General features: G+C 38.6%; 2 protein-coding genes and 1 long non-coding RNA gene across 4 annotated transcripts; 1 reads left to right on the forward strand and 2 right to left on the reverse strand.

Moving 5' to 3' along the window:
• Positions 1 to 6018: 6018 nt before the first annotated feature.
• On the forward strand, positions 6019 to 12198 carry LOC104906807 (hypothetical protein). Of its 2 annotated transcripts, XR_007272626.2 has the most exons (3): positions 6019 to 6896; positions 7340 to 9913; positions 11873 to 12198. XR_007272626.2 is itself a non-coding variant. In XM_010695624.3 (2 exons), exons 1-2 carry the CDS (start codon positions 6229 to 6231, stop codon positions 11910 to 11912), a joined length of 708 nt encoding a protein of 235 aa, XP_010693926.1. In that variant the 5' UTR covers positions 6021 to 6228; the 3' UTR covers positions 11913 to 12198. The 2 variants fall into 2 exon arrangements, 1 of the variants encoding a protein (XP_010693926.1); XM_010695624.3 differs by lacking the exon at positions 7340 to 9913 and having other exon boundaries at positions 6021 to 6896.
• Positions 12199 to 18658: 6460 nt separating this feature from the next.
• LOC125496015 (uncharacterized) lies at positions 18659 to 22408 on the reverse strand. Its single transcript, XR_007272627.1, has 2 exons — positions 20027 to 22408; positions 18659 to 19952 (listed from the first exon to the last, which is right to left on the reverse strand). It is a non-coding gene; the product is annotated as an uncharacterized LOC125496015 (long non-coding RNA).
• A 35448-nt stretch (positions 22409 to 57856) lies between these two features.
• On the reverse strand, positions 57857 to 67575 carry LOC104906806 (uncharacterized). Its single transcript, XM_010695623.4, has 6 exons — positions 67240 to 67575; positions 65187 to 65420; positions 64324 to 64435; positions 64071 to 64245; positions 61111 to 61351; positions 57857 to 58462 (listed from the first exon to the last, which is right to left on the reverse strand). The coding sequence occupies exons 1-6, from the start codon at positions 67412 to 67414 to the stop codon at positions 58167 to 58169; spliced, it is 1233 nt and encodes a 410-aa protein (XP_010693925.1). The 5' UTR covers positions 67415 to 67575; the 3' UTR covers positions 57857 to 58166.
• Positions 67576 to 72089: the final 4514 nt, after the last annotated feature.

Consider the following 72089-nt stretch of genomic DNA (forward strand, 5'->3'; position numbering starts at 1 on the left):
ATATGAGAAGCTCTCCCATACACTACATCTAAGGATGTAAAGGTCTCACCCCCTAATCCCAGCTGGATCTCATCAGTCAACCCCTGTTCGAACCTCTGAGCCTTAAGCTCTTCAGTAGCTACCACCTCAGGTGCAAACCTAGACAAGGTTATAAACTTACTATAGTATTCAGAAATGTCATACTACCCATTCTAAGGTTGATGAACTCTTGGGCTTTCTGCTTCCTCATGAAGGCAGGGTAAAACTTTCCTCTCAGCACAATCACAAAGGCTTCCCAATTGAATCCCTCAGCAGCACTCAATCTAGCCCCATTTTCTCTCCACCACAATCAGCCTCATCCTTTAGGTATAAAACAGCTTGTCCTACTCTCATAGCAGCAGGGCAATTTACTACCTCAAACAACTTTTCAAATTCCCTAATCCAGTTTTCTAGGAAAGTAGGGTCAGCTTGTCCCTTAAAGTAAGGTGGTTTCACTTTGGACAGTCTTTCGAACATCTCTCCAGCAGTCTCTGGACGTTCAACCTTGTCCTGGTTCAGTTTCTCCGCCAAGAGGCGAATAGCGTCAGCTAGTTCAGTGTTGTTAGCCATTCTACTTCGGGACCTGAAAGTAATATAACTCTACTCAGGTTCCAGAAAACTTTTATAGTCATCTAAGCAAGACCATACTTGATCTGATCACTAAAGATCGTCTACATACAATTTCACTAAGTTTCAACATGGAATGTTCACTAATATTCATACCGTTGTTCACATAAAATAAATTCATAGTCATATGAATTTAAGCAAGAAAATTGAAATCACATAATGAAAATAAAAGAAAAAAAAATATTCCCCATTACGTGTCCAGAATAAATTCTTACTCACTCATATAAAGAAATAATAACTTCTATTCCTCAATCGATAATAAGAATATTTTCCCAATCCAAAATAACCAACTTATTCCTCAATAATATAAAGAATACTTAATAAGAAATTTTAAACCATTATAGCTTGACTACTTTCCAACAACTAATCTTAAAGCATAAATAAATACTCTATAGAGTTACATTATCATTCATATCCTTATTTCCTTTATACGGAGTAAACATTTCATCTCCAAAGTCTCCAAAGTCTTCACTATAATAATAATAATAATAATAATAATAATAATAATAATAATAATAATAATAATAATAATAATAATAATAATAATAATAATAATAATAACTTGAGTTCCTAGATCTAGTAGATCTTCAAATACTTTTGGATTGATGTCCATTTCATCTATCTCTAAAACACTCACATCGCTCAGATAAAGTCTCCAAATAACATTGTAGATGTCCTTTCAAGTTTGCACTCTAGTACAATCAAACTCTTGAATTACTTCATATATCACTAACAGGGATGCCTACTTTTAACACATAATGCATAATGCTCTCTAAGCTAGTGTAACTATAACTTCCAGGCTCATGACATCAACATTCTCATCATCACTCAATATAATTGGGTTATGATAGCTTCCTACTCTATTAACTTTGCATGACAATTCTATTAACTTGTCTGGCAGACATGGTTAGAGATCTACAACAAATAAACCTATAATGGTTTAGCACTCTCTCTAAAGTGTTCCCACAAAATAATAAGGGTACACAAAACAAAGGCGTGTAAAATATAACACCTTAATAGGCAAGAAGGATATAACAATTAGCAAGGGATAAAAAACATTCATGCATCATTAGTAGGGAAGAAAAATAATAATGCACTTATTTGCAGGGAAGAAAATAATGATGATGCTGAACTAATTTTTCAATGCAGGCATATAATATTTCTATCCTATATGCCCTTCTTATACTACCCATTCTCACAATGTCATGCTGTAAACCTTAAAGGCATGAAAAATAATGCACACACTTTTTATAAATAACATTACTTTTGTGCCTAAAATAGATTTTCTAAGAAAACAAATTTTGAACTCCAAGGTTACTCGAAAAAAAGTTTCACTCAAAATTTTTTTTTTTTTTTTTCCGGACGTCGCACATTTTTTCGAAAAAAAAATTTCGAACTCGTAAAATTTTCGGAAAAGAATTTCGAACCTCGAATTTCCGAAAAATATCGGTTCTTAAAAAAAAAATTGATCCTCAAAATATTTTGTCTCACTTTTCAAAATGAAACGTAGGAGCATACTAAGGTTTCCTTCAAATAACTAATAAGCTAGGTAACTTAAAACTAAAGTCACCTAATAAGCTAGTTAGTTAGGCGCCTATAAGTCTTAAACTAACCTAAAGCTCCCAGATACCACTTTGTAACACCCCGATAATTCTCTCTTTCTAGAAAATACTTTTATAATAAATCTAGAGAATTACCCAGGCATTATCGCCCGTGTGATAACGTTTCGGCTTACTCAGAATTTTGCAGCGGAAAACTCATTAAAACAAAAATCAACTTTATTAAACTTATGAAACCGAATGACAATGTCAAACTTAACACACCAACTAAATAAACCTCAAACTTAAAATGTAGATGTTCCTACGAAAACAACTTAAATAATACTAATGTCACAAAAGCCTCTCCATTCCAGATTCCCCAATGGTATGCATCTTCGAACCTGTAATGTCAATGCTTTCTTGACTCTGCTCCCCCGAAGGATCACCACAGGATCAATAGGCAAAGCCATGATCACAAACACAGACAAGCACGTAATCAGCAAAGCTGAGTACTACATATCAGACAAAAATAATCCTAAACATGATACTACAACACAACTTGTAGAATAAAATAATAATAACATAACAACTGCAGATGACTCTTACTGAACTAGACTCTAACTTTTATTTCTTCTTTAAATGGAATAGTTATGGGACGAGTTGTCTATACTGAAATAGGAAATACGGTCATGACTCCGTAAACCAAATTGACCTGCGATATCGAGGAACCTTTGAGCTAAAGAGGAAAGGTGATCAATCCAATCCCAGGAAAGCCATGGGCTACCACCATGTACTCCAACCCTTAGTGTCCAACTCTAGACGTGCACCAGTCTAAAGTTTATAACCTATTCTCGTTTCACTTTACGTTGCATTCATTTTATACTTGTGTTAACACCAACCAAGCACACAATACTCACAACTAATAATCACATAACATCACAAAACTCCTTTTTAATCTTAGAATCAATAAGTGTTCACAACTTAGCATCCAAGACTCTTTTAACTTCTTTTATTCTTTACTAACTTGCCTGTTGAACCTAGCCAACAGTAAACTGTACCTTTATATAGGTATAACTCAAAATTACCAAATAAGATCCTCGGTTCTTATAAGATAATTAGATAATCTCAAAGAATCTATGTAACACATGATTCCAATTTACTTACATTAATTCACTCACGAATTAATACCAAACTAAACTTAGCTGCTTGCATCAAACTTCCATACAAACAATCTTACTTATACATATTCTTAGTTTACATGTAGCATACAAGCAAATAACATGTAAAGCCATCTCAGTAAATCATATATATGAACAACAAGGTCCTATACATGATACTACAAATTAAAAACATCCCTAGAGCATGTTTCTAACCATATAGCACGTAGACTATGTACGTACCTTGTATAAACGCAACGGTAGGCCACTTTTAAGCTCTAAAAGTCCCCTACAATGAAATCTCCGCCTAGAACAATAAATAATCAAGTAAATACTTGAACTAAAAAAAATACAGCAACTTTAAAACGTCCCAAACCCTTTTAAACTTCTTTAAAAATCGTTTTTATAATTTAAACTCTCATTATTTTTAATCCCTAGTATAGATAACTATTCTAGTGATTAAAAACCATTAAAAACCTTAAAATATTAACTTTCTGAATTTCCAGCATCTATAAAATTTTCTAAACATTCTGAAAATATTTTAAATGCATATAAAAATCGTATTCCAATCAAAATTCATATTCATACTTTAAATATACGATTTCTAGTGATTTAAAACCCTAAAAATCACATCTTTCATGATTAAAACTAAAAGTAATAAATCTGAAATTTTTTTCTTTTATACATATGATCCGAAAATATATTCTTCATAATAAATAATAACTCAAATCGTAATCATGCAAATAATAATAAAATAACAATAAAAAATTAGAACTTTAATGGAATCTTAAAGGAGAAGTAAAGAAAAACAACCAAAATAAGAGGAGGAAGAGCAGCGCCGCGGCTGTGACAGCAGCAAGGAGGTGGCGGCAGCAGGTTTTGGCTTCAAGAAATTATTCGTGACGTTTCTTGTTCAACAAGAAACGTTACTTAGCGAAGAAGAAACGATTTTTGAGAGAAAAATGAAACTCACGCTCAAGAGGAAGAGGAGAGAGAAAATGTCGAGTGAGAGAGAGAAAACTCGGAAGTCACGTGCAAGGGAGGAGAGAGAAAATAAAGTGTAGGGCAAAATATTTGGGTTTTTAAGATATTTAAATAGGCTAATCCAATTGGGTTTAGGAAAAGTAATTTCAATAATTAAAACTTTGATGACTAACAAGATGGGCTTATTAGGACTTTAGTCATCAAATCATCCTTTCCCTTTTTATTACTTTTGGGCTTTCGATTCCATTAAGTTTTCTTTTCAAATGTGCTTTTAATAATTAAATTCTTATTTAAACACGCTTAATTAAAATATTACAAACTTTATTAAGCTAAGAAAAATATTTTTAGTTGACTTTTAAAATAGTCAACCCTATTTAAAAGTCAAATCATTTTCCAAACTCATTTGGATTTAAATATAATTACATAAATAACTTAATATATTTATGAAAATCCTTTAAAAATGTGGGGGATTACACAAGGTATAAACCCTAAAAGAAAAAAGAAAAAAGTGACTCAGCTAACAACCGCGAGATTAAGAGGGGGAGAAGGCGACGATGCGGGGAAGGGGAGAGGGAGAAGATACACACTGGAAAATGGAGGGGGAGATGCTCGCTTATGTTGTTTTGGGTATCAAATTTATAGGCAAAAACATAGCAATAATAAATTTCCAAGTATCTTAAAACCCCCATATTTCAATTCTTCGATTAAAATTGTTTTTCATCCCTCTGAAACAGGGGCGGATTCACAGTGGGTACAGCTGTACCCCCATTTCCCAAAAAACAAATTAAAGAAAATAAATGCTAAAATGAAAAAAATAAAATTACTATATCCATGTCTCCATGTCTTTCTCTTTCCTCTCCTCCCTCTTTCTCAGTTTCTCTCTCCTCTCCTCCCTCTTTCTCAATTTCTATCTTCTTTCTCTTTCTCTCACCATTGGGCTCCTCTCTTTCTCTTTCTCAGTCTAAGATTCTTTTTTTCTGGCTCCCTCATACTCTATTCTTTTTTTCTTTTTTACCGATGTTTGCCGGATGCACTGCCGCCTGTCGGAGCTCGGAGAAGGAGCATTGCGGTTCGCCGGAATCCCATAACGAACCCATGTATAAGGCTAGAACCACAAGTTCATCAGTTCTAAGTATATTTTTCCCGATTTTGTTTTTTTATTTCTGTTAATTTATAGACTTTTCAATTTTCTTTAATGGAATTTGGAGTATGATTAGAAGTTGTGAAATTAAAACCAGATGTGAATTGATATTTTGAGTTGAAATTAGAAATTATGAAAGGGAAATTAGATATTGTATAGTTGTGAAATATGGAAATTGAGATTTCTTGAATTCTAGTTAGAGATTATAAATTGTGAAATTGAAATAGAGGTTGTGAATCAAACTTAGTTTAATTCGGAATAAGATGTGTCTTGCGAAATGTAATTTGAAATTAGGGACTTTGGAATTAATATCTAATAATGTGATTACTTTATACTAGATTTTGAAGATAAAAAACAAAAGTTTAAAATCTTTTTGGAAGAGAGGTGGAGGAAAATTACAAAAGTTGAATTTTTAATCGTAAATTAACTCTAACATTGTACTTTATTTTATCTTATCTGTACCCCCATCTCGTAATTCTTGGATACGCCACTTCACCAAAACATGTCTCTCCTCTTCCTATAGAGAAAGCCACAGTTTTAAACTAATGATTCTATATTCCACATTTCCACCTTCACGGCTCTATGTAGTCTCTACCCATTTCATTTTCCACTAACATGCGCAACAAGCAATGAATGAAGCAAAAGCAAAAAGGAAAGGAAATGAAATGTAGAAGCATCCTCCTCCCTTCTAGTTCTGCCGTCACTCGCCTCCTAAGTCCTATCCTAATCCCTATGCTCTCAGTTTCTCTCACCTCCCTCTAACATGCGCCCCATTTTCTCTCTCCTCCCCAACAGTAGCACCTCCATGATGCCTCCTCCTCCTCATCATCATCATTCTCTCTCCTCCAAACCCCGCAAATCATCATCATCATCATCTTCTTCTTCTTCTTCCTCCTCGTTGTTCTGCCGGCACCACTCTCCTTCCGCTACATCAACCCTAGATCTTCTAATCCTAATCCTAGTCCTATTCTCCGGTACCTTCCTCTTAACCTCTTACTTCTCATACATCTTCAACTCTCTCTCTCTCCTCCTCAATCATCATCATCATCAATTCCCACTCCTCTACCTCTTTGCCTTCTTTCTTGCTTTCGCTCTTGCTCTCGCCTTCTCCTTCGATGTCTGTTCATTTCATGTCTTCGGTGTTCGATCGCGTAAATGTTCAAACCCTAAGTGTAAAGGGTTGAGGAAAGCTATGGAGTTTGATTTGCAGTTGCAGACTGAGGATTCTATTAAATTAGGTCCTAATTTTATTGATTCTTTGCCTTGGAAAGGTGGCACTGAGACTAATCCTGATTATGACTGTCTTCGTGCGGAGTTGAGGAAGATGGCTCCTCCTAATGGTCGCGCTGTTCTTCTTTTTCGGGCTAAGTGTGGTTGTCCTATTGCTAAATTGCTCGCTTCTGGTCCTAAGAAAGGCAGGAAGCATAAAAAGTAAGTCACTTCTTTTTCTATATTATCTCATTCCATGATTTATGCTTAGATGACGGTAACTAGTTGTTTTAAAGGTGGAAACTGAAGATATGTTGAGGTATTTTGCAAGATCATTTTATTGTAAGGGAATTTTACACAAGACTTATAAGCTGCTCGGATATAACATTGATGTGTTCACCAGTTGAAAGTTGTAGTTTCTAGTAAAAATGGTGGAAAGGGTGGGATCAATGGAATGGGAAAGATGAGACCTTCTTTGTACATTTTGTTTATACCCTTTGATTAGTTTGCTTCTTAAACTTATGTTTCCACATTATCAGAATTGAAAGCATTCTGGGTGTGGAATATCCCTCCCAGATGCTTTCTTCGTCTAATGAGTACAAGGACTGCATTATCTTGTTTTTAGAGCAACTAACTGGCAGTCCATTTCCATCAATTTTATGTAGAAGGATTTGATGCATTATAATACTTAGTGCTGGAGTGATCACTTGAGGGCAGTATGGGGCTGCTTAAGGAGGAGTTATAGTAGACTCTCATTTGGCAAAATGGTGCACAAGGGAAGTGGTCGGTTGCTGCTTGGTTTTGGATAGCTATCTGATTTTTAAGGTTGATGTACATAGACCCGGTGGTGTTTAAAATGACTCGTGGGCATCTGGTTACTGACTGGAGATTTTTATCTGTCTGATTATGGTACTTTAACTAGCCTTTACAGTGTGGTGTGAGTTTAGCTCAGGCATTTGATGCAGCAATTAGGAGAAGATTTGGCAAATGGGCTTTTGTTCTGTTTCTTGTTGCATAGGGTTGAAAGTAAGAGCCTCAATGGTAAATCACAGACTTGACTGAAGGTCTATAGTTTTTGTCATACGCATGGAATTGGGCAGAGAGGATACAATACATACCTCCCTTTCTGTTTATGGAGTGCCTCTTCATTCTACTCTGTGGATGTTGATGATTAAATATGTAATAATTTCTTTCAGTTGTTTGCACCAGTTACAGTGATCCCCTGGTGTCTTCATAACCTTTGGTTTGAAATCGATGTTTTGCTTGAAATAATTTGTTAATGTTTGTTTCCTCAACGATCTAAAAAGTGTTATCTCATTCTAATTTCTGCTTCTACCTCCCATGTTTGCTTCTTGTCAACTTCATTAATATCCAAGAATTTCAGTAATAGCTCTTTCTTTCTGATGGTAACTATCCACTTTATTTTACAGAATTCTTGCTGTAGAGACGTTCTTCTGTTATTGTTATTCTACATATTAGTTGAATTTATAAGATTCCTATTTATATGTTTTGATCTTTTGTCCAGCTGTTTTTTCAAGTAATAATGAATCCTTTTGTCTTGCCAATCACTGTATCCACTAAGGCTCTCTTCGGTGCAAAACAAAACAAGACAGACAAAGAGGGGCAATTTTTGACACCCCTTCTTGAGGTTCAATTTTTTGAGTTGAAAATTTTAGAGGTCCCAAAGATGATGTTTTTAAGATGCAATCTTTATTTTTGGTGTTTAATCAGGTAGAGACACTATATGCTAAGCAACTTCTAGATGATGTGCTTGTGCATCAGGGTGTTGTAACCATAATGTTTAATCAGAGGTTCAGAGAATACAATCAAGCAAAATTGTGATTGAATGTTGAAGTGGTTGTTGGAAGACATGGCGTCAAGAGTTTGGGATGATGGCATAATGAACATTATTCAATTATTGCAGTCTGGCAGTTGTATTTAGAATACATATTAGTGCAATAAGATTAAGGGGGTGATGTATTGCAGAGACCTGGTATCTTAGTAAAATATGAGCTTTGCATCTTGTCATGGATAAAGGGCTGATAGTTGAGGTTAGGGGTTCGCTGACAACAATAAGCTCTTGATGATTACTGAGTCAAATTATGTTTCCTGATTGGTTCTACACTTATTCCCAGCCCTTTTATTGAATTATTATTTTATAAATTGGATTTGTTACCGGATGTGCTCTTTATGCAACATAGAGTCATGTTACACTGTGTCAAGAATTGGTCGTAGAAAGGAAATTTGGGTGTTTTGAGTTATTGTATGTGTCATGCCTAGCGAGGTATATGAGACTTTGTAAAGGTTTGCTCTTGCATCATATGGAGTATAAACAGGTATTGGTAGAAAGCCTTTTTCCACTAAGATATCTCTGGTGAATGCTGTTATGGGTTTTGTGTATCTGTAATTCTATATGGTCTGGTTTTGACTCTAATAATGAACTAAGTATGGCTTTTTAATGGATAAGCATTGATGGAGGACTTGTTCTCCAAAATTATCGTAGCTGTACTTGATTTTGTTCTATAATTTCACTATATACCTTGAGATGTAAGGTTTATTACTTATTTAGAAGATCCTGTAAAATTGAAATTGCTACTTTGATTTAAGGGAATACACTTGTCAGTCTGGTAGGTTTTCTTGAATGAGCTTTTGCCTCCACAACTTACTGGATGAACTTTGTTTCTGGATGCCTCAGAATTTGAGCGTTGTTAACTTATATAGTATGTTATATAACTGATATAGTATTATACATAACTTTTAATTTAGGGAAACAAATATGCAAGTCTAGTAAGCTTTTACTACAAATTTGGAGAGATTGGTAAATTTTAGATGACTCACCTTTTTAGCACCACTATAGTGCACCTGCCTAGTGTCTAAAAGGCAAATTAGGCATTAATTTGTACTAGCCTTGGATTTGAAAGAGGGTGTTCTTGGTGGTTTGTACAGGTTCTGCTAGTTAGTCGTATCTGTTTGCTTGTGTGTATTGACATGTGCGTGCTTGCATGTGTCTGTAAACGTGTGTGCTTTGGGGTGAGGTGTCGAGAAGAATTAGTTGTTTCTGTATGCAGTTTTTGTATCCTAGTCTTATCATGTGGCTATTTGCATGTCTATGGTCTATTTGTGTATATATCATTAAATTAGATTCCCTTCTTTAATTGAACTCTCTTTTTGAGCTTCGAACACTTTTTTTTTCCTAAAATGTTATTGATGTATAAAGCTGATTCCATGAATCCTTAGTAGTAAGTTGCCCAAAACTTTGGTGTCCATCTATCTCTTTTAGCTTTTGGGGGTGTTTGGCAATTAGAGTTTTGGAGTAAAAAAAGACTTTTAGACCACTTTTAGAGTTTTTACTAGTCAAAAATTCTAAAAGGGGTGTTTGGTAAAATAGAGTTTTAGAAAGAGTTTTGGAATAAAATCTTTCAAAATGAAAAAGCTCCGAATAGGAGCTTTTTATTTAGCGGATTAGGTAAAAATATGTTTAATTACTTTTATGCCTCTAATAATAATACTACCCATGTGTATTAAAATGTCTATAAATGTCATTTCACACAACAAATGATAATAAGCTTTTAGCAATCAGTTAATTGTTACCAAACACATTTATAAAAAGTTGTCAAATCAGCCGTCAAATCTGCTTAACAAAAAGTTAAAACTCTAATAGTAACTCTAAACTCTATTTGCCACACAGGGCCTTTATGTGTTTGTATGTGTGTGGCTTTCCTAACCTCTTTTGTTGGTGGATTAAAAGTTATTCTTTTCATCTTTGCTGGAGTCCTTCCTGGAGAAAAAGAATATGTTCTTTCACAATCAGTGAAGAAAAGTTTTTATTCTCTATTGGCTTGTCAAATCATAAAGAAACTGATGCATCTTCTTGTTCACTGTTGGAAGCTTTTCAATATTTTAGTTTTATATTAGGGGTCAAACTTTCATCTTTCTGTCACATGAAAGATGATGAATCAGTATTTATTGTTATGATAAATATGTTGTTTACCTGTATGGTAAATGGTAACCATCATTATGCCATTAGCTAGCAGCTGGCTAAAGTGTGACATCACTAATTGGAAATTTGGAATAGTATTCAACTTGTGTCAAATACTATCATAGTTGGCTTGATATCTATTTTGTGCAAAATTTCCTTGTCAAGAAGATCTAGGTATTGCATCTTCGTATTCAGGAGGCTCAAATAGTGAAATTCATATTGTCAAAATCTCAACAACCCAGCTTCCCTCTGGAAGTGCTAACCCTTGGCAACTTTCACGGTTTCACCCCCCTTTAAAGTCAATAAAATATAGTAGGACATAATTGTCATTTGGGCTAAAGCATCTCTAGTTACATCAAAGTACAAGTGCATACGTTTTGTTGAGGGACTGGACCTTCTGTGCTCGTATCGCTTCCCCTTCCTCCCGTTTACTTTTCTTCCCGAATGTAAACTATCCAGAAAATCCCTGTTGAATTTTTGACAATTATGTTAATCTACAGTTGTATGATCTTAGGATCGTCTTGGTTTGGCTGATATTTATTCTGACCCTTCTTCTGTCTGCAAAATCTATTTGTATGTCATATTGCTAGCATCTTTTACTTTGATGCTGTCCTGTACTTGATCAATGGTTATTTGGTCTTCTAATGTCCATACAATGAATTTTTGTTGGTGGTACATTGAATTTTCGTTCATTTAAATGCTACTCTTATCATCAATGCCATTTTCAGGGCTTTCTGGTGATTTGCTTACAGATTTGTATTTCAATGCTCATGAATTATAATGTAGGTAGCATTTAAGACCCCCATATGACCAGGTGTGTAGTCTTTTGGTGCTGCAGCATTTAGTATGTTACTCTAGTAGTTGTCCATTTTGCATTTTCTCTCCCATATTATATTGGCCTTTCTGTATGGAATCCTATGAATGTTCGCATTATGAATCCTGCACTAAATTATAGTGCTTTCTCTTCACCTTAAATAAATAGCTTTCAGGGCTGAATAGGTCTAATGAATGCAGATTAGGTGTATAAATATGTCTAATTAGGTTTACAAAGTTGAGTTTAGATAAAGTTCAGGTGAAGAGGACATGCTTGTAGTTGCTATGCACTGGCTTATGTATTTACACTACATTACACTGGAACAACATTTCATCAGCATCCCTTTGTCTTTCGTGCGTAATAATACAATTATTGTGCTGATTTGTGGTTCTACTTCTTCTGCAGGGCTTTATCTAATGTGACATCCAATGGAGATCATCGCTGATAGCCCATTGGATGATGGCTGTGCTCGTACAAAAGTTGATTTAATCCTTTCTATGTTACTAATCAGCTGGTTTGCTATTTGGATGGAAATTGGATGTTTAGAGGATCAAACATTCCATTGGAATTTGCAAACGGCAGCCCTTCCTTCTGGTGCATTCTCTGTAGAAATGTTACTGTGGAACTGGAAGGATAAATACTGTTTAAAATTTCTTCTGTTATTCTGGATTGTAATACCAAATTTATGCCGATAAATAAATGAGATTTATATTGGATCTTTTTCCTTATTACTTCCTCCTTTTCTTTTTACTCGCTACACTTCTCATTTCACGGACTCCTAGGCAATTTTTGGAGAAGAGAGAGGTAGAGAGTAAAAAGAAAAGGAACCCATGTGGGAGGAGAGAGATAGAGAGAGTTTATTGCCCAAAAAAGAAGTGTAGCAAGTAATGTGAAACTTCCCATAATGGAAAGTATAGCGAGTAAAAAGAAACGGAGGAAGTACTTGCTCTGGCCCTTGATATAGTCTTTGTTTTTTCATTTTCATTTGAGTTAAGGTAAGTGGAACATGAAATGATAAACAATTAGTACACCAAATATTTTCCAGAGATAGGACTTCGTCAAAGCTAAGGCAAGGCTTTGTCAAGGTGATTCTCTATTTTCCTACGTGTTTATATTATGCATGTAAGTCCTCTCTAGAAACCTCTCCAAGCCGCAACACCAAAAGGAGTTAGAACTTAGAAGGTCTGAAAATTGCTAGGTCAGCTTAAGCAATTTTCATCTCTTTTTTCGAAGATGATGCCCTGATATTCTTCAAAGCAAAACCAGTTAAAGATAACTGCTGGGTTATCAAAAAAATAATCTAGGACTTCTGTCAAAAGTTAGGAGAGATGGTCCATTTTGACAAGTTCCATGTGATTTTCAGCCCAAATACTCCATCAACTTTTGTGAGAATGATGAGAAACCCTTTAGGAGTAGCAAATAAAAGTCAAATAGACACCTACCTTGGTTGTCCCATGGAGGTTGATGGTAGAACTACCTCCTAATTCAATACCATCATTTCTAAGACTATAAGCAAAATCTTGTCCTGGAAATTTGGTAACAACTCCCAAGCAGGAAAACTTATTCTCTTAAATACAATCCTGATAAACCTAGCTTCCCATATTCTCTCAATCTATCTCATCCCAAAAACAATCACAAAAAGCTTTCCTCCATTTTCCTAAAGTACTGGTGGTCGACCAAGTTCGACAAAAAACCAATCTATTAGAGATCTAAAGAGGTCCTAGAGAAGAATAAATTAGAAGGTGGCTTTGGTCTTCGAAACATCAATCACATAAATAAAGCCCTACTTTTCAATCAAGCTTGGAAAAATCACAAAAACAAGGAATCCCTAATTCATAGAATTTATGTGGCCAAGTATAAAAACGATCTAATTAGCCTAACTATTGAAGATGCTAAGCCTAGGAATTGCCCGTATGCGTTTAAAAGTCTTCTCAAGCAATGTTGTTAAAATCGAGATTCTAGTTTGAATCGAAAACAACATTTAGAATCGAATCGTAAAATTGAATCGTAGAATCGTAAGATTCTACAAACATGTATAATCAAGATATTGCACTCAATCTTCATTGAATATGCTAAAATTATAAGTTAAAGAAGCTAAAAATTGAAAAAAATAGTTGTTTACCCACTATATTGGCAATAACTAACAATATATATCTCTTATTTTCTTTGTTAGCACGATTTAAACTTGCAGGGTTTTCGCTAGTCAACAGAAATGTATAGAATCGTCTAGAATCGTGAATAGAATCGTCTACCATATTTTGAATCGTAAAATCGTAAGATTTTAAGATTTGAATCACGATTTTAATAACTTTGTTCTCAAGTCCTCTGAATGTTTCAAACAAGGGATAAGAAAAAGGTTGGGAAATGGAAGGAACATCAACCTTTTTAAGGATGCTTGGAATGAAAACACCCCAACAATACCTACCACAATTTCATCAAGCATTTCAAAGGTAGCTGACCTAATCAATGAAAGTGGTAACTAGAATACGAACTTGATATCGAACTCATTTTCAAAAATGGATGCTTCGAAGATATTAGCCACTCATATACCAAAAGACGGAGCTGAAGATGAACTGGATTGGAAATTCACTAAATCGGGCAATTACTCAGCAAAGTCAGGATATTGGTTCCTAAATCCTAATTCATCTATTAACCAATCAGAGAAACAATTCTGGAGATTTATCTGAAATTCAGGCATTTTCCCTAAGTGGAAACACTTTTTATGAAAAATAGCGGTCAAAGCAATACCCACAGCGTCCAACCTCACTAAGAGACAAATTTATGTTGACCTCAATTGCAAATTCTGCAAACAAGAGTCGGAAGATGAAGATCACTTACTCAAAAATTGTAAGTTCACACAGCGCATTTGGGCGTCAACGATGGGTATCAAGGTAATAAGCGATATCGATACCCCAATCAAAGATTGGATAAGAAACTTCCTTAATGTATTTAGGAAAAAAAGATGAGGAATTTGTAGAACTAAGGAGGAACTTCATCGCAACACTTTGGGGAATTTGGTTGCATAGGAACAAAATCGTGTTCAAAGGAGGGGTTCCAAATCCTATGAGAATCATGGAAATCTACAGAGAAATCAAGGCGAGCCACATTAAAGCCGGTAAACCAAACTAACAAGTTAAGCAAATCATCTACACATATGGATCATGGAAAGCGAAACCGAGGAAAATTGGGTGGAAAGCTGCAATAGCATGGACAATGCAAGATGGAAGCGCAACAAAAAACCTCAATGAAAGAATATTTGCCATCTCTCCTCTTCAGACAGAAGCTAGAGCAGTTCCCCAAGAAGCTAAAGATTTCCAATGGAGGTGTGCTAATATTCAAATAAAAACATATTGTGTGGAGATCATCAACTCTCTTAAGAATCCTACAACATGCAACAAGGACATAGCATCAATAATCAACGAGTTAAGAGATATTGCAAACACCATCCAGCTATTAAAGTGTACTTAGGCTACAAGACAGGAGGTGAAAGCTGCACACTTATTAGCAAATGAGGCAAGAAGGAAAAATTAATAATTTTTACCTGCTGTAAAAAAAAAAAAATTCAGTACACTTGGTAATAATAGATGAAAGAGTCTTAAATGCTTAATCAATCGACATATAAAAACTAGGGAAGTTCTCATTAAAACAAACGATTGTATTTTGTCTTTTTGCCAACAACGCACTTTATATTCGCTGGCTTGCTAATTGTACACTTAAGAGTAATGACTTTCTACCTTAGGAAAAAAAGGTCAATCTATTTTAATTGTTCTAACTTTCTCTTCTCTGCAACTTTGTTTTTTTCTTTATCTCGTAAATACATCACCATCTTTCCATGAAAAATTGGATTCTTTTGAAATCGTCAACAGGTCTTCAAATGAATACTAATAAAGCTAATTGGATATGTTGGGAAACTATAGGGATATCTTAGGGACTTATACAATGTAGATTTCCTCATCATAATATCATAATTGGTCAATGAACCAAAATTTGAGTTCGGAGGTAAGGTTACGAATATGATCATGAACCAAATTTGTCCATTGCTGACCTCTACTAAAATGGAGGTGTCACACCTAAGGGGTTGGAGGCAGCCCTTTGACGCTTCTCTCGAGGTCCGTTGACAAGAGTCTACCTTTCTTCAAAACACTGAGACAATCCACATTTTTCTGGAAAGAGGCTGAGGAGGCCTTTCGTCAACTGAAGGAACACTTGGCCAGCCTTACAAAATTCGTCTCTCCCTTATGAGGAGAAACATTGTTTGTTTACCTAGCTGTATCCCAGAACACACTCAGTGTTGTCCTCGTTGCTAAAAGAGAAAACAATCAACATCCAGTCTAATTTGAAAGTCAGGCCTTCAGAGGCACAAAAGCAAAGAATCCCCCATCGAGAAAATGATCTTCGTACTAGTCATGGCAACAAGAAAACTTAAGCCATATTTTCAAGCTAAGTCTTGACTAGCCAGCCCCTTCAGAAAGTGATCGAGGGAAAGAATCAATCGAGCAGAGTCGCTGAATAGGGAAATCAGTTGTTCGACTTCGGCATCGAATTAGAACACTCGTCGAGCTATCAACGTCTAAGTGTTAGCAGATTTCTTTGTCGACGGATCATCATCTAAAGGTAACTGTGGAGTTGGCCTGCTAATTATTCACCCGCAAAGTGGCGGACTGAATATGCCGTCAAAGTCGACTTCGCCGCCTCAAACAACGAGGCCGAATGTGAGGCATTGCTACTCAACTGTGTAAAGTTGCAGGGGAATAGAGTCTTAAAGCCCACTTCGACTCACAAATCAATGTGGGGGCAAGTGACGGCAGAATTCGAGGCCAAGGAGGATAATATGAGGATGTATCTGAGACAGATAAAAGAAGAAGTCTTAACCAACTTTAACATCACTCACATCCCTCGATTTGAGAATCCATAAGCCGACGCCTTGTCCAGAATCGCTAGCTCTCCTATCCCCTCGACCTCGAATATAGGAGATTTCAAGTCACCCAACATCAATAGGAGCATCACAACCTTAGACAGGAGTTCGACATGGATGGAAAAGATAGTGGTTACTGAGGGACGACGAGTTGCCTCAGAACGAGTTGGATGCTGAAAAGATAAGAAAGCAAGTTTGTTGGTTCATATACCACGACAACCAATTGTACAAGGAATCCTCCACTCACCCTTTACTTCGATGTATGACCCCCCAGAGGAAGATTATATGCTGAGAAAAATCCATCACGGAGCTTGTGGCAGCCATCAGGGAGCAAGAACCATTGCGTCCCAAGTTTTTCAAGCAGGGTACTATTAGCCTACACTTAAGACACATGCCTCAAATCTCGTTTAGAAGTGTTGGAAGTTCCAGGTGCACACTAACCTGCCTTACAAAGATGCCAGTCCCCTCACCATCCAAGCACTATCGCCTTTCAATCTCTAGGGGATGGATTTGTTAGGACCACTCCCTTCAGCTTCCGCGCAACGGAGATTTCTATTGGTTGCCATCGATTATTATACCAAGTGGCCGAAGCTGAGGCCCCTGTTTGCCTCTATCATTAATAAACAAGTTAAACAATTAATCTAGAGAAACATAATCACTAGGTTTGGATCCCTCGAGCTCTCATTTTAGAAAACAGTCTACTATTCAACAACAGTCCAACAAGAGAGTATGCTCTCGGTTCGGCATCGAAACTAGGTTTCTTAAATCAGCAGATCCCATGGGCAAGAAAAATTTAAGCGACTAACAAGGTTGTGTTGAAAGGATTTAAAACAATGTCGGAAGGGGCAAATGGATCTTGGATCGACGACCTACCAGGTATCCTATGGTCAAGGAGGACGATGGTGAAAGAGGAGACAAGACGGATACCCTACACGCTTGTCCAAAGTGAAGTAATCCTGCCCACTGAAGTTGGAATCTCATCACCCAGGAGCACCTTTTTCGAGCATGACCATAATGAAGAAGATAAACGGGTCAACCTTTATTTCTTCACAGAAAATCGAGGCAACTCCCTCCTCAAAACTATTACTTACAAGTAGGATTGTTAACGGGTAGGATATGGATCAGATGCTCTAGGATCCAGATTTGTTTTTGAGGGATAAATGCATATCCGAACCGGATCCGCTGGGTAATAAATTTAGGATCCATATCCACATCCACTAGAACTTACGAATTCGAGTGCGAAACGAATCTAACTTATTTTCTTCAAATGACCCTAATTTTCACAATATTATAATATTTAAAGAACAAAACCACGTTGGTGATGACAACAGCTGCTCGGCTTCAATTCGACTGCTCGTGGCTCCTGTCTTCAATTGATTCAACTGCTTGAAGGAGTTCGGTACTTCGTGGCTCGTGGCTTTGCCTGATTTGGTTACTTGTGGAGTTGTTGGCTCGTGGCTCACTGGTTGGCTCGTGGAGTCGTGGCCAAAAGAAGTGAAGAGAGGGGAATAATGAAGAGAGAGAAATGATGGAGTAACGACTTAAAGCCTTGAGGGAATTAGGTTTCAGGTATGTTAGGGTTTAAAGTTATAAAATTTTAATTATATATTTTAAACTAAGTTTTTAAAAAACATAGCTAAACGGATTCATATTTGGGTAATAATTTAGGACCCAGTCCAAATCTATTTTTGAAAATTAGGATTTAGATCCTACCCGGATCAATAGGGTCCAAAATTTGATCCAGATCCGTTTTTACGGATTCAGTTAGGGCCCATCACCCACTGACACCCCTACCTACAAGCTTAAGATGACCAGGTTGTTCAATAGGAAGGTGAAACATCGTTAACTCCAGGTGAACAACTAGGTCTTGCTGAAGTTCGAAGCAACATGCAGGGCACCTCGACTCGGGAAACTGCAACCCAACTTGAAAGGGCCTTACAAGATCACTAAAGTAGTTCGGCCAGACACTTATGGCCGATAAAAAAGGCGAGAACTACCTCACCTATGGAGCGCAGACAACCTTCGCAAGTTCTATATTAAATATTTATTTGAATTAGGGGCAACAGACCTATGTATGTTGAAATTAATGTAAGTGGGTGATCGTAAGTCCAGTAAAACATGTAAGATGACTGTTAGTGAAATTAAGCAATTAATCCATAGAAATAGACATGTATTTGTGAATTTTTATCGAGTTGAAACATATAAACTTAGAGAATAAGGAGTTAGTCAAAAGTAAACAACAATTTTGAAGGAAAAAATTAAACAAAGACAAACTCTTTGAAGCAAAAACTTTATTTCATTAATCGAGATAGTAGAAGTACAACAGAGGCAAGGAAATCATGATTAAGTTTACAAAGATCAAGTGCTATAAAAAAATCATGAATGTCATCCCAGTATAGAGGGAAGTTACACTTATTGCTTCAAGATCAGAAGCTCTCGAGAGGGTTCATTAACCTGGCGGGAGAGTCCGTTGGCCTTAACGAGTGGGCCCTTTTCTGTAAAACTGCACGTTGCGAATCTAGCAAAGCTTGAGCTTAGATCCTTGGATAGTCGTCCCATCATATGTTTTCAGGTAGGGATGCTCATTCGCCAAAGGAAACAACGTCAGCATCGAGGCCACGAGAAGAAGAGCCTCGGTCGTTGTCTTTCGCACCTGAGGCAGGTTGTCGGCCTCGACCTTAGCTAAGGCTGCTAACCCTTAGTCGACCACTAACCAAGGATGTTCAAGTGCCACCTGATGGATTTATTAGAGGAAGTAGTTAGTGGGCTTTGGTAATTTTGGGAGGCAAAATTTTAATGTAGTATTTGACAAGGGAGAACAATGGAGAAGACTTTTTATATTATTTTGGAAGATTTGTATTACATGTAAACACACACAAACACCTAGGAGCACTCACATGAATTTATAGTGCTCTAAGTCGGTTTACAACCTAACTGCATAGTTCTATTTTTTTTTTTTTTTTTTTTTTTTGTTCTTACTAGATCTTTCTAGTTTATTTACTAGATTTTTGTTAGGCACATTCTAGAATATAGATTACATATATTACAAAAGTAACAAAGATTTTTCTAGATTAACATTATTTTAACACCACCTTCAAAAGGATGGCTTGGACTTCTTGAAGGCCTCTAAAATAACAAGCTCATAAGCCTCAAGAGAGGTATCAACTAATAGGACCTTCCCCTCCTTCAAGGCCTTTCACTCATTATTGGTGATGTCCACCTTGCGGGTCGTGTCCATTTAGGACCTTCTCGGTCCTTTTGTTGGCATTGTCAGCCCTAGCATAAGCCTCCTTGCATTCCTTTAATGCTTAGTGACGACTCTGGCTGGCCGATCCCCGCTAGGCCTCAAGGTCCTTGATGGTAACCTAGAGTTGAGCTATCCTTTCATCGATCTAAGGACATCTGCCCCTTTATGATGGTGGTCTCCGCCTCCCCCAACTTGAGCTCCACAATGTGAAGCTTTTCATTGAGGACCCAAATCTCCTCTTGATGCTGGTAGCCAACCTCATTAGCGCCTTGTCTTCATATGCCTCCACTTGAACGAGTCATCGCAGCGACTCGAATGGAGAACTACACAAAAAAATACAACAGTTGGAAAATACAATACAAAAAGGGAACACAGCTAAAGATATAATATTGATTACCTTGACCCATGTCGCTTCCCGAGCCTCCACCTTGAGCTCCCCTAGAGACCGAAAAGACTCCTCGTCAACAAAGGTCATAACGAGCAAGAATCCCTGTCGACCCTCTCAAGCAAATCCCTCCTCTCAAGGGCAATGAAAGGAGTTGAAGGAGAAGAGTCCTTGACTTTCATCCTCTTGCAAGAGGTATCAGTGTTTCCCATTGAAGGAGGAGGAAGATAAGCAGAGACGCACTCTCCCTCCTCGAGCTTCATAGGGCCAAGATGAGGGGCAACCACCACACTTGACAATAGCGTTGTAGAGTGCGAGGTACTGATCTTCAAAGTCAACCCATCCATTGACGTCGTCGTCGAATTGGCCAGAACCAGCGTGGAACTAACACCATCCTTCTTGCGAAGTTTGGTAGCTCCAAGTGCTTTAAGGGTTATAGTTCGTTGCGACATGTTCTAAAGAAATGTGAGAGATGAATCAAAAGAAGAGAAAGCTCTGCATACTTATAGAAGAGTCGGCGTGAACATAATTTTCGAGGCCACACCAACCACGTTCATGGGCCCGATCCCAAGCAAAAGCCCGAAATAGGGGAGGGGCCTGAGCTAGGAAAACCTAGCAGGAGGCCCATATTAGAGGAATGGGCTAACCTGGCAGGGGGCACAAACTAGGAGTAGAGAGGACCAAGTGCATCCCCTCAAACATCGAATAACATGGGCACTTTAGAGGAACCAACAATAGTCGAAGGACACAAAACTCGAACAACAAAATAAAGCAAATAAAAGGCCAGAGATAAATGGAAGAACACGTTTCATTCATAAAAAGTGTACAACCTATTGCCACACTAACCAAATATCTTTTTCATTCAGTTATATGCATTAGTATTTTACTTGCAAAACCATTAACTAGTATGAAGCAGCATCTAAGATGTTGGAAGTCAGCCAAGAACGAGGAGCCAAACTCAGGAGATCACACTTTGCAAGCTGTACAAAAGCAATTCAGTTCCATCTCCTTCATAAATCATAATAGACAAGAATGATGTGCTCAAGCTCATTTTGCAGAGAAAGATTTCTTTCTTGCACGGCAGCATCATTTACATCGACAACATACTCACAGTCCTCACGATAGGAAGAGAAGACTAGATAATCAACCAAACAACATTATTCTGCCTTCAAATTGTCCAAGTAGTTGTTTGGCTTTGCTTCAAGACTCCTGGAAAGAATAATATCATTACTGATGACAGGAAGGTCAGTAAACTTAGTTATGATCTATATGAATCAGAAGAATTTGAAGTAGAAACATCTCGTTGAACACTACTATTCAACTCATTGTTAACAGATTCCTGCTCATCCATCTTCTTCTTCTTCTCTTTCCTCTCAAGAACTGATTTGTTGATCATGTTGATTACTTCTTCTATCTTTTGCTTTTCACGCAATACGAATGCGAGTATATACCCATCACCTTCTCTCTCGGAATTTGCATCCCTGGGAAGAAACAGGGGTTCCGTATGTTCCATCACCATACTCTAACTGAAAAAAATGAAGACTAACTGAAAAAAATTAGAAATTAACCGAAAAAAATGAAGATCAACTGAAACCCAAGTGCTTCTAACTGAAGTGATCCGACCATTTGTATTGTGTCAGACGAGTCTGACACAATACCTTCTCATATAAATATACCCCGTGATAATTTAATATTGATAATAAGCAAATGTAATAAAACAAGGAAACAATGATTAAAATTTTCATTTCGATAAAAATGATCCAAAATGATCATACATATACATAACATATTCAATCGTATAGACAATTTACAAAAGCAAATACAAAGTAGTACTTGTATTAAACCATAAGATATACCGTTTTTCCTCCTTGCCTAATTTATATGGTTCTTCATGTAACACTTTACACTTACAAACAAAATCCGCCATGAAAAGTTGGCAATCAGACGATTGTGATGCATCCTCGCTTATTTCATAATTACTAGAACCCATGTAAGCTCATATCAACTGGTGAAGCGCCAACTCTATCTTGCAACTGTACAAGAAAAAATAATACCAAATTATCCAGGAAATCAAAAAACACGTTCAGGAGCTACCTCAAAGTGATAGTAGTGTACACCTCTTGAAGTGAATAAGATGCCAATTTCATCCCCTTTTGATAAAGAAATCATTTTCCCATGGTAGGTATGAGATGAAAATGACAACATCTTTATTCTTGTAGGTTAACAAAGAGCAAAATGTGAAACAACCTCGGCAAAGGAAATACTTATTGGTTTTCTTGAAGGAGCTGAAGTGCAAAACAACTCAAAATTTGACAGCTCTACATTTATTTTTTCTATCAAAAAATTAAGAGATTATAGTAGGTTGAGAGACTTGATGTGGGCCCCAAAAAGGTACCTGAGCTTCGTTATCTGTATGCTGAAACCCTGCAAAATAAGGTTAGCCTACCCGGGGGTGGTTTCGGGATCGCCCCTCCGATGTTCAAGTCAGTAAGTGATTAAGATAGAGAGAGAAAGTCTAGAGAGAGATGCTCTAGTTTGTTAGGTGAGAATTCAATACCCTTTGGCTCATGAGACAACTGCTATTTATAGAGGATGGCACCTCCAATAAATGAGGATATATGTTTTAGTCAGCTTTAGCTGGTGGAGAATTATGTTCCCTAGAGGTTGGGATCTTCTAGTAATTTCACTATAGATGGGCCGCTCCAAGAAATGGGCCCAAACAATTAGCCCCACGCCAAGTAACCGGAGTGAAACTACAATTTTTAGTGTGATTGATTGGCGGAATAAAATAATCACATTTTGTCGAGGTTGAATAGGGCCCACAATTCTCATGGGGGAGTTCGATGCTGAATTGTAATGGAGAAAATCTCCAAGGCCAGGGGGGATACCCTTGTGTACTGGCCGAATGAGTAGGATGCCATCCAGCATTGGACTAATGATGTTGTCCGAACGGGTGCTTTGGGATACATAGCCTAAATTTGGATAGCTATAAAAGCGACTCGGCAAATGGGAAATAACCCCCTTGGCCGAGTGGGTAGGACGTCGTTCAACCAAGGGCTGATGACTGTTATGGCTGAATTTTTTGACAGGATGACATTGACGCGATGACGCGATGACTTGATGACGTGATACCATTTGACGCGATGACAAAGTAGATGCAACCCGAAGACACAGCGAAGGATGCAAGATTGAGAGCAGCGCATTGAATGGTAACGGTCCAGCCAAATAAGGCAAGAGCATTATAAGCCATAAATTCAGCCGTTAAAAGGGACAACATTAAGACGCTGGAGCGTGAGCATAGAAGATCTCCCATGATTAAAGAGTGAAGTTAATGTAATAATTAGTGAATTTATTTTTGTATTCGTTGGGGAAAAAGCCAAGGAAAAAGAAGGCATATAAAAGGAGAGAGAGGTCATTGACATGTTTTTCACGCAATATTGCGAGAAGACATTAGAGTGAACTAAGCATTCTTGTAAACGACAATCAGTCACGAAGAAAGATAGTGAACTATATTAGTTTGGTGGATCTCCAACCACCCGCGGTTTTTTACCCATCTTCATTGGGGTTTTCCGCGTCACCACTTTTGTGTGTTCATCCCCTTTGATCCCCTTTGCATTCTTTTGTCGCATCGTCTTTAACATCATCTGGTTGACACGTCCCACAAACTTTAATTTCATCATAAGTGATAAATTTTAGCATAAACAATTTGGCGCCCACCGTGGGGCATAACCAGACCATCTACTATTCAAAATCCGTCAAATGGGAAAACACCTAACCTCGAGGAAATGCGAAGGCAGTACGAACAAATGAGAGCAGAAATGCTCGAAATAAAGCAAGCTAACGAGCGTCTAACTACCGACTTTACGACATCGCAGGAGAGGATCCAGAAATTGCAAGAGGAGTTAGCATCGTCCAAGGCTTCGAAAGTCCGGCGTCGAGAAAATCTGAATGACATCCCTTTGATGGGGAATCTTTCTGAGTCAGATGATGAAGAGCCCGAAGACGACGAAGAGCCCGAGGATGAAGAGCCCTTGAACAATGAAGAGAACGACCAAGGCGAAGGAGAAGCGAATCTTATGACAAAGCGCATGGCTCAAATCGAAAAGCAAAACAAGCGCTTGATGAAGCTCATGTCCCAGCTCCCTGGAGCCCCAACACCAGGCATCGTGGAGCATCCCGACGGCTATGCAGAATCACCCTTCGTCGATAGGATCTCAAGGGTCGTGCTCCCCAAGAATCAACCTGCCTACCCTAGCTGCTATTATGATGGTTCAACCGATCCAGGCGAGCACGTCGCGCAATAACAAGCAACGGATGTGGCAAGCGTCAATCCCTGGCATTTGGTAGAGGCCTGCATGTGCAAGTCTTTTGGAGCCACGCTCACCGGTCCCGCTCTCAAGTGGCTCGGATCTCTCAAGCCAGGAGCATTGGCAATTTCTCCACCCTAGTCAATAAGTTCTATGAGAAGTTCGAAGGCAGTCGCAGCCTGGAAAAGCAGACGAGCGACCTATATGGCGTCGTGCAAGGACCCAAAGAATCCGTTCGCGATTATTATAATCGCTTTAACAAAGAAATGATTAGCATTAAAGATCTTGATACTAAGACTGCTATTGAATGTTTCAGGAAAGGATTAATCTTGCGATCGAAGCTATACAACCGTTTACGAAGTACCCGTGCCAGACGTTTGAGGAAGTCAAGTCGCGAGCGTTAGCACAGATGAGGTTGGAGGAAGACGATGCCATCCTCAACACCATATCCACCCGACGCGCACCAGATACTCCTGCTGATCGGAAGGCTTTCGTCCCTAAGAAGAACAACTGGCGAAGCCACCCTTATAGCCGTTTAAACCAGGTAAATAATGTTACTGACGTTGTCGAAAGTGCAGGTAACAGCGCGAGGACGGAGTCGCCAACCTTCCCTGCTCTAGACTCCTACGGATTTTCCATCGATGTCGGAGGTGTCGTGAATGCTTTATCCAAAATCGGAGCGCCAGTTCGTTGGCCAAAAAAGAGCGACCGACCGGAAGCGCAAAAAGATCAAACAAAGTGGTGTCAGTTCCATCATGACCATGGCCATAAGACGGAGGAGTGCATTGCGTTGCGACGAGAGGTCGCGTTCATGCTCAATAAGGGGCATCTTAAGGACCTCTTGAGCGACAAAGGTAAAGCGTCCTTCGGTAGAAATACCGCGCAGTCCGACCCTCCTGCGTCGCCCACACACGTAAAGGTAATCAACGTCATTTCTGGTGGATCTGATGTATGTGGACTAACGTATTCCGCAGCCAAAAGGCTAGCAAGAGAGGGTACCCCCTCGTCCACCGTTTATAAATCTTGCAGGTCAGCTGAGGAACGCAAGCTCGAAGCAATGGCGATAACCTTTGACGACGACGACGTCTGCGACGTGGAGCATCACGATGGGGGCAGCTCAGCCAACATCATATTCAAAAGCGCCCTCGAAGGTATGGGTCTGTGCGATAAAAATATTACTAAAAAATCTACTATTTTGGTAGGTTTCAGTGGAGAGGCTCAACATATTGTCGGAGAGATCACACTGCCAACGCTAGCCAAAGGCGTCAACCTGCCAACGAGATTCAACGTTGTGGACTGCCCGTCAGCGTACAATATCATTCTCGGCACCCCATGGATACATAAGATGAAGGCCGTCCCTTCAACCTATCATCAATCGCTGAAATTTCCTACCAAATGGGGCGTCCAAGAAATAAAGGGCGAGCAGAAGTCTGCAAGGGAATGCTATAGTTCGTCGCTCAAACCCCCAAAAGCGACTATCTAGCAATTAAAGGATGGGTCAGCGCCCGACGCGCCCAGCGAGCAGGACGTGGATGAAGTGATGCTCGATCCATCCATCCCCCATCGTGTCGTCCGAATCGGAGCGACATTGTCGCAAGAAATACGAGGTCAGTTAGTCGATTTTTTGAAAACTAACCAAGATTGTTTTGCTTGGTCCCATGAAGATATGACAGGAATCAGTCCTGACGTCATTACGCATAAGCTCAACGTCGACCCCGCTCACAAGCCTGTAAAGCAGAAAAGACGCAAGTTCGCTCCTGAAAGGAACCAAGTCATCAATGATGTGGTCCAGAAACTGATCGATACCGGAAAGATCCGCGAGGTAAAGTATCCAGATTGGCTAGCCAACGTCGTGGTGGTCAGCAAAAAGAACGGGAAGTGGAGAGTCTGCATCGACTTCACAGATTTAAACAAAGCATGTCCCAAGGATCCGTTCCCCCTCCCTCATATAGATGCAATGGTCGACGCGACGGCAGATCACGAGCTTTTAACGTTCATGGACTCGTATTTCGGGTATAACCAAATATTGATGCATCCGGACGACCAAGAAAAGACCGCGTTTGTTACTGATAAAGGTATATATTGTTACAAGGTTATGCCTTTTGGTTTGAAAAATGCAGGTGCCACATATCAGCGACTGGTTAATCAAATGTTTAAAGATCAACTGGGTGACACTATGGAAGTGTACATGACGATATGCTGTCAAATCCAAGCGAGCAGACGATCACATTCAGCATCTGTCGGAGGCTTTCGACGTATTACGAAGGTATGGCATGAAATTAAATCCTACAATGCACCTTTGGAGTGTCCGCAGGAAAATTTTTAGGGTACGTCGTGACGAACGAGGAATTGAAGCCAGCCAAGATCAAATAAAAGCCATCATCAACATTCAGTCCCCACGAAGCGTCAAGGAAGTGCAAAAGTTGACTGGTCGCGTAGCTGCGTTAAATCGTTTCATATCCCGGTCATCTGAGAAATGTCACCTATTTTATGACGTCCTGAGAAAGAACAAGGGCTTCGAGTGGACGCAACAACACGAAGACGCGCTGCAAAAACTTAAAAGCTACTTAGCGTCGCCGCCATTATTGTCAAAACCAAATATCGGGGAAACATTAAGCTTATCTCCGGTAAGTAACGTGTCCGTCAGCGCTGTCCTGACGCGGGAAGCGGAGAGCCAGCAACTATCAATCTACTATGTCAGTAAGTCTCTGCTAGACGCGGAGACCAGGTATTCTTCATTAGAAAAGCTCATTTTAGCCATAGTCGTAGCTGTTAAAAAACTTAGGCACTATTTCGAAACACATACTGTTATCGTTATGACTAATTATCCTATCAAGTCTGTCTTGCGACACCCGGAATTGACAGGTTGCATGAGCAAGTGGCAATAGCACTCAGCGCGTACGATATCCAGTTTCATCCAAGAACCGCTATCAAGTCACAAGCTTTAGCAGATTTTGTGGCAGACTTTAGCCAGAGCAAGAAAAGCTCGCAGACGACGAAGTCGCAAGGATTAATCAAGTGAACGACGACTCCTGGATATTGTTTGTTGATGGATCTTCTAATTTTCGTGGTGTAGGTCTAGGCATTGTGCTAAAGTCACCACAAGGGGGCAAGATAGTATGAGCCATTTGCTGTGAATTCAGAGCGATGAATAACGAAGCCGAGTACGAGGCGCTCATAGCTGGAATGACGTTAGTAGAGGACATGGGAGCAAAAGCATTGAAAGTCTTCAGCGATTCACTGTTGATAGTCAGCCAAGTTAAAGGCGAATTTGCAGCAAAAGACTCTAAAATGGCCATGTATTTAGAAATAGCTCAGAGTAAAAGTAAAGTGTTTAATTCATTTGACATTTTGCAGATACCGAAGGACCAGAATACGCAAGCAGATGCATTGGCCAATCTCGGATCTTCTTTAAGGGACGTTTCGTTTACGTCCGTCCCTATTGTTCATTTGACAAGCCCTGCTATCGCTAGGAGCATCGGGGACGCTGTCACAACGACGGTCGATCAGCTTCGAGACAATCATGGGGTCGTCAGTAATGTCGATAATCTCGCACCTGAAAGCGACCCTGACGCCGAGGAAGTAAGTGTCAGTTGGACAAAACCATTTTATGATTTCCTTGCTAACGATGTACTCCCAACAGATAAGGCGGAAGCACGCAGAATTCGATTCAAGGCATCGCGATACGTACTCATTCAAGGAGTACTGTTCAAAAAATCTGCCGCGGGCCCCTACCTACGCTGTTTGGAGAAGGAGCAGTGGGGGCAAGTCCTGAAGGACATGCATGACGGCACTTGTGGAAATCATTCAGGAGGACGCAGCTTGTCCAACAGAGTATTGCGCATGGGCTATTATTGGCCAACAATGAGGAAGGATGCAATAAGGTATGTCGCCAAATGCGATATTTGTCAACGACATGCAGGTATGACGCACAAACCCTGTGAATTTTTGCATCCTACTCTAACACCTTGGCCTTTCATGAAGTGGGGCATGGACATAGTTGGTAAATTACCTCCAGCCCCAGGTCAGAAGATCTTTATATTGGCACTAACTGATTACTTTTCTAAGTGGATTGAAGCAGGTTCTTTTCAATAGGTACGCGATAAGGAAGTGATTTCCTTTATATACACTAACATCATTTGCAGATTTGGCGTCCCGTCCGAGATAGTATGCGACAACGGGTCGCAGTTCATCACCAACGAGACAAGACGCTTCTGCAATGAATAGGGCATAGCGTTGCTAACGTCAACACCAAGGTACCCGCAAGCCAATGGACAGGCTGAGTCCAAGAAAGGTAAATGGGCGGAGGCGTTGCCTTCCATCTTATGGGCTAACCGCACGACACCGCGCACCGCGACAGGACAAACTCCGTTCTCATTAGTCTATGGTTGTGAGGTTGTCTTACCTTCGGAGGTGAGCGTCCCAACTGCGAGATGCAGCCTAGCGATGGAACGACAGAACAGCGATGAATTGATAAACGACCTAGATACCATTGAGGAGTTGCGCGACGCAGCGTTGGTACGCATGGCGGCCCAACAGCAAATAGTAGCGAGGAGCTTTAACAAAAACGTCCAAGCCAAATCCTTCGTCAAAGGAGATTGGGTCCTAAGGAAAGTATTCCAGAACACACAAGAGGTTAACGCTGGTAAGCTAGGTCAGAACTGGGAAGGACCATATCAAATTAGTAAAGTGGTAGGCCATGGAGCCTGCCAATTGGTCTGACGTGACGGAAGCTCTGTGCCACGTAGCTGGAATGCAACACACCTCAAATGATACTACTTTTAAAGCTAAGTGATAAGCTTTGTTTTCCCAGTTTTGAAAAAAAAAGGGGAAAATATACATATATACACATAGAGATATAGAATAGATGGTAATGCTATTATATCTGTGTCGCTAGTTGTTAGCGACCATAGTGTTCTCTCACTGGGTATTTGTTAAGTTGCAGGCAAATTGTTCCCGTCCAACTTATTAACGTCCCATCGATTTTCACAAGGCATCAGGTAGACTTGCATCTTGCCACCATGTAAAGTCTTTTGATCCACTATTGCCTCAGCCGACGTTACGACAGGGGCATAGTCATTTTAAAGTCATATCTACTGACGACATTTCAGCCATCTCCTTGACGAACACATGTAAGTTTTATGTATTTCCTATGTGTATTCTAAAAGTCGTTTAGTCCAAACGATACGTCTGAACGACCAATGATGATTTTTATTAAGTCCAAACGATACGTCTGAACGACCAAAGATGGCTTACTGAACGCCTGACCATCCTTTAGGAACGCCAGAATAACGACCGAAACACATACATGCGATGTAAACACAAAGACATAAGGACAATTTTGCCAAAGATCAAAGCATCAACGTAATGGTCACCCCCGTAGGTGACCCAAAAAAGTTTAAAACGATAAATAGTTATGGCCACCCCCATGGGTGACCCAAAAGTACAGTACAAACGGTCACTCTTTCAAGTGACCTTTAACAAAAGATTGATTAATGTTTAGATAAGAGGGGGATGGTATAAAGGGCCTAAAAATTAAACGGCAGGGACCTCTTCAGCTTCCTTCTCCTCAGACGCTTCAGCTGGTAGGACAGTAGTTGGAGCCTCCTTCTCGGTTTCAGGGTCAGGGGGCACATCAGACGCTATGAACCCAGCGCAAGACGGGGCGTTTACATCATCTTTTTGTTGTATAATATGAGCACTATAAGAGGGGGGGTGAATTATAGTGAGAGAATAAGCTCTACTTTTTGCGGAATTAAAAGTAAACTTGGGAACAAACAATGGGAACACGAGAGATTTTACGAGAAAAAACTTCCTAGGCCTAGTAGGAAGAAACAACCTCGACTACAAGGGATTTTAAACAACTTTCCAGTATAATAGGCCAAAACAACTCTGATTACAACCTATTACTTTTCTCTCGATTCTCAACTTAAGTCACTCAACTCAAGTTCCCAACGACAGTTCCAACAACTGACGTTTCTCTCAAACTTCGCTCGAAGTTCCTTTTCTTTCTCTTGCTTCACTCAAGCTTTCTCACACTTACAAGAGTTCACTCAAACCCTTTTTCTCAATAATACACTTTATAAAATAATGGAAGAGTAATAAACTCGATTAATGTAAGTATGAATTCTCTTAAAGAAAAGGCACTGACACTTTAGATAACTTAGGACAAATTAACTAAGTCAGACACAATTTTACTCAAATAGATTAGGCGCCTATTTATAGACAATTAAGACAAGACATGTTCTCCACTAACTTAGATCATTATCACATGTTCTCCATGATGTTTAAATTAATTAATTAAATTAAATTAATTATTCCATGTCATAAAGACATCCACTAATCCACTACTTCACTTCATAGAAGCAGTAACATATTACGTGGTTTTTGCAAACTTGGAGAATAATTAACTTATTTAATTTAATTAAATACTTGGAGGATAATTAACTTAAGCCACTAAATCCACTAACACATAAAGTAGCAGTAAACTTTAGGCGTGTAACTAATTTAGGAAATAAATAAAAAAATCTTTAGCTAGTTTTTAGGAAAAATATCTTTTTCAAAATCTTTTATAAAAACCGGAAAACAGTTTTTTTAAAAATCCGAAACATTTTAAAACCGGAAATAATAATATTTTCGAAAACTAAATCTTTTAAATAAAATATAAAGATAAATATATATTTTAAAAAGATAAGATTTGAAAATCAGTTAATTTAAAATCAGAAAATCTTTTAAAATCTTTTCCTAACAAACTTAAACTAACTTCCTAAAATTATGGATCTTAGTCAAATATCCCTAAAAACTCTAACAACTATAGGGCACACAATTACTTAGGCGCACAATATTAGTCACTTAGAAGTTCCTAAATTAGTTTTAAAGTCTTGTTCCCTAATTATTAAGTCTTGTTCCTAAGCCTTGTTCCTATAGTGCCAGGTCTGTTCCTTTCATGGGAACAGAACCAAGTTCCTTTGAGAATTCACCACGAACTTAATAAAGCTTTACTCAACCTTAACAAGAAGATTAATAAATACCCTAATGTATTCTAATCTTCATTCCATGCTTGATTCTTCATTTCTCGAACATCTTTACTTCGATCTTGATTAATTCTCCGCTTTAATCTTCAATCAAGTATTCTCTTAGCTCGAGCATGAATTACCTTGCAACAACATAAATAAAATATACTATGTCTTTTGTGGTTAGGTCATCTTCAAAACTCAAGGGTCAACAATTTCCCCCTTTTTGAAGATGGCAACAAAAGGCATATACTAAAAATAATACATAAGTCATATAAAAATAATTTTAACAAAGTATGTAACCAAGTTAAATTAAGTATTATAGACTCGTTATTTTATTTTGTAAAGTCGAAATATGAGAACATAATTCATGACAAAAAAAATTTACTCTGATTTGCCTTATCTTTCCCCCTTTGGCATCTTCAAAAACATAGTCCACGATTTCAAAAAGATGAATATTATTCACTAAACACATCACATACATCACCAAACTTGTAAGAAATAAGTTGGTTAGTATAAGCAAATAAAGCATTCAACTCTCAAAAACCGCAATCCAAGAATATTAGCCATTCATTTAGACGCACACATGCAAAAAGATCAAACTTAGAATTAAGCAAAAAAAGTTCCATTGTAGCATGATTAAAGGAGAAGGATAGAAAAGACAAATATTAAACAAAGTTCATGTTCCCACACAAATAAAAACAAAGTAAAGAAAAGTTTATGTTTAGGAGAGGGAGGTTGTTCTACTTCTTCCACCACATCATGAAGTTTGCCATCACTTCTTGATGATTTTCGGCCAATGTATCATTTCCCTTGAGCACAATGTCTTCCAACTTCAACAATCTGAGTTCATAGCTTGAATGAGGAAGAAAGTTCACCAAGCCGAGCCATATCTCTTGTTGTCCATCCAAGGCTTTGTCAACTTTGCTCATAACCCCTTTTACCAACCCATTTAAATCCTTAGCTTCCGTAGCAAACTCCATCATTGCTTCCGAATGACCCATAACCAAAGAAAACAAAGAATCCAACTTCTAGCATGAGCTAGAGTATATGTAGAACCAATGGTAGGATTTTGAGAAGACGAGGGAGCTTGAGAAGGATTGGGTTGTCGTTTGTTCCTTAGGTTTGGGAACAGCGGTTGTTCCTCTAGAATGGGAACACCACTGTTTCCTTAGTTTAGGAACAGAACAGGAGGGTTTTGAGGTAGAGGGAGGGATGGATCATTTGTGGTGCTAGGGTAGAGGGTGAGGCAGATTTTTGTGGAGATGGAGGAAAAGGAGGATTGGTTTCCATGGGAACAGGAGTCGGTTCCCTAGAAGGAGGTAGGTTAGATTCATAATCTTCCCTATCAATCACCTTTACTTCATCTTCCTCAAACTTTCTCGGCATCAAGAATAGGAAAATTAAGCACTTTCATTTTTGAACCCTTTGACTAGCTCTAGTGCTTTCAAACCGGTTTCACCACCTCATCAACCACCTTCTTCCCTTTCTTTTATTCTTCTTTTTCTTTTTCAATTTTCTTTCTTTTTGATTTTTCTTTCTTTCTTTTTCGCTTTTCATTCTTCTCTTCAACTTCTTTTTCTTCTTCTTCTTCTTCCACTTCATCATCCACATCATCATCCTCATCATCATCAAGATTAGCACGTCCCTTAATAACTTCTCCATTCACAACACAAACTTTAAGTTATTCAAGGCACGCACATTCAACATATTTCCCGTGAACCATGGACTGAGTTCCCGAAATTTTCATTTAAACTTAAGTAGAATTTCGGTTACTAAGCTCCATACCAACAACAAATCCATTTTCAATGCAATGACTCAAATGTTGAATCATTAAAGAGGAAAGTTTATGTGTTTGTGAAGCTAAACAATGAATGTAAATTAAATCCAACATGCTAACTTGAGCACGTTTGGAAAGACGAGGCAATAAAGCTTTCTTGAGGATGTGAAACAAAATTTTGTGATAAGGGGAAAGAAGATTATGATCAAGAAATGTTTTTCCTTTTGACCACTACTTAACAATCAATTGATCAAAGAAATGTCCGAAAATGGATATGAACCACGTTGTTTCTTGAAATAAACATCTTTCCTCTCACGGGAACACCAAGCATTTACCCAAATTTTAGCATTAAAATCAATTTGAGTTCCTTTCACCAAGTGGAACAATTTCCTTCTTCATCCATGGAAAAGTTTTCACAAAATTCATCCATCAATTTTGGAATCAAACTATTTCCATAACATTTCACAAAAAGATTTTCCCAACCTTGAAACTTAATCATATTAAGAATTGACGAAAGTTTACTCTTTTGCACCAAGAAACATCAATAAAAAGTCCATGCACATACCTATTGCCGTGGAATTTTTTCGAACAACACGAGTTGTTCCTCTCTGGGAACATCTGATTCCCCCTCACTGTTGCATGAGCTTCTTCAACCTCCATTTCAACCGATTCTTTTTTCTTCCTTTTCCTTAGAATTCTTGATGAAGAATTGGAGAAATATCCATGGGTGTTGGTGATTCAATTTTGAGGAAGGAGAGGGTTTTTCGGCTTTGTGGGAGGAGAGAGAGTGAGAAGTGTTTTTGGTAGTCATATTTTGTGGAGTTTTCGGTTTTATGAGAAGGAAGGAAAAAAAATTTGGTTTAAGGAAAGATAATATAAAAAACCGTGTATTTACACGTTTTGAAAAAAAATCTCAATTAAAATATCTTCAACTAACTTGAGAGATATAAGGAAAAATCAGATTTTTAGGAAATAAAATCTGAACAAATATTTTTGGTTTTTCGAATTTTAAGAAAAAAATATCTAAATCGAATACTGGGAACAGCGTTTGGGAACATGAATGGAACAATGAAATTTTGCTACTTTGGAACTCCATTAATTCTTTTAATCCTTTTTATCACTTAAGGCATAGAATTGTCCTATGAACAATAAGGGGAATATTATTGGACATTGGTGAGCAGTTTTCAGACATTTTTACTTATACATATGAAATAATCATATAAGAATTGTGATGTATTTAAGCAAAAAAACATCAAAATGCACATCAGACATAATGCCAAAGAATTAACACAAAGGGGAATAATGTAGCAATCATTTCAATTTGATTAAGCCAAGTTCAAGTCTCAATTTCTCAAACCTATCTCTATTTAAGGGTTTGTAAGATTCTGCAATTTGACGTTCAGTCTCACAGAATTCCATTTTAATAAGACCCTTTTCAACATTATCTTTCAGAAAGTGATGCCTAATATGGATGTGTTTGACTCTTGAATGATGTACGGGATCTTTAGAAATACTAATAGCACTAGTATTATCACAATAGATGGGAACACATTCAAAGTAGATTCCATAGTCACGTAGTTGTTGTTTTATCCATAGCATTTGGGAACAACATGCTGCTGCTGCAACATATTCAGCCTCTGCTGTAGATAAAGCAACTGTGTTTTGCTTCTTGGTGCTCCAAGAAACTAAACTATGACTAAGGAACTGAACCATACCTGATGTACTCTTCTATTGACCAGATCTCCTGCATAGTCAGCATCCGCAAATCCTTTCAATTCAAAGGTATCACTCTCGAATAGAATAGGCTTAAATCATCTGTTCCCTTGAGGTATCTTAGGATTCTCTTCACAGCTGTGAGATGAGATTCCTTTGGATTGGCTTGAAACCTTGCACATAACCTACACTGAAAGCAATATCAGGACGACTTGCAGTTAGATATAGTAATGAGCCAATCATACCTCGATATTTGGTTTGATCCACACTTTTCCTATAGAATCTTCATCCAATCTGGTTGAGATTCCCATAGGTGTATGATTAACTTTGGATGCTTCCAAACCATACTTTTTCAATAGTTCCTTTATATAATTTTGTTGATGGATGTAGATTCCTTCTTCTGTTTGCTTGATTTGCAACCCCAAGAAGAAGTTGAGCTCACCCATCATACTCATTTCAAATTCTTTACTCATGAGATTAGCAAAGTCCTTGCACAAAGATTCATTAGTGCACCAAATATAATATCATCAACATATATTTGAACAACTAATAAATGTTTTCCTTTTGATTTAAAAACAAGGTTCGATCCAATTTTCCTCTTTTAAACTCATTTTCAAGAAGGAACTTAGAAAGTCTTTCATACCATGCTCTTGGAGCTTGCTTTAACCCATAAAGAGCTTTGTCAAGCTTAAAGACATGATTAGGAAATTCTTTATTTAAAACCTGGAGGTTGTTCTACAAATACCTCCTCATTAAGATAACCATTTAGAAAAGCACATTTTACATCCATTTGATACAATTTGAAACCCATGAAGGCAGCAAAAGCTATGAAGATTCTAATTGCTTCCAATCTTGCAACTGGAGCAAAAGTTTCTTCATAATCAATGCCTTCCTGTTGATTGTATCCTTTCACAACTAACCTGGCCTTGTTTCTTATGATAGTTCCGAACTCATCTAATTTGTTTCGAAACACCCACTTTAAACCAATAACCTTGTTATGTTTAGGCTTAGGTTCAAGGTGCCAAACTTTGTTTCTTTCAAATTGATGAAGTTCATCCTGCATTGCTACGATCCAATCAGCATCAGTGAGAGCTTCTTCATGATTCCTAGGTTCCAACATAGAAAGAAAAGCATGAAAAGCACAAAAGTTTTTCAATTGAGATCTCGTTTGAGTTCCCTTATTTATGTCACTGATTATTAGTTCCACAGGATGGGAACGATGAGTTTTCCAAGGCTTTGGTTGGAAATCCTGGATGGAAACTTGGTTTCCTTGATCATCTTCATTTCCTGTACTTGGGAACCAGGTTCAACAATAGTGGATTCATTCACTAGTGCATCATCACTTAGTTCCTCTTCTTCCTCATTGGGAACAGGAACAGGATGTTGTTCCCTTGGCTTTGTTCCCATGACTTCGTCTTCCAAAGTCTCATCAATAAGACTTAGGTCTTTTGCAATCCTATTTCGAAGTCATCTTCAACCTGTGTGCTTGCATCAAATTTATCTGTTTCATCAAAAATAACATGCACACTTTCTTCTACACACATAGACCTTTTATTATACACTCTATAAGCCTTGCTACTAGAAGAATATCCTAAGAATACAGCTTCTTCACTTCTAGCATCAAATTTTCCAATATTTTGTTTCCCATTATTATGAACAAAACATTTACATCCAAATGTTCTGAAATATGTAATATTGGGCTTTTTACCAAAATACAGCTCATAGGGCGTTTTATTTAATAAAGGTCTTACCATGGCTCGATTTATAATATGTGACAAGCAGTATTCACAGCTTCTGCCCAAAAGTTTTTAGGAAGCCACTAGCTATCAACATAGTCCTAGCCATCTCTTCTAGTGTTCTATTCTTCCTTTCAACAACACCATTTTGTTGAGGTGTTCTAGGGGCTGAGAAATTGTGATCTAATCCATTGTCTCTGCTAAAGTCATCGAACTTAATTTTCAAACTCTTTACCATGGTCGGATCTAAGGTGAAGTAATTTATGACCACTCAAATTTTGTACTTTCTTTGCAAAGACAAGGAACTCATCATAAGTCTCGTCCTTGCTAGAAAGAAAAATAACCCAAGTAAATCTAGAGAAGTCATCTACAATTACTAACACATATTTCTTTCCACTCCTACTTTGTATCCTCATAGGTCCACATAAATCCATATGTATAACTCTAAAGGTCTTGTGGTACTACCACATTCTTGGACTTGAAAGAGGACCTAACATGCTTCCTTTTGCGCATGCATCACACACATGATCTAAATGAAACTTAGTAGAGGGTAAACCTAAAACTAGTTCTTTAGAACGCAGTTTGTCAAGCAAGGAAAAGCTAGCATGACCTAGACGCTTGTGCCATAAAATGAATCATCATCAATAACACTAAGGCATGTGAATTTGTTTTTGGGAACAAGGTTGAGATCCACAACATAGTGTTCCCTTTCCTTGTTCCTTCCAAAATGATATCCTTTGTGCTATTGTTGACATATCAAACATTTTTCACTATTAAACTTCACACAGTTCCCTCTATCACAGAATTGGGAAATACTTAACAAGTTATGCTTTAATCCATCAACTAGAAACACATTTCTATGGAATGTGACGATGACTTACCAACTTTGCCCATGGCAACTATGTTACCTTTCTTGTTGTCACCAAAAGTCACACTTCCACCATTTAGGCTGAGAGTGAGAGAAATCTTGATTTATCTCCAGTCATATGCTTAGAACAACCACTGTCTAGGTACCATGTGTTGTTCCCCCTCACTCCAACCTGCAAGAAAACTAATTGTTAGAGTTAGGAACCCAATCTTTCTTGGGTTCCTTTCCTTCAGGAACAATAGATTTCTTTTTCCAAATTACTTACTTGTTTCCAAGTTCTCATTGATGCGACCAAGTCTTTTAGGACAAGAGTTCCTAAAATGACCAGTGTTCCCACAAAACATACAAACTTTATCACTTGGTAAATCAACTCTCTTTTTAGGTTTTTCAAATTTCTTTTTGTGATTAAAACCAAGACCTTCAGTTCGTTTTGTTTGAGGGTTCTTAATCCAGTTTGGAATAGGTAGCATTTTCTTTTCATTTCTCATTTGGTGCAGTTCCCCTACAAGTATTTTATTTTCAATTTCCAAAAATGAAACATGATTTTTCAATTCGTTTATTTCAGATTTGAAACTTTGCAAGGGAACTGACTTAATGTCAAATGAACTTACTTCAGGAACAAACTCTTTTAGTTGTGAAACTCAAGCTAACAAGTAGTTCTCATTTTTAAGATTTTCGAAATCCTCTTTAATTTAAGATTTTTGTCAAACAATTCGAAAAATCTTTTCTCAATATCAATCGAACACTTTTAAGCCAAGAGGTATGTTCCTTTGCTACACTTAAAGCATTTGACATTGTTTTAGTTTAATGGTTTCATCTTTGCAATCATTTACAGCGTCAACAATAAACTCAAATAATTTTTCTTTACTTAAAGAATTAAGACGAGTTTTGATGGTGTCTAGACTTGCCTCAAGAGATTCAATCTCTTCATCAGATTCGGAATTGTCAGAGCCATAAGACAGAATTTGCAGTCTCCTCATTTGGTTGAGGATCATCTTCTTCCTCCGAGTCAGAGTCTCCCCATGCAGCAACCATAGCTTTCTTCATGTCAGATCGAGTATAGGAGTTTTTGTATTCTTTGTTCCTATCTCTGCTCGTTCCCTTCCTTTGCCTTTTTCTTGTTCCCATTGGGGACAATCCTTGATGAAGTGCTCAGAACTGCCACACTTATGACAAACAAGTTTGTTAGAATTTTTTATTCTTACCTTTGTAATCTCCTTCTTCATGTTCCTAAACATTCTTTTGAATTTTCGGACCATGAGAGCGATTCTTCTTCATCGTTTCTGAGCCTTCACTTTCATCAGCTTTTAAGGCAATCGATTTTGCTTGGACATGTCTCCATTCTCATTGTCCAATTGCAACTCATGAGTCATGAGGGAACCAGCAAGTTGTTCCAAATTGAACTTAGTAAAGTCCTTAGTTTCCTGTAAGGCAGTTACCTTAGCCATCCAACGATCCCTAGGAAGGCTCCTTAGGACCTTTCGTACCTGTTCCTCAGATGTAATCACTTTACCAAGAGATGTTAGCTCATTAATTATATTAGTAAAGCGTGTAAACATGTCTTGGATAGACTCTTTTGATTTCATTTGAAAAAGTTCATATTGGTTCATCAAAAGATCTATTTTTGATCTCTTAACTTCACTCGTACCTTCATGAGTGACTTCAAGAAGATCCCAAATTTGTTTTGCGGTTTTACATCCCATGACACGATTGTGTTCATGAGGCCAAGACCACAATGAAGCATTTTATAGCAAGAGCATTAATTTCCATCTTTTCGAAATCAGCTTTATCAAAATCAGATATAGATTTAGGAATTACCTCATTTTGTCATTAGTGGTAGTGACTTCAAAATCACCTACCTCTATGACTCTCCATACCTGGTAATTGTCGGCTTTGATAAAGATCTCCATTCTGTTCTTCCAGTAAGTGTAAAACTTACCATTGAACATTGGTGGCCTCTGCGTAGAGTACCCTTCTTCCAGTTTCTCTCTAGTATTCATATTTTTCAAGATCTTGAACTCAACAGGGTTTCCTGAATATTAGAGTTCCCGCTCTGATACCAATTGTTGTATAATATGAGCACTATAAGAGGGGGGTGAATTATAGTGAGAGAATAAGCCTACTTTTTGCGGAATTAAAAGTAAACTTGGGAACAAACAATGGGAACACGAGAGATTTTACGAGGAAAAACTTCCTAGGCCTAGTAGGAAGAAACAACCTCGACCACAAGGGATTTTAAACAACTTTCCACTATAATAGGCCAAAACAACTCTGATTACAACCTATTACTTTTCTCTCGATTCTCAACTTAAGTCACTCAACTCAAGTTCCCAACGACAGTTCCCAACAACTGACTTTTCTCTCAAACTTCACTCGAAGTTCCTTTCTCTTTCTCTTTCTCTTTCTCTTGCTTCACTCAAAGCTTTCTCACACTTACAAGAGTTCACTCAAACCCTTTTTCTCAAAAATACACTTTTTAAACAATGGAAGAGTAATAAACTCGATTAATGTAAGTATGAATTCTCTTAAGGAAAGGCACTGACACTTTAGATAACTTAAGACAAATTAACTAAGTCAGACACAATTTTCTCAAATGAATTAGGCGCTATTTATAGACATTAAGACAAGACATGTTTCCACTAACTTAGACCATTATCACATGTTCTCCATGATGTTTAATTAATTAATTAAATTAATATAATTATTCCATGTCATGTAAGCATCCACTAATCCACTACTTCACTTCATAGAAGCAGTAACATATTACGTGGTTTTGCAAACTTGGAGAATAATTAACTTATTTAATTTAATTAAATACTTGGAGGATAATTAACTTAAGCCACTAAATCCACTAACTCATAAAATGTAGCAGTAAACTTTAGGCGTGTAATCTAGATTTTAGGAAATAAATAAATAAAATCTTTAGCTAGTTTTTAGGAAAAATATCTTTTTCAAAATTTTTATAAAACCGGAAAACAGTTTTTTTAAAAATCCGAAACATTTTAAAAACCGGAAATAATAATTTTCGAAAACTAAATCTTTTAAATAAAATATAAAAGATAAAATATATTTTTAAAAAGATAAATTTGAAAATCAGTTATTTAAAATCAGAAAATCTTTTAAAATTTTTCCTAACAAACTTAAACTAACTTCCTAAAATATGGATCTTAGTCAAATATCCCTAAAAACTCTAACAACTATATTGGGCACACAATTATCTTAGGCGCACAATATTAGTCACTTAGAAGTTCCTAAATTAGTTTTAAAGTCTTGTTCCCTAATTATTAAGTCTTGTTCCTAAGCCTTGTTCCTATAGTGCCAGGTCTGTTCCTTTCATGGGAACAGAACCAAGTTCCTTTGAGAATTCACCACGAACTTAATAAAGCTTTACTCAACCTTAACAAGAAGATTAATAAATACCCTAATGTATTCTAATCTTCATTCCATGCTTGATTCTTCATTTCTCGAACATCTTTACTTCGATCTTGATTAATTCTCCGCTTTAATCTTCAATCAAGTATTCTCTTAGCTCGAGCATGAATTACCTTGCAATCAACATAAATAAAATATATTATGTCTTTTGTGGTTAGGTCATCTTCAAAACTCAAGGGTCAACACTTTTGATGAAGAATCCGTCGTCGCAGCCAAGTCGTCCTCGTCCATCAGATCCTTCATGGATCCCATAAACTGGAGGTATAGGTCAATGTCCTTCTGTGGCGTCCACGACGTCGTCTTCTTTATTAAAAACTGGTATATCAGCTTAGCCCTGACCCTAGTTGTCACCTCAGCCTCGAGCATGTCCATCTCGTTCTTCTGTGCGTCGACGTTCGCCTGGAGCGTCGTGATTTTATGACGAGAAGACTCCTCCAACTTAGTCGCCCTCTGCCTTAGCTCTTCTAGCTCCTCCCCATTCTTCTGTAAAGTCTTTTTCATATTCTCCATGGCCTTCTTGCAAGACTCCACCTCATCGCTTTTGGACTTCGCGTCTAATTCAGCCTTCTCCATTCTCTGCTTCATGGTCAGATGACCCTTCAGCAGAGAGGAGATCTCCCTCTTAGCCATCAGGAGATGTTGAGAAAACTGCACAAAAAGATATGATACGCGTCACTTAGAGAGTCACAAGTTATTGTCATAATAGGCATAATGTCTGAAAAAGGAAACCGGAAGTCTATACCTGAAATAGGAGTTCCAGCCCATCTGACATCATGCGAGGAAGAGTATGTTCCTTGATACTCTCCATTGCGCTAGGAAAAAGGAACCTGTCTGCTTCAGGCCATATGGACCGTTCCAACGACATGAAGTCATTTGGGACGGTCACAGAATAGGAAGGATCGCTTTTGTCTGGGGGAGCGAGGAAGTCAGTCTTGCGCGTCTTAGCCGCGACGTCCAGCTCGTCGTCCAAGTGAAGCTGTATCCTTCTTAGACGACGCTGACGCAGCGTCAGTAGAGGACTCCCTCATGCGCTTGCGCAGCATCTCATCCAGCGCCTGCCCGTCCAGACTCCCCTTAGGACGCGATTGAGATGAACCTGTCCGGAAGTGATTAAGTCGTTAGTATAAAACCTTCCCTGGTAGAGTCCTACCCAAAGAATAAAAAGAAGAAGAGAAATTTAAATTAGATAGACTAACCAGATGCCATAGATGAACAACTGTCTTGAGAAGCAAAAAGAACCCTTCTGAACTGTCTGTCCTCCTCTGATACATTCAGAAACTTGTCACAGAGACTCTGAGATTCGTCGCGATGCGACAACAGTTTTGGGTTAAGACCTGCAGTAGAAACGATGTAAGAGTGGTGTTAACGACACATCACGAATTTAGAAAGACTGAAAAGAAACACACCTTCGGTATTCCAGCCGCCAACCAGAGACGCCCCGGCTTCCCCTAGCGACAATCTCTTCACAAACACAAACCTGTTTTTCCAACCTCTGTCATTTGACTGTATCCCGCCGACCAAAGTCTCTAACCTCGCCTTTGCATGCAAGGTTATCCTATTTTTCGCAATGACCCTAATTTCATAATGTAACAGCAAGTCGTGAAGGGTGAAGGCTTCGTCCCACGACGCCGTCACCCTGTCGATGACACTCAGGATCCTCCAGACTTGGGGCACAATCTGCCCTGGGCTGATTTGGTAAATCTGCATCAGATCCCTTGCCAGGGGGTTGAAGGGAAGTCTAAGACCTATTTTGAAAGGGTATTCATAGATCACTACCCATTTTTGGGGACACGACTCTGTGGATTCGTCAGGATCAGCATTTCTAATGACAGTACTCTCAGGCAAATTTCCTAAGTCTAAAAACCTTAAAAGATCCTCTTCTGACATCGTTGACAGTTCATCCTCATTTTCTACCCTTAGTTCTACATCTTTCTCTTTCCCTTTCGATTTCTCTTGGTTTTTTACAAAAGTCCTAATGCTGCGTCTACTAGGCGCCATGAGAACAGTAGAGGAAGAGAAAGTAGAGTGAATCAAAGGAAAAAAAACGAGCGCAAAAAGTGCGAAATTACCTAGTGTCAGCGATCGGTTTTCCGATGATGAGAGTAAGGGAAGTTATGGAAGTTGCCTTACTTAAAGAGAGAGAAAGATTTGATGAAGTTAGAGAAAAAGTTGTGATTCCTTAGCCGCTTAAGTTATTTATGCCAACAGTGAGTAATCATAACAATCGTGCCAACGGTTATAATTAAAACGGCTATTTATAAACAAAACTACCTTTTGTATTTTGAGACTCTTGGACTACCAAAAATAACCGCTCAAAGCAGATCTCCTTTCCTTCCATGCGTCTCTTTGGAAATCTTCTTTTTTTTTTTCCATAAATTGACAAGGGCGAGATTTCTTGCGATTTGTGATATCTTAATGACTTGAGTAGAATTTCATTTGATTCACTGATTTTTTAACAATTGTCTCATGGGCTTCGTGCCACCCCAACTCAACAATTGGGGGCAAACTGTTATGGCTGAATTTTTTGACAGGATGACATTGACGCGATGACGCGATGACTTGACGACGTGATACCATCTGACGTGATGACATGCAAGATTGAGAGCACCGCATTAAATGGTAACGGTCCAGCCAAATAAGGCAAGAGCATTATAAGCCATAAATTCAGCCGTTAAAAGGGACAACATTAAGACGCTGGAGCGTGAGCATAGAAGATCTCCATGATTTAAGCATGAAGTTAATGTAATAATTAGTGAATTTATTTTTGATTCGTTGGGGAAAAAGCCAAGGAAAAAAGAAGGCATATAAAAGGGAGAGAGAGGTCATTGACATGTTTTTTACGCAATATTGCGAGATGGACATTAGAGTGAACTAAGCATTCTTGTAAACGACAGTCAGTCACGAAGAAAGATAGTGAACTATATTAGTTTGGTGGATCTCCAACCACCTGCGGTTTTTTACCCATCTTCATTGGGGTTTTCCGCGTCACCACTTTTGTGGTGTTCATCCCCTTTGATCCCCCTTTGCATTCTTTTGTCGCATCGTCTTTAACATCATCTGGTTGACACGTCCCACAAACTTTAATTTCATCATAAGCGATAAATTTTAGCATAAACAATGACGCCATCCGATCGGGTGCCTTGAGATACTTAGCCTAAATTTGGCTAAACATAAAAGCAACTCGGCAAAAGGGGAAGGAACCCCATGTAGGTCGAGTAGGTAGGACGTCGTTCGGCAAAGGGCTGATGTGGCCGTCGGAACGGGTGCCTTGGAATAATTGGCCTAAATTTGGCTAAGTATACACACGACTCGGCAAAGAGAGAAGGACCCCAAGCTGGCCGACTGGGTAGGACGCCGTTTGGCCAACGGCTGATGACGCCGTCTAACCGAGTGCCAGAGAGACACTTAGCCTAAATTTGACTAAGTATAAAAGCGATTCGACAAAGAGGGAAGGGGCCCCATGCTGACCGAATAGGTAGGACGACGTTTGACCAAGGGCTGCCGTGATATAGTTAGCCTAAACTTGGCTAAGTATAAAAGCGACTTTGCAAAGATTGAATGAGCCTTATGTTGGTCGAGTGGGTAGGACGCCATCTAATAAAGGGTTGATGACATCATACGAAGGAGTGCATTGGGAATCATAGCCTAAATTTGGCCAAGTATAAAAGCGACTTGGCAAAGAAGGAAGAAACCCATGATGGGCTGATGACGACGTCCGAACGGGTGCCTTGAGTTACTTAGCCTAAATTTTGCTAAGTATAAGAGCGACTTGACAAAGAAGGAAGGATCGCATGGTGGTCGAGTGGGTAGGATGTCGTACGACCAAGGGTTGATGACGCCGTCCGAACTAGTGCCTAGAGATACTTAGCCCGAATTTGGCTAAGCATAAGAGTGACTCGAGAAAGAGGGAAGGACCCCCCGATGGCTGAGTGGGTAGGACGTCGTACGACCAAGGGCTGGTGTCTTGGGATACATATCCTAAATTTGGCTAAGTATAAAAGCTACTTGGCAAGAAGGAAGGATCCCCATGCTGGCCGAGTGAGTAGGTAGTCATTCGACCAATGGTTGATGACGTGAGCTGATAGATGCCTTGGATACTTAGCCTATATTTAACTGTGTATAAAATTGACTCAGCAAAGAGGGAAGGACCCCATGTTGACCGAGTGTGTAGGACGTCGTTCGGACAAGGGCTGATGACATCGTTCGAACGGGTAGCTTGGATACATAACCTAAATTTAGTTAAGTATAAAAGCGACTTGGCAAATGGGAAGGATCCCATGCTGGCCGAGTGGGTAGGACGTCGTTCGACCAAGATGTCATCACAATGGGTGTCTTGGGATACTTAGACTAAATTTGGCTGAGTATAAAATTGACTCGGTAAAGAGGGATGAACCGATACTGGCTGATTGGGTAGGACGTTGTTTGGCTAAGGGCTGATGATGCCATCCGAACAGGTGCCTTGGGATACTTTGCCTAAATTTGGCTAAGTATATAACCGACTCGGCCAAGAGGGAAGAAGCCCTATTCTGGGCGAGTGGATAGGACGTCGTTCGGGTGATGGCTGATGAGCCCCATGCTGACCAAGTGGGTGCCAACGAGGTAGTTAGCTTAAATTTGGCTAAGTTATTAGAAGCGATTCGGCTAAGGAATAAGAATTCTCATGTTGGCCGAGTGGGTAAGACTACGTTCGGCCAAGGGCTAATGAGCCCCATGCTGACCGAGTGGGTGCCAATGAGGTACTTAGCTTGAATTTGGCTAAATATTTGAATGACGCTCCTCAAAATGCTAAGGGAGGTCATGTGACGCGACTCGAGATACCGGGAGAGGTCATGCTATGCTCCTGGCACGTTGGGGGCTTTTGAACCTCAAGTGGCCGAGGGAGGTCATCAGCCTTATTTTGGCTAAATATTTCAGTGACGCTCCTCAAAATGCTGAGGGGGTCATGGGATGATCCTAGGTACGTTGGGGGCTTATGAGCCTCAAGTGGTCGAAGGAGGTCCCGGGATCGGTAAATGATTCAGGTAGAAAGAGAAAATCTAGAGAGATATGCTCTAGTTTGTTTGGTAAGAATTCAATACCCTTTGATTGATGAGACAACTGATATTTATAAAGGATGAGACCTCCAATAAATAAGGGTTATTTAGTCAATTCCAGCTGGTGGCGGATTATGTTCCTTAAAGATAGGGGTCTTTTAATAATTTAATTACAGATGGGCCACTCCAAGAAATGTGGCCAAACATTTAATATAATTTATCATTTTGGTTAGGGTTAGCAAAGAGGAGATTATAGATTGATGTATGAAATCTTTCAAAGCTGAACATTATTAACTTCGATTAACATCCAATATGAACATATATGTTCAAAATGCTCCCGTAGGACCACCAGTTTCACCTTTTCATAAATCATTTTTTTATGTATTAACTCAAGCATATAGTATATGATCAAAAATCAAAATATGACTTATGAGATCATCTTTTATTAGTTGCAAATTCTCTTCTTCGCTAAAGTAATGATATTGTACCACTAGCCTACTATCTAATAGAATTGATTAATTCCTCAATGAGAATTACAATACAGGAGAGTTTATATACCAAGCTAATGAGATCCTAGAATTAAGGTAACAAACTAACAAAAATATACACTAGGATATAAAAAGATAATATACAAAGCTATCAAGAATATTTCCATATTATATCACACCCCCGCAGTCGAAGCGGGATGATGGAGAACGCTGAGACTGGAACGAAACTCTTCAAAAAGAGGCCTAGGAAGACTTTTGGTGAAGATGTCAACGTATTGGTAGTGAGAGGGAACATGAAGCACACGAACAAGACCTTTCGCAACCTTTTCGCGAGCAAAATGAATGTCCATCTCAATATGTTTAGTGCACTGATGCTGGACGGGATTACCGGAGAGGTAAACCGCACTTACATTATCGCAGTAAACTAAAGTGGCTCGGCGCACAGGACATTGTAACTTCAGGAGTAGATTGCGTAGCCAACAGGTTTCGGCTACAACGTTGGCCACACCACGATATTCTGATTCGACGCTGGAGCGAGACAAAGTAGCTTGTCGTTTAGACGACCATGAGATGAGATTGTCTCCAAGGAAGACACAATAACCCGAGGTGGAATGACGAGTGTCAGGGCACCCGCCCCAGTTGGCATCTATGTAAGAAATAAGCCGAGCTGAAGAGGATGAATATAGGTGCAGACCCATGTGCAAAGTACCCTGAACGTATCGAAGGATACATTTCAGAGCATGTAGATGAGGCTCGCGGGGATCGTGCATAAAGAGGCAAATCTGCTGAACTGCATAAGAGAGATCAGGCCTAGTAAAGGTAAGATACTGAAGGGCGCCTGCTAGACATATATCGATATAAAGATCGATCAGCAACTGAAGGGCCAGATGAGGCGCTGCGTTTGGCCTTGGTGTCAACAGGGGTGGGTTATGGTTTGCAGGAGGACATGTTAGCACGAGCCAGAATCTCCTCAGCATACTTTCGTTGAGAGAGAAAGAGACCACCGCTGGTACCAAGCCCGAGGAGCTTGTTTGAGGCCGTATAAGGACTTCCGAAGACGACAAACATAGTCAGGGTGAGTGCGGTCTCGAAAACCAGGCGGCTGATGCATGTAAACAGTCTCTTGTAGATGACCATGCAAAAAGGCATTTTTAACATCTATCTGATGAATAAATCATGACTTACCGAGGGCCAGAGACAGGACTGAGCGAATGGTGGCTAGTTTGACAATTGGGCTGAAAGTCTCCTCACAATCAATGCCAACCTGCTGTGACCAGCCATTAGCAACAAGACGGACTTTATGCCGCTCAAGAGAACCGTCAGATCGAAACTTATGCTTAGACAACCACATACACTGTACGATATTCACATTAGAAGGGGGAGGGACAAGCTCCCACGTCTCATTTTTAATTAGAACATTATATTCATCAGTCATGGCCACTTTCCAATTTTGGTCACGAAGAGCAAGGAGCGGAGAGGTGGGAAGAGGGGAGGGGGACGTTGCAGTGGCGGAGAGATTCAAAATATTTTGGGGTTTAAAGATGTCATTACTGCTGCGATTACGGTGAATGGGAGTAGGTTGAGGATGAGGGGAGGGTGGTGGAGTGTGCTGTTGGGCCGAGGGGGAGGGTGACGGTATAGGCGTGGGGTGCTGGGTCGAGGGGGAATGAGAAGGAGGGCTGAGAGGCGTGGGTGAGGAGGTGAGATGGGGGGCCGCGTGTGCAGAGTGGGCCGAGGAGGGAGTGGCAGGAATGGGTTGGGCTGAAGGTGAGCGGGCAGGTGTGGGGAAAGAAGGAGTGGAAGTAGGCTGGGCATTGTGTGGAGTTTGGCAAAAGGAAAAACGTCTTCATTGAAGGTAACGTGCCTTGAAATTATGATTTTGTTAGAGCTAAGATCTAGGCATTTGTACCCACGACGATTAGATGGAAACCCAACGCAAGGAGTGGTGCGGGCTTGAAATTTAGTAATGGTGGAAGATGAAAGGTGAGGGTAGCAGAGACACCCAAAGATGCGGATATGAGAGTAGGAAGGGATACGGCGATAAAGAATTTCAGTGGGTGAAGTGAAAGAGATCTGAACCTTGCTAGGGAGGATGTTGTGGAGATAGGTAGACATTTGGAGGGCGTGAAGCCAAAAAGAGGGGGGAATAGATGCATGAAGGAGAAGAGTTCGGACGATGTTATTGATAGAGCGAATTTTTCGTTTTGCTTTGCCATTTTGTGAAGAAGTATAGGGACAAGAAAAACGAAAATACATGCCACGTTGTGCACATTGTTTATGGAAGGGGGGATTATCAAATTCGCGTCCATTGTCAAATTGAAAACTTTTGATTTTGCGTTCGAATTGAGTGTGAACAAATTGACAAAAATTAATGAAATTAGAGAGGACTTGAGACTTATTGTGAAGAGGGAAGGTCCATAAGAAATTTGTGTAATCATCCAAAAACAATACATAATAGCGATGTCCAGAGGAGCTCGAAGTAGGTGAGGTCCAAAGGTCAAAATGAATAATAGCGAAAGACGCAACAGTAGTATTATTTGAAGCATCAAATGGAAATTTAATATGTTTTCCAAGTTGACATCCATGAAAAAAATTTATATCACTAGAGGTACAAGTAATTAAATTATTGGACCTAAGAGAATTAAAACTAGGAGCTCCAGGATGGCCAGGTCGATTGTGCCAAGTGGTGGTGGAGAGGGCGGCGAAGGCTGGAGAGGAGTTGTGTTTGAGGGAGGAAAGAGGATAGAGATCACCGGAGCTATCACATCTCATAAGAATAGTCCCCGTCCGAAGGTCCTTCACATGAAAACCAAAAGGGTCAAATTCGACAGAAACATTATTGTCAAAGGTGAATTTTCGAACAGAGATGAGGTTTTTAATAATTTGAGGGGCATATAAGACATGATGAAGGGAAAGGGGAGAATTAGATGATGGAAGAATTGCACTATCATGACCAATAACAGGAATAGTGTTACCATTTCCAACAAGAATATTTTTAAAAGTACTCGAATTAAAATAAGACGTGAGAGTTCCTGATCGAATCACCCGTCATATGTGAAGAAGCGCCGGTGTCCATCTACCAGTTGTCGTCCGGCGGGTGCAAAGTCATGGTGTGGAGTGCGACATCAATGTCCGTTGGGGCATACTCATGTGGGGGCTCTGTAGTGGCCGCATATACTTGGGCAGGGGTTCCAAGTGAGCCGAGAGCAGCATTGGGCCTAGGAGTCTGACGGGGCTGTTGCACCGGATAAGGGTAGGGGGAGTGGCCCAGTTTGTTTGTGGCCCATACATTGGTGGAAAATAAGCCCAAGGAGGATATGAGTAATATGGAGGGGGAGTTGGGTACCTGGGTTGGGAAGAGTGAGCATGAGAAAAGTTACGGCCCCTACCCCGACCGGCCATCTTGTTGTCGTCCCCCGCCGCCACGACCACACATTTCCCGACCGCGACCAGAATTGTGGGAGGGCGAGCGGTGTTTGTGACCACTGCTATTGTCCGAGTAAAAATCGTCGGGCTGCTCACTCGTAGGTGAGTCAGTGGATGCATGGAGGACATTGGCAGGGGAGCTGAGTTGCTGAGATTTGCGCGTCTCTTCGAGACTCAACATGGATCGGGCTTTGTAGAATGGAGGCAAGGGGTCGCTCTGCTGGATGATGGACGCAACATTGTCATAGGCATCTGTTAGGCCTGCGACAAGTTAAAGAACAAGTCGCTGATTGGAGACGGGAGACCCGACGCCGGCAAGTTGGTCGGAGATCATTTTTAATTTCTGACAGTAGGCTGACACATTCTTGAAATTTTCAAGGTGGGTATGAGAAAACTGATTCTCGAGGTAGAAGCCGTTCCCACTCTTGTTAGGCCGTGGAGCCAGGTTCGAGGATAGTGAGCATGAGATCCTCGGTTATGGTGCCGTAAATCCATTGTAGGACCACATCGTCAAGTCGTCCCCAGAGTTATGTGTCCTTGATGGTCGGTGGGTCAGCCGGTGGGATGATGTGATCAAGAACTTGGTTGGCGCGAGCGATAATTTTGAAAAGTTCCGCCCAAGATGAGTAGTGAACGTTGTCAAGATCGATAGTGAGAGGGATATGTTGTTTAATATTGAGGTTGAGGGCGGAATGGTAGCCTTTTGAGTGCTCGGGAGCCATGGACGAATAAAGGGGGATCGACGGCTAGGCTAGGTTAGACGAGGAAGAGAGAAGGGAGAAGAGAGAAGAAAAATAACCTAGGCTCTGATTACCATAATATAATTGATTAATTCCTCCATGAGAATTACAATATAGGAGAGCTTATATACCAAGCTAATGAGATCCTAGAATTAAGGTAACAAACTAACCAAAATATACACTAGGATATACAAAGATAATATACAAAGCTATCAAGAATATTTCCATATTCTATCACTATCAAACACGTAATATAGTATTTCATAACATGCTTCATGCACAGGGTACTAGATAACTATATGACTATAGGGGAAAAAAGAAGACTTTCTTGTGAACTAGCTTAGGTTTAAGCTAAGAAAAAAGATATAATCCCAAACGAAGTTAAATTATGAAATTATGAAAATTTAAAAGTGAGGACAGGGAGAGTGAGCGAGGAACAAATAATGTGAGAATGAATTGTGGATTTTCATTCTCAATATTTTTAGGTTTTACAAATAAGGCTAACATATGGATTTCCCCCTTAATGACCGACCTACAATATTAAAATAAGACTAAAATAGAAAACCATTGCTATACTCAGACCATTGCTATGCTCAGGGTAGGTGTGGCATTTGATGGTTTCAAACCGTTGCAAATAAGTGTTACATTATTAGAGTACACTGTTGCAAAACATCGTCGCAATAGCTTATAGCGTTGCAAATAACCATTGCAATAGCTCATACCATTGCATTAGCTTATACCATCGCATTAGACTATTGCATGTGCTTGTTTATGTAGTAGTGAAAAAAGAAATAAAAACTAAAATTAAAAGAAAAATAGTGAAAGAAAGAAAAGAATTGAAGCAACAAAAAGAAGCAAAGATCGAAAAAAAAAGTGTTGCAAATAAACCCATCAATATCTTTGTCACATGTACTTTAATCCTAAACCTCCAACTTCATCAAAGGCTTTGACCTCCAAAAACCATACATTACAAACAACCCACAACTACATCGCATTTAAATAAACCTTGAAAGACAAACCAAAACTCGCTAGGTTGAAAACCCATAAGGGCGACTTAGGCAAAAGTTAGAGCATCTCCTCATTCATTAACCTGAACTACGAATGGTCTAATTCTGCTAAAGATACGTAGGAAAGGTCACCTTCAGGCTAGACCACTTCAAACCAAATCAAACCTACATCATTATCCACCGTTTTCAAAGACCTCTTCCAACTCAATGCCAAAGTCATTGCAAGTGGCTCCAAACAAAGTTTCCGGCCACCTATTAAAAATGCTAATAGCTATGAATGGCCTAATTCCATCATGGATACATAGGCAACCTCTTTTGAGGCCCGACCATTTTAATTCAAAAATATATTTTAAGGTTGCATAGGCCCATATGGAAAGACGATCGTCGAAATTATGAATTTTCAATGCTCATCCCTACTTTAAAACTTGACTAGGATTTGAACTTGAATCATAAAGCTACCTTATTGCCTGAGCCAATTCATTATTGTTGCGCCTTTTTTTTCCTCTTTTTTTTTCCATTTCCTAAACTACATTATAACCTTCTAAGCCAACCTTAGCATAACCTTTCAGCATTATAAACGTGTTTAATCCTTTGATTGTTCCTTTATTTGGCCTTATTCTCTTCTCTTTTCATCTTACGAATCCTACATGGAATCTTTGTCGAAACTTTCACATATGACATAACGTGACGATATATCTTTGGAGTCAAACAATTAGGTCACATTTTTACCAGCTCTATTTTTGTTGGGGGTTGCGTCGCAAGTCCACACAGAAGGTCATTGGCTCCTTTCGATAAGGACTTCATTACGAGTCCGTACAGAAGATCATGGGCTCGAGACCTATACTAGAAAAGACTACTATTTTACGGACTCACTTAGGATCATACCAAAGTAAACTCGAAGGATCAAACACAACTTACATGGATCATATATTCTTGTGGGCTTCTCATTCCTCCTCTTTCAAAAACTATTTTCTAAAGGAAAAATTGAGCTTCTAGAGGAACAACAAAGCATTGTACAACTGCATTAATATCATATCATATCTCTGCATTACATATATGCATTTCGTATTATACACATTGTATCAAGCATTGCATGCATGCATCCATCCTTAATAAGTCATATATAGGATCCTAGCATTAGTCATGGAGTCACACACCCACATACACACCCATAAGTAGACACACGCTAGCATCTTTATGTCTAGAGTATTAGAGGTCACTCTTTATATGGTTAAGTTATTTTCTACCCAAGGAATACAGAATCGATTCATCTCTAGTACAGAGGGAAGGCGAATCCTTCAAGGTTTTAGACCCACATCACGGGGTATATGCATGTAACATAGTATTTTATATGCATATCTTTTTTCTTTGCATTTTACAGGTATCAACGTTACATCCAGTGTTAAACAACTCTATAGGGGTTATATTTCCGCCAAGGGGTAAGGGTACTATATGGGGATAAGGATCATTTGTGCATCCAAAAGACATTGACAATGGTAAATCCAGTTTTATATTCTACTAAGGTGTGCATACCTTTTATGAAAACATCGTCGGAGGGATCAATTGCGCCTTTCAAGGACATAGACAACGATAAATCTAGCGTTATTTCCGATGAACATCTATAGCGGAAAATCCAACGTTAGTTCTAAGGACATCGATTCCAAGGATATCGACAATGGCAATTCCAACGTTATTTCGAGGACACCTATGGGTCTTGTTCCTGAAGACAACAATAGACAGTGCTAGTCTTCAGTCGAGCATTGCTCATAATATGCTTTTCACATGTCCTTTTTTTTGGGCAAACTTATGCTTGTTTTGCAAACATTTTCCACATATATATGTTCCTGCAAACTTATGCTTGTTTTGCAGGTACATGTGAGTGCAGAAGAAAAGTGGATTCAACCTCATCAAAGCTTAGATTGTAAAGAATCTAAAAACGTTCTCCGTTTGACTTTTGGTTTTACAAATCACAGTCAAAGTGGGGGCTTCTGTAGACATAAAATTGTATCTCCCCATTTCATTACCCTATGATGATACATACCACAATCTTAATTGGTCTGATCTAAGGAGTGCAATCCGAAGAGAAGCCCAAAACCGTTTTCAATGTCATATAGCTTGTTTTATAGGGCCAAAGTCCAATTTTAAAGCCAAATTAATTATTCCTGTTACTTAATTGTACTTTTAGCCCACAATTATTTTTTGATCCCAATTTACTAGAAAAAAACCCAATCAATTATTCATGACAATTATTATTATATATTTATCATTTTAATAAATATTTCCAGAAATAAAAATATGTTTTCAAGGATACTACAAAGTAAAGGTTTTATTGAAATCAGATTTAATCTATTTTAAATAGATGGTTTTCGGATTTAAAAAGATATTATTTGATAAAGATGAAACAAATATTTAAAAGACCGAATTAAATATAAAACCAGCCACATTAGAGATGCATCTGCTGCAAAATAATGTACGCCTGGTGACAATATCGTGCACAAATTAAATTTGAAAAATGCACAGGGCATGTGCCCGGCGCACAACCATGCGCGAGAAGAAGAACTTGTGCACGCCGCGTAACATTCTTTTTTAATATTTTCTTTAAATAGGCCAAGATTTTCCGAATTTTTTTAACTGTTTTTCACGCATATATACTTACGATCTCTGAAGGCATATAGCACTTTCATACTCGCATACTCAAACACATAAATACATTCAACCTTGTTCTATCTTCATAAGTTTTCGTTGAAGGCTCCACGACTGCTCCTCCCGAAGGACGTTATTCTCTTAGACCTAAGCCACACCAGTATAATTCTGAGGGTCCTTAATATTTTCTTTTCTTATTTATTTTATTGAATTTACTAACAATCTTTTCGTGATTTAGATCTTTAATAAATAATCGTTCTCTGTACATTCTAATTATCTACTCCTTCTCTTTTGTATTTATTTATTTTGTTCATGATTGCCATGTTTATGCTTTCAGCACCTACATGTTTATTGTTAAATCAAGCCCTAAAGAAATTGTTCTCATGCCTAATCAGATAATTGGACAAATTGATTTAAGAACCCAATAATTTTGAGTTTTTCATAGCTTGTCACCAAAAAAAGTAGTCTTTTATTTATTTTATGAACCAATCTAGACTAATATTTTTTTAGGGTGTTGAAATCTATTATTTGGTTGTTGATCTTTTACATAAAATTTGCTATACATTGTGCTAAGTAGAGGCCATCAGTGGGTGAACGTGATTCATGGTCATATTCGTAACCTCACCCCCCCCCCCTGAACTTAATTAGTTTTTGGTTCATGACCAATATTGAAGTTATGACGGTTATATTGGATAAATCTCAAAGTTGTCTATAAGATTTTTCAATATCCAACTAAGTTTATGAGTCTTCCTTTAATTAAAGACTTGTTGGCGATTTCAAAACGTTTTTCAATAAAACCCTTCAATAAGATAGTCAAATACGTGCTACATTGCCTAGGCGTATAAAAACTCGCCTACATGAACAATTCAATAGGCTGATTTAGAGAGCTTAATGTCAAATCACATATAGCGAGAGGCCTTTAAAGCTACTAGCAGCTTCGCTTTAGGATCTATTTGACATAGAACCACATACCTTGCTTTTAACCTATTACACTAATAGGCAGGGTTTGTCGGTAAAATAAAGTAGTCAATTGGGATGCCCCCTGAACTATACCTATAACGTTCACAAGATTACCTAACTCCTCGAATAGACCCCTAAATCTTGGGACAGAAAATTCCTTCGATTTGCCCAAAAACCAAAAAGATAGGAACAAAGATCTCATGGTAATGACACGCATATCGAAAGTTTGGAAAGTGGGCTTCGTCCAACTCATCTAGAAAATTATGGGAAATTCTACATGGTAGCCCCAACTTTTAGGTTTTTTACATGGTAATACTTCTTAATTTTTCAATACTTTGTAGCTCTGAACTTTTGGGTTTTCTGCATTATAGCACTTCTCAAGTGAGTTCTGTTAAGTTGTCCTTAGTTTTGACATTTATTAGTCTATCATACAAATCGAGGAGAGCCTATCAGCCCGTTAGTTCATTTTCAAATGGTCATATCTCACTCGTTTCTCATCGGAATCGAGCTTTTGAGTAGGCGTTGGAAAGCTGTTGAGCTAAGTTTTTATCTTCAACTTGAATCTTTCCAAAATATTAAATGTTATGTGAGATATGACCTTTTAAAGTTGACCCTTATGCACAAACACTTATGAACAAATGGAGTTACTCTTATGAACATATGGAGTTATTTTTATGACCAAATGGAGTTAATTGTATGAGTATGTGGTTACTTTTAATAATAAAAGGGTGTCACTCCTATAAAGAAATGTTGTTACTCTTATAAGCAAATGCAATTACTTTTGTGAACCTTTGGGGTTACTCATATGATTAAATGAGGTTACTCGTATGATTATTTGAAGTTACTTGTATAAATAAGGTTACTAATATAAATTAATTGGATTACTCATAAGATTAAATGAGGTTACTCATAGATTAAATGACATTACTATTATAAATTGATTGGGTTACTCATGATAAAAATGGGGTTACTCACATAATAAAATGGAGTTACTTTTGTGAACAATTGGGGTTACTTGATCAAATATTGTCATAGTATGATTAAATAAGGGTAATATTGTGAACTAATGAGGTTACTCGTATGAACAAACGAGGTTACTTTTGTGAACAATGAGGTTACTCATTTGAATAAATGAGGTTACTCATTTGAAGAAATGAGGTTACTAATCAGTTTACTTTTATCGATTAGGTTACTTGTTTGAATAAATGTGATTACTTTTGTGAACCTTTGAGGCTACTCATAAGATTAAATGAGGTTATTCATAGATTAAATGACATTACTTGTATGACTAAACGAGAAAATGAGAAATTAATCAATTACTATTATGAATGGGTGGGGTACAGTTACTCGTTTGAATAAATGCGGCTACTTTTCTGAACTATTGGAGTTACGACTTACTCATATGATTAAAATGAGGTTACTCGTATAACTAAAATGAGGTTACTAGTATTAATAAGTGGTGTTACTAATATAATTTTTTAAGGTTACTCATACAAACTAATGAGGTTATTGATATGATATGCTATGAACAAATAAGGTTACTGATATGAACAAATGATGTTACACATATGAACAAATAAGATTACTTTATCCTAATTAATTAAAACTTCTATTTATTCTAATTAACTAAACATGAAAACTACATTACTTAGTAATTTGGTCAATGCTTAAAGTAGAATAGAAACATCAATCATCATCCCTTAAGTTGCAACCCTCTCCCCACCAAACACCAACATTCTGTTCGATACACTTTCTTCGATATCTCATATCAACTTCATCGCCACGACTTCTGCTCAATGACTTCTGCTCAACTTATAATAGAGATTCAATAGTTAGGTTTAGGATTACTTTTCTCTGAAATTGTACTTAATTATTGCTCAGAAACACAACGGCTTTCTTAGAACCCGCGAATACAGATTCCAAAGGAGAAACGAGTGAGAGTTTTGCGGAGTTCGCCATCGTTGAAGCTTCGAAAACAGTAGGAGGTGCATCGTCGACGGAATTCTACGACGTCGCCATTATTGAAGCTTCGAAAGTGATTGAAGGAGAGAAGTTGAAGATGAAGATGAATAAGGAGAAGAGAGTGAAATTGTAGCAGAGGAGCGAGAAAAGGGAGTAGCCATGGCGTGGACTTTGTGTGAGAGGCGAGTTTGTATTAGCGGTGATTCTAGTAACAGCGAAAGGCATTTGTTATTGTTTGCTGGATTTATTATTTCAAATTGGACTGGGTCGACCACACGCGAAATTTTCGATGTGGCGGACCGTATATAAGAATTTGCGTTTGATTTTTGCCATTTGCCAAAGTATTACTTTCTGCGTTAATATCCTTTTTAGCATAAATTAGAATTAGAAGAGATAAAAACACATTAACATAAATCCAACCGTTTTCAAACTAAAAATTATTCCATATATTAGCAAAAAAAATTTAACCATAAGTTATTATAGGAATGAACCCGTCCAAAAAAAAAATACTATAAAAATAATGACAAAAGTCAATATGTTACAACTTAATATATATAGAGATTGTTATAAATTGAGGTAGATATGCAAATAGACAAGCTCAATCCCATAGTGCTATTCTCCCATTCTCTTCATCTCAATAAATATCGATGTATTCCAATAACTTTTGTTACGCTCAACTAAGTTCGGCAAAATGGGGGGGGGGGGGGGGGGGGGGGGAACTTCATGGTATGATATGTGACAAAAAGAAGAAGTTTCCTTGTAACAAATGGCACTCTTCACTTTGTTTCATACCCAAAGTCGCTACATATTGTCAACATGGACAAAGTATTTTGCCAAACGGAGAGACTTGCACATGAGAAGTTTTAAAAGAGGTATCATAATTAGTAATTACACAGATATTTCATATATCCTGTACATGCTTAATTACCTAACTCAGACTTCCAAATGCCAAACAACTATTGACATGACAGTTTGAGAGCATGACTATTAATAGGCATCATAAGCTATATAAGAATTAGGAACATATGACAATTCACATATTTTCTAATAAAATTCACGATCGGGCAAGAGTAAAGGTGCCACAAGAGACCAGACGTAAAGTCCTGCAGTCACCCATTCTGTGCAAATCTTTACCCAAACAGAAGCCCAGCCAATATCAATAAGATCCGAGTTGTCAGTTGAGCTGGTCCACCCCGAGAGAAGCATGGCAGAGTACATGCTAGCGAGGGCAAATATTAGATGAAAGAACATGTATGAATAACTGACCGGCCGGGGTTCTGAATCCTTTTTGTCTCTGCCTGCTTCTGTATCCTCTGAACTCAGAAGAGATTTTGTCGCACCTGCAGCAGGCAAGAAAACATTTCCGAATTATTTGTCAAAATCATGATTGTTTTTAAGGGGCGAAAAAAACATGATATTGGACAAGGAATGTGTTAAAGTTCAGTTGGGATATACTCAAAAGGACAAGACAGCAAGATGAGAGAACAGAGCAGACCTGAGAAGTGATTACAACAGGATTGAGGGATTTTTTTTTCTTTTATTTTTTCGGGGAGGGGTGGGGGGATCTTTTATAAACTTCCAAAATCTAGTCAATGCATATAGTTATGTAAGAACTAATGCTAAAAACAAATCCACATTTGCCACGGTTAGATTTAAATCGGTGTACCTTGCTTAAATTGTTTTTCTTCAATTTAGAATATCTTCATATGTTATGGGACTCACAGATTGTGCTCCAAAAGAATATGCTCGTCTCAAAATGAATATGGTCTTTCCCAAAATGAATATAATTGTTTCTATGAGGAAGATGTCATTATGTTTTTAATACTAAACGAAAATGTACGTATATATTCCTATTTCCTAAAATAATACATTATAAATTTCAAGATGAGGATTATGTTCATTTGAATACAATATAATTCATCAGCATACATACCGAAGTATTCTACTCATAACACGCATAAGGGGTGAGGGGACAGACTATATCTGCACAATTGCAAATGAGAAAAACAAGAAATGGTTTTAATCCATCCCAGCCGCACTCCACCCACAAACAATTTTATCTTCTTTCAATTTTATTTACTATCCTCGACATTATAGTAACCTTTTTCTTTCTGCAACTGCAGCAAACTCATCCATCATATATTGGTGTCTCATGCGAAGATGAAAACAATGAATTCGGTATTGTGAGATTTCTAAAAGGATATGGAAAGGTTCCTCACTAGGGCTCCAGGTTGGTAATGACAAATCCATCCCATTCCATGTATGAATAAAAAACTACCTCACGTATTTCTGGAAGCAGGAAGGGAAAAACCAATCTATGAGCGAAATTTTTATTGCAATACTCTGGTCAATTTGGATACATAGGAAAAATAGTCTTTCGGAAATCTAAGTTACATCCCAATGAAATTTTAGACGAGGTATGGAAGCATCTAGATGGGATACAACTTAGGAGGCTTAACCAACAAAAATTCCAGAAACAGACAGGTCTTGAAAAAGCAGCCAAGACGCAAGAGCAAGATATCATCACATCTAACCAGAACTGCTGCATAATGCAAGTTGATGGGGCACGGAAGAAACGAGGAACGAGAAACAATGCAGCGCGCATAGGGTGGAAGGCAACGACAAATGCTTGCGTCAGCTTTGAAGGTAATGACAGAATCATGGCCACGTCAGCAATCCACGCAGAGGCCTATGCGCTCCTAGAGGACTCATGGAAGCGAATAAGCGACAAATCAGAAAAATAAAGGTCATCTCCGTCCCCGCTCAACTTAATCAAGCCCTCACACACCAACACAACTTAGTTGATATTTACAATGTTTGTAAGGACATAAAAAAATAACGTAGCTGTTTCAATTACTGTGAACTATATAAAGTAGGCAGGGATCAGGTTAAGCAGGCCCATGACTTAGCTGTGAAGGCAAGGCAGGGCTTGTTATGTTAATTGTGTGAGATCTTGTTGCCAAAAAAAAAAAGAAAAAAAAAAGACAACAATGAATTCCCCAACCGTGTTATTGCTAAGAGTTCAAAAGAGCTTAATGTATTGCCTGTTTAACTGATTTAGCCCGCCCACTTCTACATTCAACAAGAGCCTCAGCCACTCACAGTTAAACCCCCAGGCAAACATAGAAATCCAGTCACTGTCGCACAACCATCTACCCCCACACTAGCGACAAAACAACTTAAAGCCTTATTCTATCCCACTAAGAACATTACAGAAAGTGAAGGTACCCTTTTACTTCTATTTTCTCCTTTACTAGCCCATTCCTAAAACAGGATAAGCCAAATTCCACGGGTGCACCCTCTAATCCATATAAAGCTGTTAAACCATCATTAAAGCACCGATAAGAAGTAATCTTCTCAAAATAGGCCCTCAGTAATGACGAAAAGAGGGCTTTGCACACGTATTAAAGGAGGGCCAAAATATGCTTTATTGCAGATAGTGTGCCAATGAAAAAATAAAAACTTGGTTATGAGAAAAGATGTTAGTGGAGGGTCACACATCATTGGATGGGATTTGGAACGAGAAAATATAAGGTAAGGAGTCCCATCACATGGTTGGGTTCATAACATTTTCACTGTAAGTGACAGGAGATTTGTTTGTGAACAATCCAAAAGAAAATAGAATATGAATGTAAAAGGACAGGAGTACAATAGTACAATTTTGGAGGACACAGGACAAAGAGTCCTCTAACAGAAATCAACAAGAGCAAAAGAAGTGCCGACATTCCTCCCACATGTAGAATTCATTGCATTATACTTATGTCAACGAGTTTGATTAGGGTGCATGTCAATTATGAACATTAATTAACCAAAACAGGTAAATCACAAATTTTACTTCCAAGTTTTATTGGGTACAGATACATGGCAATAGTTTACATAAGAAAGCTTAGTAACTTCAACCAATTTCCTGTTCTGGTTAGCTTGACATGCAGACATACCAAAACCACAATTCGGCTGATTTACAGCAAAAATATGTTTGTGTCCATACCTGCCCTTGGAGATGATGGGGGTGATAGAAAGGCCTTTGAAGAGCCGGCGCGAAGAGCTGAATACAACACTGAGAGTACTGTAGTGATCATTCCAAGGACAAGGGTGCTTGTGGTGACAGCTTTCGATTTGTTATGTAGGCCATTGCAAACATAGTCACGAGGTTCACTAGAAAGACCAGTATAGCACACATAGGCACAGTAGACAGAAATCACTGAGGCTGGCAAGAGGCTTCCATTCACCTGTTAAGAATTAAACAAACAACAATACTAGTTTGATCAGCATTGTCCCTCAACTCAAACAATAATTAACCTATAAAGATATATAGTCTTCCACTCATTTGCACAAATGGTGATCTTGACCTAATTAGCACGCAGTTGAAAATGGGAACGTAAACGAGTACATGGACAGGGACAGAAAACAGCAAATCTAAAAACGACAGATGCAGCAAGGAAATGGCAAAACACAAGACTTTTTTGAAATTTATATAAAAACAAAGATAAACGGTATAATTAATATTTTCAGAATGATTATAGATGATAGCAATTAGTGGCACGTGGCAGATAAGTTTTTCTTGTATTTATTGGGTTATTGGATTTTATGAGGTTGTATTGGGTTCACACTTTAACAACAACAAAAAAAAAAAAAAACGAAAAAGAGGAACCCTAAAGATAACAACAGACTCTACAGCAGCAGCATTTCTTATAAGTTCTGTTTTTAATGCTTCCATCTCTCCTTTCCCTCTTCTCTCCTTCTCGCTCTCTTTTTTTTAACCATATCTTCTCTACTCCACCTCTAATATACCCGCAAACACGAACAGGATGAAAGGAAAAAAGAAAAAGCCAAATGATAGAGTGTGAGAGAGAGAGAGCTAAAGGGAGAAGAACAGAGAAGAAGCAAAGGAAGAATTGAAGCCATGCCCTAAGTCCAATGTTGATATGCTTCGCCAGTCGTCCCCTAGACGTCCCCATGAAGAACTCATCGGTTCCCAGTAAACTTTTAAGAAAAGTTTCGAAGGTGTCCCTGAGCTGTCCCAGTACCGCCTCCATCCCTATCACCGAATCCGCCCTGGTACAGAGATGCCACCTACTCGGTGCCCCTGTGCGTCATAGATCTTGACATCCAGCTTCAAAGACCAATTTTAATAAATCATAGCCAATCCACATCCAGTGTCACAATTTTTCTCTAAAAAGAGAGGAGCATATACAAACCTAAAAGACCAACTATCCTCAAATCAGCTTGGTATCCTTTATATGCTTAGTACACAAGACATATACAAATTCAGTCCATCTGCCCAAGAGTGCAGAGACTATGTTTCTTAATTCTTATAACGTAAACTGCCTTAAGAGTAGAACAACAATGTCAGAGCCTTAATCCCTATAAGATGGGGTCAACTACATGAACCAAGAAATGATCTACCGTTAGCAAAGATTTGTACAAAAAGTGCAACCCATTGTCATACAGGTATAAAGTAGTAAAGATAGTAAGATGCATGTTTAAAACCAAAAAATTTGCTTGAATTGTCAAAACGTGCGTACAGTTCACACCTTCTCTTTTCTTATTGTAATTTTGCTTCATTTTAAAATCACCCAGCACAAACTAATTCTATCATTGCGTTTATTATCGTTCATTGATTTTTGAACACTTATAAGTAGTAGCAATGAGTAACATGCGATCATTTGAAATGTAAATATGATTTCTCTATTCAAGATTGTTCGACTAATATTAGCAACATCAACAATAATTTCTACTGTAGTAGTAATAGTTACATCAGCAGCACATTGAGCTATGTAAGCAAGTAACTATAATCATTACTAATAATGCGATTTTGATATGTACCGGCTGACAATAAACATTAAATATAAATCCTAAAATGGTAATTACTTCAGAGATTTATGACAATATCATGTACCGATCAGTAAAACATTCAGATTTTATAGCAGAAATCTAATTAGAAAACGCTTATCCTACTCTGTAAAAACCATATAAGCAGAAATCATTTCCGTAAAAGAGCTTTTATAGCAAATCGACTTTTATCAGCAAAAATAAGTTAAATAATAAATTCGATTTAGTAAAGATTGCTTGAATAAATTAAGGCCTACATCTAACAATCCTCAATTGATTCAAATTTAAAATTGAACTAAAAAAAAGGGTCAGCAAAACCTAAACTGTGCACGTTGATCCAATGAAAAGACCTCTCCATGATATTCTCTGACAAGGATAGCATCTCACGTGGCCTAGAAAGGTGAATTCATAGTGGCATTCTGCGAAACAGGTCCCTATAACAAGAAGCATACTGATGCTCTAGACAAGCAGGATTCGAGCATCGATCGACATTCTTCTACTTGTAAGCACACTCATTGTCATCATAAATTTTATATTACGTGTTCCTAAACTCCTTTAATCTATACCACTACATCATTATTGGTTCACCATTGCTTGAGAGAAACATCCTACTTCGCCCTTTGGAGTGCACCAAAACCAATTGAGGATACATTAATTCTGGGGTCGGCTTCCACAGCCCAGCCTCCATTATGGCTGAGGCCATTCGAACTATAGGCAGCATGTCCACCATGGCACCACATATCAATTTTTTCCATAATATTTCATGTCATAGCACTGTAGTACATCCATACGTTTACCATATTAAGGATCAGGTCTTTTCCCGGTTGGAGAATTTATTTTCTCCTGCTAACTAAGCATACGACACCATGGATAGCCAAAGCTGATCTAGTACTCCCTAAACTGATTTGGCATATTTGCCACCTTAGTTGACAACAGTATTGGCTCTATAATTGTCAGCACCAGGTCCCTTGACTAAGCACATGGAGCGCGGGTGGCAGCACTGAAGTAGAAACCAACACAGTACAAAAGGGACAAAATTCACACCGTAAACGAGGGCTAACAGTAGAAACTATAGTCGTCTTATGATTGAGGAAGTAAAGAGAAAAATTTCCTCACCTTTGGATGCAACGCAATGACAGCAAAAGCGAAAGCAAGAATCATGGTCATGACAATGAAGAACACATTGAGGCCACAGTCTTGACCAGAGGGGTTGAACCAAATGAACAGAATTCCAGAGAAAGCAAATGCAGCGATGTAGCATCCCACTGATACTGCAAGCAAAGCAACGTACCTGAAAAATCAATGAAAATTTCTTCAGGCAACCAGGTCAGGAAAAAGTATATGTTGCATATGCTAATCTAAACTATACCATTTCTGCTCATCTTTCTCAACCCACGCATCATTCCATGTGTAAGTGAAATCCAACAGTAAAACAACCTGAACCAACAAAAATAGCCCAGCACCAAACTTTGACAGAATCCCTGCAAAATATATTGACAGCTAAGATAAACTTAATAGACATGCATGAAATAATATGCAGATGCGACTTTCACCCTCCGAACACTAGATGTGCCCCTTTACTAACCACTAGTAGTGTTGTGACGCTAAGTAAGAAGTGTTGTGACCTTAGACCTTCTCATTTCTCAAGTGGGATGCTTTTATCATGTGATCTTTCCTTTATATACTTCCTCCGTTCTTAAATTAACGAAGTACCTACCATTTTAGACCATTTCAGAATAAATGAAACGGTACTTTATTTGGTATTCACTCCTCTCTATCTCTCTCCTCATCACATGGGTCCCTCTTTTTCTTTCTCTCTATCTCTCTCCTCTCCTAAATCCCCTTGCCAAGGCCCTTTATTTCATTCAAAACAGAACAAAGGAAGTATATATATGTTCTCATAATTCCATTTTTTTTATGTTTCTACTTTATTATGACATTTAGATTTTAATGGGTCCCGTGAAAAGTAAGAAGAACAAAATTTAGATAAAAATCTATAACATAGTTAAGTTAAACAAGTTGTCTAATTTTTCAAGTGTCAAAGTGAACATTTTATTGAGGCTAGAGGAGTAAATGACTTGATAAAACACAAGAGTTCCCAAAATTCACTAGAGCTGCAGCAGTAAGTTCGCTGCAATAATGACATTAAACTGAATCAAAAATGTAGTCAAGTTCATTTTTGTGGACACGACTCGGAGTTATCAAAAATATCGAAAGCCATAAAGAGCTTACCGTAAATATCGACAACAACATTTGGCATAAAAAACATAAGAACAATAAGTAGAATCCAGATAATCATCTTCACCATCCATCCTCCATGATGCCAGGAATCACGTTTGTCATTCTGGTCCTTGACACCAATCATAATCAAGGCAAGCACTGCGAAAAATAGGAAATTCCCCAAGCTGACCCGAAGAACTGTACTTGTCTGGTACCACTCCTTTGTGTGATCAGCATTATTTATCCCTTCAAGGACAAATTTAGCTGACAATGTCAGATAAAGACCTATCTCACAGAGTTTATTTAGCAGCCACCCACACATGCTATACATAGAAAAAATTCAAAGATATAGCTCCTGCATTCAATTTTTACTGTCTTGAGATTGCAGATTGAAAGAGGGAAGATGAATGAAACTTTAATAGATAAGGTACGTGACAGAAGAGGATAACACTCATATAATAATGTTTGATATTTGAAAAGAAGAAAAAAATAAAGGACAAGCAACAAGATTGAACCAAATAAATAAACTCAAAATGAAAAAAATTAGAAGACCAAGGAAAGCCAGGCCAAGTGCTTTCATTGTCAGTATAGTGCAGTCGTGGACTGAAGCAATAACTTCTAAAATACGTCATCCGTCTGAGAATAGTTGCACCATTTGCATAGTGTTTACTATTTGCATCTTACATTTTGATTGTCTTTTGTATTTATACTTTAGGAAAAACATACTCATATGGATCTTGTCAGATTTGTCTCAATATATATTTTTTCATTATCAACGTTTTATAATTTTTACTTATGGATAATTAAAGATATTAGTGTTTGAAATCATGCATCGGCAAGCGTGAAAATATGAAATGTTACAACAACTTCTTAACGGAGGAAGTAATAAAAAAGAGAAAAGGAGAAGGGCGAGACGGTTTTCCCAGCCTGATTAGTAGTAGCCATGAAACAAGTAGCTACAAGTGCCAACTAGAACCCAACAACCAGGTGGTCAACTATTAGATAAAATCATGATTACATTAATGACATCTTCCCTTATTAAGGTGTAAGCCTCAAAAGTCCCTGCATCACTTCACCAGTCACTCCCAAAAACTCCTCAAAAAAAAAAAAGGTCACTCCCAGAAAGGATTGAAAAAAAGGTAAAATAACTCCCTGCTGTTCTACTAGTGTAGTTTTGTCCCTTTCGACACAAGTCGTAGTGATTCAAGGGCCTCCCTCGTTCCCCACAATGCACGACACTGTTATGATTTTTTAGATCAAATTCTCTATAGGTCTTCCTCCTGAGGGTGTGTTCTCTAAATCCCTTCACCTTAAAATATAAGTTTTGGGGGGTCATCACGTCTAATAGATCCAATCAAGTGTAAAAATATGGTGAAATCAGGGCTGCACATGTCCAATCAGATCGAAAATAAATAGTAGGTGCAGTATATTTCTCTACAACTCCAACAACATATACAGTCAGTTTGAATGCTCTACTGAAATCTTCTATTGTGATAATGGTTGAGACTTTTGTGTCCAAAATTGACGGTTGGTTTCACTTTCACAGCCCCTATACTTCACCCCAAACTCACAAAGCCCAGCGCATGATAACAACAATTAGAAATCGAGTCCGCACCCTTCTCATCCATGCTTCTCTTCCACCCTTTTATTGGATGCGTGTGCTACAGCCTACATGCCTCTCGTTATCAGCAAAACACCATTACCATTATTGTCCCATCATCTCCACTGACTTTAATTACAATAAAATCTTCTTCAACCCCCGCATTCAAGTTTCCGAGAACTCGTATCTTCCCAACCTTATCTCCACTATTGAATCCAGATGACAAATTATCAATTCACAGACACAAAATAACAAAAAAGATATAAGGCCAGTTCAACAAAATTGGACAACCAACAACATATATCAGCAAAGGAAACTCTAAAGCAAAGAAAATCAACCAATCATAAAAATACTCGGCAGGTTGAGCATGATTTATGAAATACGGCAGACTAAAATAAAACTAGGCAGCAAAATGATGAGAACTATGAAAATAGAAATAATAGAGAAGTAGAAATTGTGACATACAAGGGAATTTCTCTAACAAAGGAGAAGCAACTTCTCGAAGAATCCAAGAAACAACAAGAGAAGCACCAAAAAGGCCACAGTATGCGATCCTAGCTGACTTATTTGTTATTCCAGAAGCCACTGATGTGCAACACCCGCATGCCAGAGATGCACAGCATGAAAACAAGCACGACATTTTTTCTCTCCTCTCTTTGTTTCTCTCTCCTCCTCCTCCTCCTTCTTCTATGTATCCGAAGACTCTGTTGCCGGGGAAATCAAAGAATTATCTAGATAGCTGACGAGTTCTGATTACCTTTAGATTCCGAATTTTTTTAAGAAAAGTTGGAGGAATTAGGAAATCCTTCTTGTAATAAATTTTCCTAAGGAAAAATCGTAAGAAACAACTTAACAACCTTATAAAAGTGAAAAAGTCACATTTTGTGAAAAACTAACTTTATAATTTATTTTTTTGTGAGAAACAACCTTTAAACTGTATTTTTTCGCTTAAATGAAACCTCATGGAGTAATTACGGTGTTGACCACTAATTTTCGGTGTTGACTTCTTATTATTGTTAACTAGTAACCACTATTGGATAATATTATAGGTAAAGGGATAATATTATATTGTAAAGGGTAAAATGGTACTTTACTAGTCATAGGTCCGTAATGTAAACAGTATAAATATTGAATGTCAGGTTAACACAATTATTTCCCACACTTGTACATGGTATCACAGCCAAGGATTTCCTAAAAGAATTTTTTTCCCCTCCGAAAATTTTTTTTACGTAAACCAAATTTTTTTTTTTACATAACCTTTTTTTTCCTGGCCATGGATTTATCCTCCAATACTTTCGCTGCCTCTGCTGCCCTCACGCAGCCACTTCCGGCACCTTCTTCTGCCGCCCCGACAATCGTGTCGGCGCCTGTCTTCCCAGCACCGGCAACCGCCGCTGCCGCCGGCCTCCAACCCTACGCTGGATTTTTTTTCTCGCAGCATCTCTTCGCTGCTGGTGCCTCCTCGACGACTTCATACGGCTTCTCAATGGCGCCCTTCACCGCCTCCTCGCCACCCTCGTTGACTCGCACAACCCCTCTGTTTCTACCTGGGTTCAGCACCAACACCACAGCCTAACCGGCCGCATACTCCTCTCTGCCGGCGATCTCTCACGGCCACCCGTATGCTGCAAACTCCATGCCTTTCAATCCGGCTCCCTCTTTCAATCTTCCGCATTTATCGGCTCCAAATTTGACGAATCTGGTAACCATAACTTTATCTTCTCCTGAGGATTACCTTTTATGGAAAACGCAAATAACTTGCCTGCTACTTTCTCATCAATTACTTGGCATTGTTGATGGTACTGCTATTATTCCTCCTGCTACTGTACTTGATGACTCTGGTAATACTGTTCCTAATGTTCACTTTTATGAATATCTTCGTATTGATCAGCAAGTAAAATCATGGATTTTTGCTACTTTATCTCGTGATGTATTTGTGGATGTTCATGATTTGCATACCTCTGTTGATATTTGGAATAGATTACAGTCTAGATTTATGCATGCTAGTATGGCACGTTCTATGGAGTTAAAGAGACGTTTAACTCGTATTAAAAAGACGGATTCCCAAACTATGGATGGTTATTTAAGGGAGATAAAAGTCATTGTTGATTCTCTTGCTGCTATACAATGCCCTGTGTCAAATTAGGATCTAGTTCAGTATATCCTTTTTGTTCTGGATCGTGATTCTGAATATGATCACATTGTTACTACCTTGTTACATTATCCGTTTCCTATAAGTTTTGATGACCTACGGCCTAAGTTGCTCCTTCATTAACAAAGATTGAAAAATTCAAGGGATGGATCTGATTCCTCCTCTCATCATGCATTACTTGTTGTTCAATCTACTGATTCTGGATCAAGTTCCTCCACCAAGTCTAACTCTGGAGGAAGGAATCGGGGAAGGAATAATAGGAATCGTGGAGGTAATAATAATCGTGGTGGTAACAATAATAAGAATGCTGGAGGTAATAATGGTGGGAATGGAGGAAATAATAATAATCGTGGCTCTGGAACTAACATCAACAACAATGGTAATCGGGGACGCTCAAATGGTATGAGTAAATTTCTAACTTGTCATCCTATAGTATGCCTTGCCTAGATTATATTACTAATAATTTGTCGTCTGCAGGAGTAATTCATTAAGTAACAATGTTACCTCTACCACTACTTCCGATACATGTGGTTTATGTTGGTTTCCAGGTCACCAAGCTGCCTATTGTCCTCAACGTTTCAATTCCAGCTTTGTTCCCTCCTCCTCTAGAAAGTGTCACTCGAGCCTTAGCTGCACTGTCTGTTGTGGTGAAGCTAATGATCAGTCTGGTACCCGGATTCGGGAGCTGCATCTCACATGATCCTCAGGATGGTACGTTTCTATTAAAACTCCTTATATTGGGTCTAGTTCTGTTGTAGTTGGTAATGGTACCTTACTCCCAATTAAAAGTACTGGAAATTTAACTTTAAAAACTGTCAGTCGTCCCCTCCAGTTATCATCTGTCTGTCATGTCCTAATTTAAAACATAATTTATTATCAGTTAACAAGTTGTGTCATGAAAATGATTGTGTTGTGAGTTTTGATAAAAATTCTGTTTATGTTAAGGACCAGATAACGGGGGAAGTTCTGCTTCAGGGAACCAGTAAGCAAGGTGTCTACCCTCTTCAGCCCAGCATTGTCCCTCCTGAGCCTTCAGTTCCTGCTTTCCTAGCCATTAAGGAGTCGGGTGACGTGTGACATGCTCGTCTGGGTCATACATCTTCTAGCATTTAAGGAAATTATGTTCAAATAAATACATCACATGTACCTCTAATTTCATGATGATTGTGTTGGATGTAAGCTAGGAAAAATCATCGTTTACCTTTTGATTCAGTTGAACATATTTCTACATATCCATTATATAAAATTCATAGTGATCTTTGGCAATCTCCTGTTTTGTCAAATCAATTATTTCGCTATTATGTTGTGTTTGTTGATGATTTTTCACGCTATTCCTGGATTTATCCTTTACGTCGAAAATCGGAAGCTTATTCTAAATTCCTTATGTTTCAAAAGATGGTTGAAAACTTTTTAGTTGCAAAATTAAAATATTTCAAAGTGATGGAGGAAGGAATTTGACAATTCTCCTCTTCTTCAACATTTTTCTGACAATGGTATTATTTTTCAAAAATCTTGTCCCCACACTCCAGCTCAAAACGGTGTTGCAGAACGCAAACATCGTCATATCATTGAAATGGCTCGTACTATGATTATTCATTCTGACTTTCCTGCGAATTTTGGGTTGATGCATCATATACTGCCACTTACACTATCAATAGATTACCCAGCTCGGTTTTAGGGGGTGTTTCTCCTTTTGAAAAATTATTTCATCGTCCTCCTTCCTATCAATTTTTGAAAACATTTGGATGTGAATGCTTTCCTTGTTTCTGAACTCTAAAAATCACAAACTGCAACCTAAATCTAAAACTTGTGTTTTATTGGATATGCATTGGAATATAAAGGGTATCGGTGTTTTGATCCTACTACCAAGAAAGTCTACACTAGTCGTCATGTTCTTTTTCATGAACATAAGTTTCCGTATCGAACTTTGGTTGGTCCCCTGCCTTCTGTGCCTTACACATCGCCCCTGGTCTTAGACTATACTTGGAGTCCTACGAATGTTTTATCACCTAATTGGTCTCGTGTGTCCTCTGCATCTCCTGTGTCGGCTCGCCAAGCTGAGCCCTCTCCCTCCCATGTCGCGTCGGCTTCCCCCACCGCGACTCGTCCACCTGCTCGCTCCCCTTCTGTCCCCTCGGCAGGGTCTTCCCAGCCCCCAGCTCTCCAGCGCCCGCTGGCAGCTTCTCGGACTCTCCTTCTGTCGCGTCGTCCGTGCCCAGCAGCGCCTTCGTTAGACGCCCCTGCCTAGCCCGCTGGGATACCAGCGCACGCTGGCCTGCCTAGCGAGGCTGCTGTTTCGCTCCCGCCAGCGCTAGCTCGCCCTCGATCCCCAGGTCAGCTAAGTCCCCCGTCTCTTTCCCCTACCTCGTCGTCTTGTCCCGTGTCTCCTGCACCCTTCCCGCCTAGTCCGTCTACCAGTGTTGCCAATAAACAACCCATGGTTACCTGTCTTAAAGATGGTGTGTCTAAACCACGTGTCTTAATGAACTCAAACACTGAAATTGTTGAGTCTGAACCTACTAATTTTAAGCAAGCTTCTAAAGACTCACGTTGGCATCAAGCTATGTTAAATGAATAGAATGCTTTGATTAATAATGACACATGGGAGTTGGTACCTCGCAACTATGATAAGAATTTACTTGGTTGTAAGTGGGTTTACAGGATTAAATATCATTCTGATGGTTCTGTGGAGCGGTTCAAAGCCAGACTTGTTGTTTTTGGCAATCATTAGCAGGCAGGTATTTATTACATACTTTGAAACCTGTAGTCCTGTTGTTAAACCTACTACTGTTCGCTTGGTTCTTACTATTGTTATTTCTCTTAAATGGTCTATTCGTCAGTTAGATGTTAAAAATGCGTTTCTTAATGGATTTCTCAATGATGAGGTTTATATGCGTCAACCTCCGGGTTTTATTCATCCATCTAAACCAACTCATATTTGTCGTCTTCATAAGTCCGTTTATGGTTTGAAACAAGCTCCTCGAACTTGGTTCTCTAGGTTTAGCAATTTTCTACTATCTATTGGTTTCAAGTGCAGCAGTTGTGATACTTCTATGTTCACTCTCAAATATCGTGGTCATCTCATTATTCTGCTATTATATGTTGATGACATTGTCCTTAGTGGTAGTAATCCTCCTCTTGTTGCCAAATTCATATCTGTCCT

This window comes from Beta vulgaris, chromosome 3 (genome assembly GCF_026745355.1).
Source record: "Beta vulgaris subsp. vulgaris cultivar EL10 chromosome 3, EL10.2, whole genome shotgun sequence".
Classification (NCBI taxonomy): domain Eukaryota; kingdom Viridiplantae; phylum Streptophyta; class Magnoliopsida; order Caryophyllales; family Amaranthaceae; genus Beta; species Beta vulgaris.

Coding starts and splice junctions, on each gene's coding strand:
- LOC104906807 (XM_010695624.3), top strand. CDS start 6,229: ATGCGCCCCATTTTCTCTCTCCTCCCCAACAGTAGCACCTCCATGATG. Junction 6,897..11,872: donor AAAGGCAGGAAGCATAAAAA/GTAAGTCACTTC, acceptor CTTCTTCTGCAG/GGCTTTATCTAATGTGACAT.
- LOC104906806 (XM_010695623.4), bottom strand. CDS start 67,414: ATGTCGTGCTTGTTTTCATGCTGTGCATCTCTGGCATGCGGGTGTTGC. Junction 64,436..65,186: donor TGTTGTTGTCGATATTTACG/GTAAGCTCTTTA, acceptor TATATTTTGCAG/GGATTCTGTCAAAGTTTGGT. Junction 61,352..64,070: donor TCATTGCGTTGCATCCAAAG/GTGAGGAAATTT, acceptor AATTCTTAACAG/GTGAATGGAAGCCTCTTGCC.